Consider the following 72,089-nt stretch of genomic DNA (forward strand, 5'->3'; position numbering starts at 1 on the left):
GCAAGGGGGTTGCTTGAAATGTTTAAATTACTTATCCTTAGCTATTTTATCGGATCTTTCCCGGATTTATATCTGGTATACTACTTAAAGTGAACAAATAAATATGGGTTGTTTATCCAAGGTTCAATTATATAGCACTATAATCTTTTTATTTTTTAATAATAGGTCTAAAAAAGATGTGCATCCCCAACAATAATACTGTAACCAAATCTAACAATAGTTGCCTAGATGGTATAATTACGTACACTGTCATCTTTTCATATTCACTACCAGATTCTATAATAAAGTTTTTAAATGAAATCAGTTCATTAACGAACAAAACTAATCCTACGTATTAACGAGATGGAATTTTGCAGCCAAGGAAACCTGGAATGGTATGCTACAGCCGCAACAATTCAGCACGGCAAGGCATTGATGAATATGAGATTGGTTGCAACACACAAGAACGACAGTTGACGGAGTGTTCACAGAAGTAAGTGCATAGAAAATAAATTTTCCGTTAATGTTCAAATGATCATTGTGATACAGATAACATGGATTTGATGTTTTGAAAACTTTACAGTTTGCTGGCATTATCATCAACAAAGTGGAGCAGTTTTCTAACAAGTGCCAGACTGTTGTTCAAGAGGCATCAAGGAAGGGTGCAAGGTTGAACAGGAAGCACGCAATGGGATGGGAGGAGATTGTTCAGAACACTAACGATGTCATAGTTGAAGAGAGCTCTAGGATAATCTCAGATATAAACCAGATAACTGACGCAATGAGGGAAATAAAGAAGACGACCAATTATACAACCAACTCAGGTATTGAAAAAAGCAAAACATTTCACAACTCCATGCGCTCCTCAAAATATGCATGTTCACTTTCTTTTTTTACTTGTTCACAAATTATCAGATGGCATTCAAGAAGATAAAGAAACACCTCTTAGCATAGAGCCAGTAGAGGGAGATTCTCCTAAGGTTCATACCCAGCCGAGAAGTATATTAGGTATGAAAAGAAAAAAAGTTACAACATCTAAGAGGCACACACCAAAGAGGGCTAGGGTGGACATCTCAGACGAATCTGAAGGTGCTCAAGAAGCAGCACGTAAAGCAATAGATGACTTTCTGGAAGCAGCAAATGATTTTAGTATGGCACACAGCGATGGAATTGGAAACGACACAGCACAGTTGGCTGTTCAAAAAGGAAACAAACCAATGTGTTCTGCCCAACCAGGCCATGGACCTCATAATGTTGATGAAAAGGAGATGGACAATATGGAAGAAACTCAATTGTCAATAGTGCCTATGAGGAATCAAAATGATGAAGGTGTAGGTGGAACAATTGATCTTGCAGATATGCATAGCAAGTTCAAAGTTGCGCTAACCGGTTTCAGGAAGACAGACTTGATGAGTGCATTCACGGCAGCTTCGTCATCAACAGGTATGAGTTAAAGCTACATCAGAATCCATCAGACGTATTAAATTACAAACCTCCGTACGAGTACCGCAGTAATTCATGTACTTCTAAATTGTTTCAGATTTGTTCGTTGCGTGAGCAAACGCAACGCCTTGTTCGATTGGAACCAAGGGAGGAATCAACGAAGGTAAGGGTTACGTCTATCAAGACAAAATAATAGTCATGAAGTTAAAGATATTTCCATCTCACTGTTCACTGTCGCTTTAACATTTAATGTTCTTATGCATAGGTTTGGGGATGCAGCTTGTGAGGACTCCAGCGCCAAACCAGCTTCTTGCAGGTTCAACATCAAGAACATCTCCTGTTAGCCTACACCGCCAAATGTGTGCTGTGGAGCTTGACATTAGGGACGAGATTGAGGAGGGAGCAATAACTTGAATGTGAATATGTCACAAGGAGCTTTTAGCACACAACCTCAGCCAAAAAGAATTATGAAGCCAGGGAAATATGCAAGGTCTCCATTTGTAATGGGTTATGACCCTCCCACTAGGGCTCTAGCTAATGTGATGCAGATATACAAGTTGTCCTATAGGGAGAACACGAACAAGCTAAAAGAGTAAGCACTCAGCAAGAAAACCAAACACAGTTTACTTTAGCTTCGCATGACAATGATTTTACAATATAGTGCTTTGTTGACAGTGAAAACTTATGTATTCTAATTTACGCAGCATGTGGATAATTAGCCAAAACCCAAAATACATGGACATCAGCGGACAATAGCTACGGGATATGCTGCGTGATAGCGGCGAGGTGGATAATGTGTTGATCACTTTGACAATGAGGAGGTACCAACAGATGGATATAGCGTTCGCTGCTGCCAAAGGGGAAGGATGCTGGAGACATTTCTTAGAGCCAGACTTTGTGGTGAGGAACATCTTTCTAACTGATTGTTGAATAATATGAGTTTGTTTTCAATTCGGCCATGTATCTAATCATCAGTCCAAACAAATTTTGCAGAACCATGTTAGCCGAGAAGACGACGTTTCGATGCTGAGATATATAAAGGATATGTTTGTAGGGCCTCATATAACTTATGAGGTTAACAAGTGTACCGAGGTGACATTTATACAAACAAGCAATTAACCAATGACTATTATATATTCCTTTCATGTTCATAACTACACTGTTTGTCTATTGTTTATCATAACAAAACAGATTGTTCTTTTGGTGAAATTTGATTTTAAATGGTCTACCTACATTTGGGACTTCCCAAAGGCAAAGATCTTTGTCCTTGACCCAACAATGAACAATGGGGACGAGTCTGACAAGGAAATTCAGCTAAGGCACCGGAAGGTCGCAGATGAGCTTCACAAGGCTATTGAGCTATGCATTAAGTCATTCTTTGTTGGATGGGAGCCAGACATGAGGTTGTGGAATACCTGCTTTCCAAAAAGCCTGGTCACAGGAATATGCAAGAAGTACTGATCTTTTCTTTTCCGTATAAGTAAACATATTTTTTTATCATCAAGTAGTCGAAGAAGAAGTTGCTCACATTAGTTTACATTTTATATAATTTCAAGGAGGACACTGGAATATATGCTATTCACTTTTCAAGGAACTGGATGGGAACAAAGCTAAAAAGGTGCATGAACCCGGTAATATTTCTAAACCATGGATACTGTTTAAAAACAAACTGAACTGACACTATAGAGGCGGACCAAATAAAACAAAAAATCATTGTGCAAGGGGATGGTGTGATGCATGCTAGGATGAACCTGCTTGTTGATCTTCTTGGTACTGAAGGAAATATTGGGCATCTTCCTAAGAGGTACCAGGATTGTCTCTTTCCAAAGAAGGACAAGCAGATTAACTAAGGTTTCAAGACCGTGTTTTGCTGGGTCTACATGACTCATTTTAAGTACCTATGTTTGAATTTCCAAGACCACTACTAGAACTTTAAATCCTTTTCATTTGGACTTCTATGATGTAATCCGAACTAGTTAACCTTGCTGGTGTGAACTTGCTAAGTTATCTATTATGCTGAACACGTGTTTGTTTATAGGCAACATATCTTTTGAATCCAATTGCAAATTTACAGGGGTTAATCATCACTTTGCAAAGTGTATTCTTTGTTGCTGCCTTCTTAGCAAATGAGAAAAAAGAATCATACATTTTGTTATTTTAGACCTTCCTAAAAGCAAAGGGAGGGGTAGCACCTAGACTTATCATAACAGATGAGGCCGGTAGCATGAAGATTGCTATTGACAAAGTTTTTCCAACCACTACGCATCGGTTGTGTATGTGGTATATAATGGAAAAGCTGCCATCAAAGGTTGGACCTTTTATTAGAGAGCGTCCGGAATTTTGGAAGAGGGTGGACGCATGAGTTTGGGGTTTTGAAACTACAACTGAGTTTGAGTGACAATGGAATTCTGTCATTATAGATCTCAGGTTGGAAGAAAATGAGTGGTTTGCTAAGAGGTTTAGTATTCGAGAGTCTTGGATACCGGCCTACTTTATGGACATATCTCTAGCAGGCATTCTCAGAACCACTTCAAGGTTCGAGAGTGCAAAATCTTTTTTTAACCGTTTCATTCACCGAAGGCTCGCTTTTGTTGAGTTTTGGCTTAGTTTTGACACAGCTCTAGAATGACAACGTGAGTAAGAATTGATGGCAGACAATAGAAGTATACACACCACCCCACAACTATTAACACCATGGAGAATTGAGAAACAAGAGAGCGAGGTCTTCACATATGAGGTGTTTGAGAAATTTCAGCATCAAGTTATTGCTGCTAGAGACCACTCTTGTGTTCACGATATTACACAAGGTGAGGGGGCTGAAGATTGTGACTCTGAGATGTGGGTCTGGTAAGGTTAGGGAGGTCTTCCATGACACGGCAACCATGATTGCAAATAGTTCGTGCAAGTTATTTGAGTCAAACGGAATTCCGTGCCGCCATATTATCCAAGTATGGAGAATTGAAAACCAAAATGAGCTTCCCAACTACTACATTATGAAAAGATGGCAGAAAAGGTGCAAAAGGTAGAAAAATGCTAAAATATTTTCTTCTGATTGTACAAAACAATACGAATAACAAAAGATAAATTATTTACAGGGAGAGTGTTATTGATGAACAAGAGAAATTACTAGAACATACCAGAGCGGATGATTGTCAAAGTTGACTTGATTTATAACAATTATATGAACATCACTCAGCGGATGATTGTCACAATTTTTGTTATGTTAAGTAAATTCTTTGCTCAGACCTGCATCATACCACAGCACAAAATGCAGTTTGTCCGTATACTTGTAATTCACAGGATTTTCTGAATAAGTCGCTTAATTTTTTCAACACAAATGGAGCCTAGTCACTGAAGTTTGTGATTGTTCAGGATATTTCGGACAGTGAGTTCTTCTTTTAGTTTATATATCAAATCTAGAGAAAGCCATCCCAGCACGGTTCTGCAAAGCAAAAGCTTTACAATCACAATATGTGCTTTGTTCACTTGACTGAGAAAAACACTATTTTTTCTTCATCAAACAAGTTCAGAACAAGACTAGTCACTTAATTTCGTGGCAACAGCAAACAAGATGTTTTAACAAGGAAAAGGCTCAACCAAAGCCTCTGACTGAAAAAGCTTGGTAAGGCATATCACGTATTGGTAGATAATTTAGAAAAGAAAGGATACACTTAGAAGAATCTCGCATGACGTCATTGATTTAGGTGCAGATAATGATACAATTTTTTCATATGAGCATAGCACCAGCACATTTTGTACAGGCTACAGCCGACAGGTTTCTATGGACGAGAGGCTGTAGCTACATACGTACGAATCATTGCCGGCGGGGGAGGCCATCCAGCCCGGCGTTAGTGAAAGTGCGTTATATCGACTAGAGGGGGGTGAATAGGAGATTTTTAGAATTTCATCACTGAGGAAATTCCTTTTGAGGAAATTCCTCACTGATGACTAACTTACAGCGGAAACAGTAAAGGATCAGACGTGCAAACGTTCACAACAGTAGTATTTCAGAGTGAAGAATGTGAAAACAGATTGCACAGTAAGCAGGCACGCAGAATACAGATGATGATTAACTATCGTGAAGAATTTGGGGTTGAGGAAATTCAGAGAAAGTCTTCAGCAAATTCTTCAAACAGTCACAGTGAAAGTCATCAACACACAATACAAGGAAAGTAAAGAGTTGAGGAATTAGAACCCGTTTCTCAGTGAAGACAGTTATTGATGACCCAGTTGCAACTGCTGTGACAGTTGTACATCTGGTTTGGAGCGGCTTGGTATTGAAACCAAAGGACACCCAGTCCCGGGACACACAGTCCCTACCGTATTCTCCTTGAGCTAAGGACACACAGTCCTCGCCCAACACTCGTGGTAAGTCTTCAGGGCAGACTTCCAAACCCTCACAAACTTGGTCACCCGGCGATCCACAATTGACTGCTGGATTGCTCTAGACCATGACGCCTAACCGTCTGGAGGATGCACAGTCCTCAAAGGGAAAAGGCTTCAGTCCCACACAGGAACAACTTCTTCAGTGATGCTCAATCACTAGGTTTGGTTTGTGGTTTCGGTGGGTGGTGTATTTCCTCACTGATGAATTACTCTCGAAGGCTCTGAGGAATTGGTTGCTCTTATGACAAGTGTCAGTTTCTAACGGAGCAGCCAACCAGCTAGTGGTTGTGGGGGTGGCTATTTATAGCCTGGGAGCATCCCGACATGATTTGACACTAATGCCCTTAAATAATATGACCGTTGGAGTGGATAAGACCAATGACTTGGCGTGGTTATCAAAATGGTCGGAACCCTCAACTATGAGAGTCCTCATGTCACTCATATTCATCACTTGAGCCTTTTGGTAGTATTAGGCTTGGGTTGAGCATCATGAGGAAATTCATTCCATAGTGTAACTTTGACCCCCTTTAACAGTACGATGTTCCTATTACTCAAATGCGAAGAAGGTAAAACAGAAGGTGTAAATCTTCATGCTTCAAATTCTTCAGAATGATTTTCTTCAGGAACCACCGGACTTCTCAATATCAGTATCTTCATGAGGAATATCAATTTCATTGCAGATTCCTCGCGATTCATTTCTTCAGCTTCAGACCAATTTCTTTAACTGAAGACATATATTTTTAGGGGTCGATATTCTTCAAATATCTCAAACTCCTCAATGACTTATAGATCCTGTGTATACTCACAAACACATTAGATACTTAACATATAAGTCTTCAAACCACCAAAATCACTAAGGGGCACTAGATGCACTTACAATCTCCCCCTTTTTGGCGGTTGATGACAATTAGGTTAAGTCTTCAACAGGGATCAAAAATATGAAGTGTAAATACTCATTTGAGGAATTTGAAAACAAGATTCAGAGAGACTCCCCCTGAAGATGTGCATACCTTGAGGATTTTTCTTTTGTAGCAAATGCACATTGATGATTTATATCATGGAGATCTCCCCCTGAGTCTTGTAAATCATGCATATATGTAACATATCATATGAAGAAAATGAAGATGCATGATGACAAATGGTATCTAACGAATTTCAGCATGCGTGCATTAAAACTTGAAGAATAAGCATGCGAAGAAAAACGTTCAAAAGCGTCAGAGTACCATCGGGCTTAAGTTACAACTCATTACATAAAAACTTCAAAAGAGCCAAGAGTTTGTAACTTAAATATAGTTCATAAGCCCCAAAAATATCCCGCTTGAAGACTAACTCTCGAGTTTCTCCCCCTTTGTCATCAAGTGACAAAAAGGGACAAACTGAGGACTAACGCCCGTGAAGACTTCATTTCTTGGCGGTCAAGGAAGAGCCATGATGCTTCTTGGGAGTAGTCTTCTTCCTTGGGCGGGTTGCAGTGTCGAGTTGTTCTTCATCAGATTCAGCAGTGCGGAATGAAGAAAAGGAGTTGTCTTCAAGGTCTGGCACTGGAATGGGCCTGAACTTCTTCTTGGGAGGCCACGACCAGTCAAAGTCTCGCTCAAAGTCCATTTCTTGAAGCTCAGTCTGAGTCTTTAGATGTGCAAGTGTAGCCCAGGTGCGATCGAAAACCTCATGCAGATAGTGATGGTTAATCTTCACAGAGTTCTGTGTTTCAGTGAGGGTTTTCACAATGGCACCAAACTGGCGTTTGACCCATTTGTGGTTGCAATCCACCTTCTGGTGAAGACTGAGGAGGAGCTCTCTGGTATTCAGCACGCGAGGAGGAACTGGGCTTGCTGGACGAGTCTCGGTATCGTCCCATGAAGAATAAGCTTCTGGCTCTCTGAACTAGCCATCAAGGGGCCTACTGCCTTCTTCAATCACTGATTTTCCTTTTCCTTCAATGGGCTCGAAAGTCTTCTTGTTGACCCGGATAGGAGGCATATAACCAACATGGTTTTGACAATCAGCGTGAAAGTTGATGCCTGTCCTTGTCTTGATGAATCTCATGATCCACGGGGCATATATCTTGTGATCAAAGGGGCACATGGCATTATCGGCCAAAGTCCTCAAGAAGAAATCATGGATATTGATAGGAATACCGTGAATGATGTTGAAGAGGATATTCTTCATGAGGCCTACAACATCTTCTTCATCATCATGGCCTTTGATTGGTGCGAGCACGCTGCAGAGGATTTTGTAGACAGACCGGGGTGTGTACTTCAGCTCGTGGACGAGGAAGGTTGTTCTTGAAGATTTGCCTGCAGCCAAAGGCTTCATGAGGACTTCCATCATTCCATTTGGCAGCTCACGCTCACCATAAAGCTTCACTGCCCCATCTGAGGGAATTGGTACGGGCAGTTCTCTGAGGAGTTCAGAAGCAGGAGCCTTGTAGTGAGTGTTTTGTGACATCCAGTCAAACACCCAAGTGTTGATGTCTTCAGGGTTGCCAGGTATGTGAAGAGTGGCATAGAACTGAAGAATAAGCTCGTTGTTCCAGTCTGATATGTCTGAGCACATTGGGAGCAAACCTGCATCGTGGAGTACACTGAGGACTGGCTCCATGCAAGGTATTGCTTCAAGCTCAACATGAGGAATATGCCTGTGCTGGAATATCTTGTTTCGTCCACGGAGCACAGAGGCATAGTAGTTCATCTGAGTCCTTGTCCAAAACTTCAGATGCCTCATTTGAGGTTTGTCATAAGGGTTCTCTCCGATGAAGTACATGCGTTCTTCAAAGAAATTTTCTTTCTGAAACTTTGGACGCTTGGAGAATGGCTGACGCTGAACTGGCTGAAGATTTTGCTCAGGAATAGGGGAGGAGACAACAATAGCAGTCTCTGGGTTGAGCACAATGAATGCATTGTCTTGGGCGGGTACATTTTCTTCAGCATTTTCCTCAGGGTGAGGAATTTCATCAGCTGGTACTTCATGGTGAGGAGATGATGCTTGCTCTGGCTGAGCTTCAGGCTGAGGAATTTCTGCTTCTTTCTCAGTTGGAAAAGTTGGGTCAGCCTGTTCCTCATATTGAGGAGTCTTGTCAGAGTATTGAATTTCGTCAGCATGAGGATTTTCAGCTTGTTTTTCCTCAGCTGGCTTTATGGCAGAAGCAGTTTCATCAGTTGGTGCAGTTGATGCTTGAACAGTTTCTCTCTGAGGAATAAGAGGTTGAGGACTGTCGTCAATCTGAATTTCCTCATCAGTGTGTTCCTCAGGGGCGACATCCTTCATTTCCTCATCTGCCTTCGGAGCTGGGTCATCAATGACGACCATCTCATAGGAAGGGGCGACATTGAGAGGCACCGGGTCCAGAGGAGCAGTTTCTTCAATTTCTTTGAGGCGCTTTGCCTCTGTCTCTTCTACTGCTGAGGAGGCTTTTCTCTTCTCGGCTTCCTTTTCAGCAGCCCTTGTTTTCTTCACGTCTGATGCAGACGGAATTATCTTCTTCACCTTTGAAGCTTTTGGTGAAGGTGTTCTCTCTTCAGTTTCTTCAGCTGGTAGTGAGGAACCAGCTGGAACAGAGTCATCAGCCTGCTTTGATGAAGCAGCTGGATCAGGAGCAGTCTCATCAGCGGTAGCAATTTCATTAGTTGGAGTTTCCGTGATGATTTCTTCAATGGATGGTTCATCAACACGGCGCTCTTGGTGTACTTCCTCAGCTTGAGGAGTTTCCTCCTCATGAGGAGTTGCATCTGTTGGCTCCTCAACCAAGGGCTGAGGAGTTGGTGCTGGGGGTGCGGTTCTCTTGTTGTAGTCATCAACAGCACTAGTGGCCAGCTTGATGAAATTGCTCTTGATGCTTTTGCGATCTGACAGCTTGGCGTACTTGTCAGTCAATTTCTGCAGCTCTTCCTGTGTTGTCACCAGTGCATCAGGAGTCAGTTTGAGGAGATTCTGCCTCAGGAATTTCTCCTTTTTGATCTTTGCAACCTTTGCCTGCCTGGCCTGCTGTTCTTTCCACTTGGCTTCATTTATGAAAGTGGCCACCATGTGGCTGATGCCAGGGGGAAGTTTCAAATCATCAATAGGAGTGTTTGGGTCCTCATACCAGATATTGATGTAGTCAAGCAGGACCTTGGGGTCCATGGCCAGAGGAATAGCACTGACTGATGCTTGAGCTACTCTTTCTTGCTTGTTTCTGATGATGGCTTGCAGGGTTTCATCATCATATTCATCACTTCCCTCTGATGCAGACGGGACTGCGATGATTTTGCTGGGGCTGGGCAGAGGTGCACGTTCAGCAGTTGCCAAAGTCTTCACAGGAGGTGTTGAAGACTTTGTCTCCGAGCTAGTTGCAGCTGGGAGTGAGGAGCTGGAGCTGACGGTCGTAGGCTTCACGACTTGCTTCTGTACTAGTTTCTCTTGAGGCTTTGGAGGTGGATCTGAGGTTTTTGATGCTGAGGAGATTGGTACTGAGGGTTTTGGCGCTGATGGTTTTGGTGTTGAAGGCTTTGGTAATGAGGGTTTTGGTGCTGAGGGTTTTGTGACAGAAGCCTGAGCAGACTTCTCGTGAGGCTTTGGAGCCCTTGGCTTTGACGACACAGACTGCATTTTAGGAATTTCTGAGCCTGAGGTTTCTGCAGCTAAGGAATTAGCAGCACCGGAGGCAGCAGCTGATGATTCATTAAATTTCCTCACTGCAGCTTCTACCTGCCTCTTGAGCTTGGCGAGATGCTTTTCCTTTTCATCTGGATAGTCATCAATGGTCTTGAGGCTTGAGGGATGTGCTACTTGATGATCCTCAAGTGGGGCCCTTCTGCCAGGAGGCTTCAAAGCGAATTTCTTCGCATATTTGGGAGTCACAAACTTGTACTCCTTCCATTCCTTCGCCCATCGGCGTTCAATCTTCTGCAGCCGTATCTTTCTCTTGGCCATTGTCTCATTTTCATCAGGCGTACAATAGTCCAAGTAAATGTCCTCAGGGATATCAGCAGCTGTGTTTTGCTCAAGTTTCTTTCCTCCCTTCTGTTTTCTGTCTTCCTCCATTTTCCTCAGTTGAGGATTTTGCTGATGATTTTGAACTCTTGAGGATTCTGATAAGCCTTGAAGAGTTTCTTCCAGAAATGCTGCAAATGAGTTAATGTGATGAGAACCGAGAGATTCATCAGCTGACATGTGTGTACCTGTGAACAGAGTATGGTTGCGAGGAATTTGGAGAGGTCATATGCGTTCTCAGATTTGAAGAAAATGGAAAAGTTTGACAGTTTGAGGAATATAACCAGTGATTGAGGGATTTGCCTAAGCATACTGTTCTTTGGTTCCAGAGTTGTACAGATCCGAAAATTCGCACAATTGAGGAATGTCGTGATAATCTTAGATGCTTAGTATAGTTCATCAATGATTGTGGTGATAGGTAGTGTTTGAGGAATCAAGTGCGCATCGTATCTTGAGGAGAAACAGATTTCACAAAGAGGATGTAAAATTTTAGATCTAACTTGCTATAAAAATGGGATATATTTACCCTGGAAGGTGCGCACGAAGAACACAGAAAGTTGTGTATGGAGAGGCTCTTCGTTCGAGTGTCCAATGCACCCTAACTCGACGACAGAGGAAGTCTACGGCGGCGGAGGACGAAGATGGTCCGACTCCGGCGTGGTTCTGGCGATGAAGAAGTCGAGGCAGTGAAGCTCTTCCTCACCGACGACGAGACTACCAGCGGTGGCGCTAGGGTTCGGTGGAGTGTGCTGTGGCAGGAGAGCGATGAGGCGAAGAAGAGGATGCCGAGGGGGATAAGGACATATTTATAGCCAAAAGTTACTGTTGGCGCGAAAATGTCAGACCAAATAGCCCCTGCCTCTACGTCTCCGCAGGACACGTGTAGCTCCCGTACGATGCGGTGGAGATAGTGGAGATCGTGGTTATCCAATAGTGGGAAGTGGGGGTTCAGTTATTGTGCCTTTAAAGAAAACAATTTTTGAAGATTTGAGGATTTTCGTTACAAAATCATCAGCTGACAAGGATGCAGTGAGGATTTTGAACATAGTTTCAAATAGAACGCATATGAAGAATTGAATAGACTGGATAAGTATAACATAGAGGGAAAGTAGGGTCTGATCACATTCACTTAGCAGAAACATCAACTTGAAGAAATAGCAATAAGTGAATGCTGTTGAGGACTAGAAATCACAGTCTATCTAGTCAAATGAAAGTCATCAAGTGTCTTTGAAGATTTTTGTAATAAATCATCACAATGAAGAACAGCTGTTTTGAAGAAAAACGCATTGTGAGAAAATAAATCATTTGAAGAAAATCAACTTGAGGAATTTCACATTGGGCGGTGGCGTTACCCACCATATAAGAATGTTGAGTACAGACGCTGGATACAATTGTCGTAGGGCCCTGAGAATCAATTTCTTCGTTAATTTCTTCACATTCAGAGTGACATTCTTCATCAGTTGAAGAAAATCGATTCATCATGTGTTGCACATCTAAGTCATCAACTTTGCATAAGTGTTAGGATGTGTGCATGTTTTTACAAAACATTTGAAGATTCTAAGATATTTAGCTCACACCGCAACTTGCAAAACCTTTTCTCATCCAAGGGCTTAGTGAAGATATCTGCCAGTTGATCATCAGTCTTCACATGGTCGATGAGGATATTGCCCTTGAGGACATGGTCCCGAAGAAAATGATGACGAATCTGGATGTGCTTGGTCTTCGAGTGATGTACTGGGTTGTATGCAATCTTGATAGCACTCTCATTGTCACAGTAGAAAGGCACATTCTTCATGTTGATGTCGTAGTCTTTGAGGGTTTGCTTCATCCATAGCAATTGAGCACAGCAAGAACCAGCAACAATGTACTCAACTTCGGCAGTGGAGAGTGATACGCAGTTCTGCTTCTTTGAGGACCAGCAAACTAGTGATCTTCCGAGGAAATGGCATGTGCCAGACGTTGACTTGCGATCCACACGGTCACCAGCATAGTCAGAATCAGAATACCCTACCAGATGAAGATTTGAGCCCTTGGGATACCATAATCCTAGTGTTGGTGTGTGAGCTAAGTATCGAAGAATATGTTTCACAGCCTTATGGTGTGATTCCTTCGGTTTTGCTTGAAAACGTGCACACATGCAAACACTAAGCATTATATCTGGCCTAGATGCACACAGATACAATAAAGAGCCAACCATGGAACGATATACCTGCTGATCGAAATCTTTACCATTTTCATCAGTGCCGAGGTGGCCGTTGGTAGGCATTGGAGTCTTGGCACCTTTGCATTCGTGCATGTCGAATTTCCTCAGAACATCCTTGAGGTATTTCTCCTGTGATATGAAGATTCCATTGCTTTGTTGACGAATTTGAAGACCTAAGAAGAATTTCAGCTCCCCCATCATGGACATCTGATATTCTTCACTCATCATGTAGGCAAATTCATCACTGTATCTTTTGTCAGTACAGCCAAAAATGATATCATCGACATATATTTGACATACAAACAGCTCATTATCATAGGATTTTGTGAAAAGAGTTGGATCGAGTGAACCAGGTTTGAAGCCTTTCTTCATGAGGAATTCCTTCAATGTATCATACCATGCCCGAGGGGCTTGCTTGAGGCCATACAGAGCCTTTTTGAGTCTGAAGACTTTGTCTGGATTCTTTGGATCCTCAAAACCTGGAGGCTGAGCAACATATACTTCTTCCTCAAGCTTACCATTGAGGAATGCACTTTTCACATCCATTTGATATAAGGTGATGTTATGATGATTAGCATAAGCAAGTAATATTCGAATAGCTTCAAGTCTAGCAACAGGTGCAAAAGTTTCATCGAAATCTATTCCTTCAACCTGGGTGTAGCCTTGGGCTACAAGTCGTGCCTTGTTCCTCACCACTTGACCGTCCTCATCTTGCTTGTTTTGAAAGATCCACTTAGTGCCGATGATGTTGTGCTTGCGAGGATCTGGTCATTTGACGAGCTCCCATACGTCATTCAGCTTGAATTGAAGAAGTTCGTCTTGCATAGCTTGGATCCACTCCGGTTCCAGAAAAGCCTCAGCAACTTTTGAGGGTTCTGTGATGGATACAAAGGAAAAATGCCCACAAAAGTTAACTAAGTGTGAAGCTTTTGAGCGAGTGAGAGGACCTGGCGCGTTGATGTCGTTGAGGATTTTGTCAAGTTCTACTTCGTTTGCAATCCTTGGATGAGCTGGTTGAGGATTTTGTCTGGGCTGAGGAAGTGGTGCTGGTGCAATTTCCTCAGGAGCATCTTCTTGGTTTTTATCAGCGAGGGGGATCGTTTCTTCACCAATTTCCTCAGTGGGGACAATGTCTTCAGTAGGCTTAAGCTTTATTGCTTCCTCAGGAGACAGCTTATCTGGATCAGAAGGCAATTGCTCTCTTTGCGAGCCATTAGTTTCATTGAACCGCACATCTACAGTCTCAACAACTTTGTTGTGATAGTTGTTGAAGACTCTGTAAGTGTGCGAGTCCTTTCCATAACCGAGCATAAAACCTTCATGTGCCTTAGGTGCAAATTTTGAGCTATGGTGAGGATCTCTAATCCAGCATTTTGCACCGAAGACTTTGAAATAACTTACATTGGGTTTCTTGTCAGTGAGGAGTTCATATGAGGTTTTCTTGAGGAATTTGTGAAGATATACCCTGTTGATGATATGACATGCAATGTTGATTGCTTCAGGCCAAAAGTGACGAGGAGTCTGATATTCTTCAAGCATAGTTCTAGCCATTTCAACCAGAGTCCTGTTCTTCCTTTCGACGACACCATTCTGTTGACGAGTATAAGGAGCACACAATTCGTGAGTAATACCAAGTTCATCAAGATAATCATCAAGACCAGTGTTTTTGAACTCGGTCCCATTATCATTCCTGATATGTTTGATCTTGATGCCAAAGTTCGTCGAGGCCCTTGAAGAAAATCGTTTGAAGATTTCCTGCACTTCAGTTTTATACACTATGATATGCACCCAAGTATATCTGGAATAATCATCAACTATGACGAAGCCATATAAAGATGCTGCATTGGTTAGTGTGGCATAGTGAGTAGGTCCAAATAAATCCATATGAAGCAATTCGAATGGACGTGTAGTGGTCATGATGATTTTAGAGGGATGCTTGGATCTGGTCATTTTCCCAGATTCACAAGCACCGCAGAGATGATCCTTGAGGAATTTTACTGATTCGATGCCGATGACATGCTTCTTCTTCGCGAGCGTGTGCAAATTCCTCATGCCTGCATGACCTAGTCTTCGGTGCCACAACCATCCTTCTGAGGTTTTTGCTAGTAAGCAAGTGGCTGGTTGAGGACCTGTAGAAAAATCAACAATGTACAAATCCCCTCTTCTTACACCTTCGAAGACTTTGGATCTGTCAGATTCCATGATGACTACACATCTATATCTACCAAAGATGACAATCATATCAAGATCACAAAGCATCGAGACTGACATGAGGTTAAAAACAAGGGATTCAACAAGCATCACTTTGTCCATGTGCCTATCCTTGGAAATAGCCACTTTGCCAAGTCACAATACCTTGCTTTTACCTTTGTCAGCATATGTGATTTGCTTCAGAGGTGATGGAGTTAGTGGCATATTCATCAGTAAGCTTTTATCACCAGTCATGTGATGTGTGCAGCCACTATCAAGAACCCACTCAGTATTCTTGGGTTTGTCATCCTGCAGATGAATTAGTACAGCTTACCATCTCATATGCTTCATATTTGAAGAATATGATACTAATTTCATCAGATCAGTAATTTCATCATAACAGAAATGTAAGGACGTGTGAAATATTTCTATTTCATCAATCATTAGCTTGCGTCCTATCAAGCATTTCTTCAGGTCTCCAGCAAATTCTTCAGATGATGATTTTCATCTGGAGACCTGACCTGCAGAAGTGATTAGTTTGATTTCTTCACCACCCACATCTGAAGGGGTGGCAAAGCGTTCATCATCCTGCGAGCACCATATGAGAAAGGTGGCATTGAAGCTAATGCACTTCTCTTAACAGTAGGGGGATTAAAGTACTCATATGAATATGCAGAGAACTGGTTTGAGGATTTATGAACATAATGATTTGAGGAGTAACGCTCATATTCATATTCCTTGTAGTTTCCCTGCATGTTAGACGCATAAGCATGGGTACGAGCATAGTTTTGACCAGTTGAGGATTTTGATCCTCTTGAAGACTTTGGTCCTCCTGAGGAATTTGATCTGGGGTTCAGATTCTTCAGTGGTGGTGTCATGAGGACATTCACCTGAAGATTTTCAAGACAGCTTTTGGGAACCCAGATTTTCCTCAGAGGAGGGCCATTCCTGCAGTTAGTTCCAACATATCGAGAAAATACTTCACCAGATTGATTTTTGAACAGTTTATAGTTGGAATCAAATGACTCATCTGAGGAATAGGATAATTCACATGAAAAGCCAATTAGATTAGATGGATCAAAAGGAGAGCCAGTAGCAGCAACCCCGTGAGGTTTTGGGATACTGCTCAGGTTTCCAATAAGATCCATCATCATTTAATTTCCTCTCAAAGGCAATTCCTTCTTTCCTCGGGTTCCTGTTCAAGATCTGCTTTTTGAGCACATCACAAAGGGTTTGATGTCCTTTGAGGCTTTTCTACATGCCTGTCACGTACAATTCCTTCAACCCTGCATTTTCATCAGTAACATTTGTGTTTTCCTCAAGTGAGGAAATAGACACAACAGGTGCAGTTGAAGAATTTGTAGCAATGGTAGCATTTGATGATTCTGGTGAGGAATTAGCAGTTTCGCGTTCAATGCATTTAAGACATGGAGGAATAAATTCAACTTGACTAGCGCTGATCTGTTGAGCTAGTAATGAATCATTTTCCATACGAAGATCATCATGAGACATCCTCAGCTTCTCAAGATGAAGCTTCCTTTGAAGAAATTCATAGGAAAGCTTCTCATGATCAGTGAGGAGTGTATCATAACGATCCTGAAGATTATCAAATCTAGACTGAAGACTTTTCATGTCATCAGTGAGGATTTGGGTAAGGTTCATTTCGTCATTCAACAGATCATCACTTTTGTCTAGCAGTTTCTGAAGCTTTTCAAGAGCAGTTTGTTGTTTAGTGGCAATGATAGCAAGTTTACTGTAACTAGGTTTCTTATAATCATTAGATTCACAGTCACTTGAATTAGAGGAGGAGGCATTATTTGGTACCTTCGAACCCTTTGCCATGAAGCAATAGGTTGGAGAGAAGTCATCAGCATAGTCATCAGTATGGATGGTGCAATCATTTTCTTCAAGATTGGAGATTGACTTGCTGACAAAAGTGGTTGCTAGTGCAAGACTAGCCTGTCCAGATTCTGAGTCTTCTTCAGAACCTTCTTCTTCATCACCTTCCTCTGATTCTGCCTCAGAGTCCATTTCCTTGCCAATAAGTGCTCGAGCCTTTCTGAAATTAGTCTTCTTGTGTGATGAGGGCTTTGAAGATGAAGATTTTGAAGATTTCTTCTTCTTCTTCGAGTCATCAGAACTGTCATCCTTGTATTTCTTCTTCTTTGATTCCTTTCCCCAACGGGGACAATCAGCAATGTAATGACCTGATTTCTTGCACTTGTGACAAGTTCGTTTCTTGTAGTCCTCAGATGAAGATTCTGATTTCCTCATGTCTCTTCTTGAAGATTTACCGAACTGGCCACGTCGTGTAAATCTCTGGAATTTCTTCACGAGCATTGTAAGCTCATGTCCAAATTCTTCAGGGTCACAAATGTTGTCATCCGTGTCTTCTTCTTCGGATGAGGAAATTGCTCTAGCCTTCAGTGCACGTGGTCTGGAATAACTTGGTCCATATAGATCTCTCTTTTCTTCTAGCTGGAATTCATGAGTATTTAGCCTTTCTAGTATATCAGCTGGATCAAGCATCTTGTAATCTGGTCTTTCTTGAATCATTAGAACTAAAGTATCAAATGAAGAATCCAAAGATCTCAGCAGTTTCTTCACAACTTCGTGATCAGTGATGTCTCGAGCTCCCAGTGCTTGCAGTTCATTTGATATGTCAATGAGGCGATCAAAGGTGTCTTGGCAGCTTTCATTGTCATGTCTCTTGAAGCGATTGAAGAGATTGCGAAGAATATCAACACGAGACTCACGCTGGGTTGATACTCCTTCATTTACCTTGCACAGTCTCTCCCAGATCAGTGTTGCAGAGCCCAAAGCACTTACTCTTCCAAACTGGCCTGGGCTCAGATGGCCACAGATGATGTTCTTCGCTTGAGAATCGAGTTGCTTGAATTTCTTCACATCAGCAGCAATGACACTGGCAGAGATAATGGGGACACCATTTTCCACAATATACCAGAGATCATTATCAATAGCTTGTAAATGCATTTGCATTTTGTTCTTCCAGAAGGGAAAGTTCTTTCCTTCGTAGGTAGGACATGCTGCAGTCACCTCAAACATGTCTGCAGTCGACATAACTAAAACTCCAGGTGGTTAAACCAAAATCACACAAAACAAGGGAGTACCTTGCTCTGATACCAATTGAAAGTGCGTTATATCGACTAGAGGGGGGTGAATAGGAGACTTTTAGAATTTCATCACTAAGGAAATTCCTTTTGAGGAAATTCCTCCCTGATGACTAACTTACAGCGGAAACAGTAAAGGATCAGACGTGCAAACGTTCACAACAGCAGTATTTCAGAGTGAAGAATGTGAAAACAGATTGCATAGTAAATAGGCACGCAGAATACAGATGATGATTAACTATCGTGAAGAATTTGGGGTTGAGGAAATTCAGAGAAAGTCCTCAGCAAATTCTTCAAACAGTCACAGTGAAAGTCATCAACACACAATACAAGGAAAAGTAAAGAGTTGAGGAATTATAACCCGTTTCTCAGTGAAGACAGTTGTTGATGACCCAGTTCCAACTGTTGTGACAGTTGTACATCTGGTTTGGAGCGGCTTGGTATTGAAACCAAAGGACACCCAGTCCCGGGACACACAGTCCCTACCGTATTCTCCTTGAGCTAAGGACACACAGTCCTCGCCCAACACTCGTGGTAAGTCTTCAGGGCAGACTTCCAAACCCTCACAAACTTGGTCACCCGGCGATCCACAATTGTCTGTTGGATTGCTCTAGACCATGACACCTAACCGTCTAGAGGATGCACAGTCCTCAAAGGTAAAAGGCTTCAGTCCCACACAGGAACAACTTCTTCAGTGATGCTCAATCACTAGGTTTGGTTTGTGGTTTCGGTGGGTGGTGTATTTCCTCACTGATGAATTACTCTTGAAGGCTCTGAGGAATTGGGTTGCTCTTATGACAAGTGTCAGTTTCTAACGGAGCAGCCAACCAGCTAGTGGTTGTGGGGGGTGGCTATTTATAGCCTGGGAGCATCCCGACATGATTTGACACTAATGCCCTTAAATAATATGACCGTTGGAGTGGATAAGACCAATGACTTGGCGTGGTTATCAAAACGGTCGGAACCCTCAACTGTGAGAGTCCTCATGTCACTCATATTCCTCACTTGAGGCTTTTGGTAGCATTAGGCTTGGGTTGAGCATCATGAGGAAATTCATTCCATAGTGTAACTTTGACCCCCTTCAACAGTACGGTGTTCCTATTACTCAAATGCAAAGAAGGTAAAACAGAAGGTGTAAATCTTCATGCTTCAAATTCTTCAGAATGATTTTCTTCAGGAACCACCGGACTTCTCAATATCAGTATCTTCATGAGGAATATCAATTTCATCGCAGATTCCTCGCGATTCATTTCTTCAGCTTCAGACCAATTTCTTCAACTGAAGACATATATTTTTAGGGGTCGATATTCTTCAAATATCTCAAACTCCTCAATGACTTATAGATCATGTGTATACTCACAAACACATTAGATACTTAACCTATAAGTCTTCAAACCACCAAAATCACTAAGGGGCACTAGATGCACTTACAGTTAGCACCTCATCAGACTCGTCATCATCGCCGCGGAACGATGTCGGTTGCCATGGTCGCCGTCAAGACGACCGGCCAGCCGGGGTCTAAGTGACAATCGAGCCGTTGCTGTCGCTATGTGCTCGCCTTCGGCAGAAAATCGAGGGAATCAGCTGAGCGTTGCCATCGTAGGAGGACTTGGGATTGGAACCTGATTTGGGAGCTCATGGGGAAGAAATTTTATACTCGGTGAAACATGAGGCGAAGGATTTAGATCGAGAGGATGAGAAACAAATGGATACACGGATACATATAGCTTTCGGATTCACAAGATATGTTGCCTTGTTTATATTGTTAAATCATGCCAACGGAATAATGCATAATACTGTCAGACAACTAAAAGAAAAAAAACAGGATCACATGGTGATGACGGGAAACTAACATTTGATATTCACGGAATATATAACATGGGGAATATTAGAAAATACCTTGCAAACTTCTGCCAGGTCGTCGATTAAATCTTACACCAGAGTCATAGGCAAAACGATATATACGATTGGCTGGACCTGGCACAACCTGGTTGGATAATAAAAAATGAACCATTCCGTTCTAAAATGATAACACAATATCGGCCGCATTAACAGACTTGAACAACACAGACAACAAATGGGAAAACGATGATAAGCAACATGAGGGGGTAAATAAAAATTGGTACTGCATAAATGTTTTTGTTCCAAGATCGGTCTGAATACAGGTGTATGTAATATGTGTATATATCATGATAACAAATTGCAAATGATACACCGGTCAAGTTAACACACGATTTTTTGAAACATTTCATACAAAGCAAATGTTTGTAATATATATACTGGAATCTGAATCTGAATCAAGGATGGAGCTGTAAAATAAGTGATAATGGGCAGAGAACAACATGCATCAAAAAATGTCATAATGAATAATTGATATGCGAAATCAACTCGAATTTGATACGGTGAACTCCAACATACCATACTGTATTATAATGAGGTAAAGGAGGAACATATAATCATAATACAATCTGGAGAAGCAGCTTAGTGCATCAGCTAAACGATCCCTAAAAACACGACCTTACTAGGGAGACAACACATAAGCTAGGACTGCTGCTAGAGTAACAACTGAAGAAATAGAGGCCACACACAGCTTAGTGTGGAAATCCAACCTCCTGGCCATCTTAATTTCATTGTCCACTATAATGTTCTTGAGATTGATGACAACCTGATTGTGCTCAGACTCCATCTTGCTTCTCTCAGTCCAGAGCTCTAGGTAAACCTGGTTCATTTCCTTCTTCTTGGCATCCAACTCATCTGATTTATCGCGGTACATAGCAAATTTACCCCATAGGTGCATTATTGAGCGTGTAAGAACAGGCCCCCATGGTTCGTCAATCCACTTCAACCAGTTGCATCTCTCGTTCCCCTGAGAATTTAATTTTTTCTTCAGATATTAATGATTTCAGAATCTAGCGAAGCTGATAAAATAACAAACCAAATGAAACAGCAGTAGACAAAAGCTCACATGTTGAGGGCATCCGAGAAACCTCCTCCCAGTGGTTGCGCTAGCGTAAGCAACCTTTCTTGCCGGATTAAGTCCGTGATGGCATCTGTGGTCAGAGGAAGTGTCTATACCACAGAAATCTGGATCCAGGAATTCGTCTGGAATATCAGCCCCACCAAGCTCAACATCCAAAAACCGAACAGGCTGCGTACATGTTGTCAATCAATTAGGAGGGACGGGATAATACGGAACACAACAGGTCAAAAAAAGGGGATCGGGATGAAGTGTGTGTGTGGAGTTCAAAACCTGGAGAGATGGGGCTGATTCAATGCTTTCATCGGCCAGATCCAGATCCATGATTGAGCTCCCTCCTTCTCCTGTGTAGCAGCTAAGACTCGCCGGCAGCGGGTAATCCGACGGGGTGCTCCGCGTCTTCATCGCGGGGCCGATGCACTAAGTTGCTTCTCCGGAGTGGATCTGGATCGAAAGAATGGGGATTACGAGCTGCTCTAGGTGGTGTTCCTCTTGTGACCGGATAGAGAAAAACGAGATAGAGGGTGATAATGGGTGGTGGTGGGGGGGAGGGGAGGACACGTCTGGCGATGAGAAGTGGGGCCGTAGAGTAAACATGGAATACCGGCGGGCAGGGACGCAGTGAAAAAACGATATACAGGTTAATACGAGGACAAAGACCGACAGTAGTGGGGCACTGGCTGTACCTTCCTGCATGCAGCCCATATCCCCACGAGCGGACCAGCGGACTGGATTGCCGCTGTGCATGGAACGCGCAGGAAAAAAACCGCGCCCTTTGGGGCCTCGCTCGATCGGGAATTCGGGATGGCCCAGTGTCATTCCGGCCGTAAATTGTGTTTTTAACAGGGGTAATAGTTCAAAAAGAAAGGTTTTTCTTTTGAGGGGTTGGCTAGAATTGTCAAGTTTCCATGATTCTCAAATACACTACTCATTCTGATAATCCTTAGATGATTCCTAGGAAGAAACGATTTTTTTTACAATTTTGATTCTAAGGCTGCGATTGTTCATAATTGAGTGAAAAGAACTGGCCCTAGGTCCGAGTCGTTGCGGACCCATTCTGAAGCTGCGTCAGACTTGATGAACGTGGAGCGGCATTGCACCGGTCTCCAATTTTGCATTGCGACCATGCATGCTTCCTTGCCGCCCACTTTGTCTCCAATTATGAAAATAACACGTCGACCAGCTGACAAATAAAGGGAAGTGTACACTGGTGGAAAAACAGGCTTCCGTCCAGCCCCATAAGTCGCGAAGCTGTAGGAACCGTGACTAATGGGACCTTTAGTCGCGGTTCTGGAGGTGAACCGCGACCAAAGGCCTGGGCCCAGGGCGCTCGGTGGTCAGCTGGTGCACGTGAGGGGCTTTAGTCGCGGTTGGCCAGGACAACCGCGACTAAAGGCCTTCGGGCACCTTTAGTCACGGTTTGCCAGGCCAACCGCAACTAAAGCCCCTCCCCTATATATACCCATCCAGCAGCCAACACTTAGCCATTTAGAGCCATTCTCTTCACACTTAGGGTTTAGGTTTGCTTTTGGTTCCTCTTATGCACATAAGGTGTTTGATGAAATGCCCCAAGAGCATGAAACAAACATGACATGAAGTGTTGGAGCCACACTCCTCGATCGCGGTTAGCAACTTGATGAACCTTTGATGTGTCATTGATAAAATATGCATGTGTGTACTTCATTGTTTAATTTATATTGTTTGTAGCTAGTTAGTTTAACAAATGCATGATGGTTAATTATATATTTTATATTATAATAATGCAGATGAATCGGCAATGGATGTACGTTAACCGACTCTCCGGCGAGTTCACTACGGGTTTGAAAGATTTCCTCGTAGTGGCTAATGCGAACAAGCGGGGGGGGTTTTGTTATCTGTCCATGTGTTAACTGTAAGAATCAGAAGGGTTACTCTTCCTCAAGAGATGTTCACATGCATCTGCTTCGGCACGGTTTCATGCCAAGCTATAATTGTTGGACCAAGCATGGAGAAAGAGGGGTTATAATGGAAGAAGATGAAGAAGGGGATGATTTCATCGATGAAAGCTATCTTGCTCATTTCGGTGATACTTTCATGGAGGATGCTGAAGGTGAAGGGGAAGGTGAAGAAGAGGCACGTGATGATCCCGTTGATGATCTTGGTCGGACCATTGCTGATGCACGGAGACGCTGCGAAACTGAAAAGGAGAGGGAGAATTTGGATCGCATGTTAGAGGATCACAGAAAGGCGCTGTACCCCGGATGCGATGATGGTCTGAAAAAGCTGGGCTGCACACTGGATTTGCTGAAATGGAAGGCAGAGGCAGGTGTAGCTGACTCGGCATTTGAAAACTTGCTGAAAATGTTGAAGAATATGTTTCCAAAGGATAACGAGTTGCCCACCAGTACGTACGAAGCAAAGAAGGTTGTCTGCCCTCTAGGTTTAGAGGTTCTGAAGATACATGCATGCATCAACGACTGCATCCTCTACCGCGGTGAATACGAGAATTTGAATGAATGCCCGGTATGCACTGCATTGCGTTATAAGATCAGAGGCGATGACCCTGGTGACGATGTTGAGGGCCAGAAACCCAGGAAGAGGGTTCCCGCCAAGGTGATGTGGTATGCTCCTATAATACCACGGTTGAAACGTCTGTTCAGGAACAAAGAGCATGCCAAGTTGTTGCGATGGCACAAAGAGGACCGTAAGTCGGACGGGGAGTTGAGACACACCGCAGATGGAACGCAATGGAGAAAGATCGACAGATGGTTCAAAGATTTTGCAGCTGACGCAAGGAACATAAGATTTGCTCTAAGTACGGATGGCATGAATCCTTTTGGCGAGCAGAGCTCCAGCCATAGCACCTGGCCCGTGACTCTATGCATCTACAACCTTCCTCCTTGGTTGTGCATGAAGCGGAAGTTCATTATGATGCCAGTGCTCATCCAAGGTCCGAAGCAACCCGGCAACGACATCGATGTGTACCTAAGGCCATTAGTTGATGAACTTTTACAGCTGTGGGGTGGTGTCCGTGTGTGGGATGAGCACAAACAAGAGGAATTTGACCTACGAGCGTTGCTTTTCGTAACCATCAACGATTGGCCTGCTCTTAGTAACCTTTCGGGACTGTCAAATAAGGGATACAATGCATGCACGCACTGCTTACATGAGACTGAAAGTGTACATTTGCCAAATTGTAAGAAGAACGTGTACCTTGGGCATCGTCGATTTCTTTCGAAAATTCATCCAGTAAGAAAGAAAGGCAAGCATTACAACGGCAAGGCAGATCACCGGCCGAAGCCTGCGGAACGCACTGGTGCTGAGGTATTTGATATGGTCAAGGATTTGAAAGTCATCTTTGGAAAGGGTCCTGGCGGACAATCAGTTCCGAAGGGAGCTGACGGGCACGCAGCCATGTGGAAGAAGAAATCTATATTCTGGGAGCTAGAATATTGGAAAGTCCTAGATGTCCGCTCTGCAATCGACGTGATGCACGTTACGAAGAATATTTGCGTGAACCTCCTAAGCTTCTTGGGCGTGTATGGGAAGACAAATGATACAAAGGAAGCACGGCAGGACCAGCAACGTTTGAAAGACCCTGATGACCGGCATCCGGAATGGTTTCAAGGTCGTGCCAGCTACGCTCTGACCAAAGAAGAGAAGGTCATCTTTTTTGAATGCCTGAGCAGTATGAAGGTCCCGTCTGGATTCTCGTCCAATATAAAGGGAATAATAAACATGGCGGAGAAAAAGTTCCAAAACCTGAAGTCTCACGACTGCCACGTGATTATGACGCAATTGCTTCCGATTGCTTTGAGGGGGCTCCTGCCGGAAAATGTTCGAGTAGCCATTGTGAAGCTATGTGCATTCCTCAATGCAATCTCTCAGAAGGTAATCAATCCAGAAGTTCTACCACGGTTACAGAACGATGTGATCCAATGTCTTGTCAGTTTCGAGTTGGTGTTCCCGCCATCCTTCTTCAATATTATGACGCACCTCCTGGTTCACCTAGTCGAAGAGATTTTCGTTCTCGGTCCTGTATTTCTACACAATATGTTCCCCTTCGAGAGGTTCATGGGAGTATTAAAGAAATATGTTCGTAACCGTGCTAGGCCAGAAGGAAGCATCGCCAAGGGCTATGGAAATGAGGAGGTAATTGAGTTTTGTGTTGACTTTGTTCCTGACCTTAAGCCGATTGGTCTTCCTCGATCGCGGCACGAGGGGAGACTAAGTGGAAAAGGCACGATCGGAAGGAAATCAACGATATGTATGGACGGCCATTCTCTGACTGAAGCACACCACACTGTACTGACCAATTCCAGCTTGGTGGCTCCGTACTTTGAGAAACACAAGAATATTTTACGCTCTGACAACCCGGGGAAGCCTGAATCCTGGATTAGGAAGGCCCACATGGAGACTTTCGGCAGTTGGTTGAGAAAACATTTAATGAATGACAATGATGTTGTAGATCAGCTGTACATGTTGGCCAAGACACCATCTTCGACTATAACGACTTTCCAAGACACCATCGTCGTCGCTGCTGTCGTCGCTGTCGTCGGGCGGCGCTCGTGGCTCGAACTGAGGGTAGCGCAGGCGGGGGATATCGCCGGCCGTGATGTAGTCCATGACGCTCTGCAGAGTCCGGCCGTACCACCATAGCCGACGGCCGGCCTCGTGGAAGTTCCCAGGAGGCAGACCGTCCTCCTCATACCTGGCGAGCGCCCTCTCACGCCGATTGATGAAGAAGGCGTCCCAAGTATGCTGGTTATCGGGATGCCAGCGGGGATTCATCCGCTGCTCCGGCGTGAGGTCGAGGTAGTAGTGGTTCGTGATGGCCGCCCGGCGCGCAGTACCCTGAGGGACGGGAGGGACCGGCACGCCGCCGGCGCTTAGGCTCCAGCCGGTGGGGACGCGGTAGCCCGGTGGACAAGGGTAGTTCGAGGCGCAAAGCTCCTCCACCTGCTGGTAGGTTAGAGTGGGTGCGGTGGAAGCCATGAGAGAGTGATGAGAGATTGTAGAGATGTGATAATGCTGGCCAAGCCGGGCTACATATATGTAGTGAGAAATGGCGGGAAAAATGGGAGCGGGAAGACAGGAGGCGGGAAGACAGGAGGCGGGAAGAAAGTGGCGGGAAGAAAGAGGCGGGAAGACAGGGAAGAAATGGCGGGAAGAAGAGGAATCCAGAGCTGGTCATCTAACCTTTAGTCCCGGCTGGTTGGTGCAACCGGGACTAAAGGCCAGACCAACCGCGACTAAAGGTCGTTGCGCGCGGGGAACGCAAAAACGACCTCTCAGCGGGCGGATAGGAGAAGAAAGGGGCGGCGCGCTCACGGCTCGGGCGAGAGGCCTCTCAGCGGGGCATCACAGCCACCGCACCAGGCAGGCGTGAGCAAGATGGGTCGAGGCCGAAGGCCGGCCCAGGCCGGGGGGGAGAGAGGCTGTGGCCAATGTTCCCTTTAAATGGATTCTCTTTTTTCTGTCCCGTTTTAGGCAGATTCAATGTATTGTCTCTATGCATATTTTTCCTACGAAAATATGCTTAGAAAACAGAAAATAAAATGTTTGAAGTTTCTATAAAAGCAATGATGATTTTTCTGAAAAGAAAAAGATAAAAGGTTCTGAAAATAAAAGAAGATTTGGGGGGGGCCTTTAGTCGCGGTTGGTCTGGCAAACCGCGACTAAAGGTTACCCTTTAGTCGCGGGTCGCCTCCCCAACCGCGACTAAAGGGGGGGGGCGCGGGAACGCAAAAAACCCGCCAAAAACCCTTTAGTCGCGGTTGGGGAGGCGACCCGCGACTAAAGGGTACCTTTAGTCGCGGGTCTCGTCCCCAACCGCGACTAAAGGGGGGGGCTATAAATACAGTGCGGGTCGCCTCCCCTGCCGCCGTCTTCTCCATCTCTCTCGTCTTCTCCGATTCCAACCGTCGCGCGCGCGCCGAAGGCCTGCCGCCGCCGTCGCCCTCGCCCTCGTCGACGCCGCCCGCCGTCGCCCTCGCCGTCGTCGTCGCCCTCGCCGTTGTCGCCGCCGTCGCCGCCCTCGCCGTCGCGGTTGGTTCCTTTCATCTTTCCCGTGCCGCGCCCGCCTTCCTCGCTTCCTTGGAAGAACGTCTTGGAAGAACGAACGTCTTGGAAAAAGAACGTCTTGGAAGAACGTCTTGGAAGAACGAACGTCTTGGAAGAACGTCTTGGAAGAACGTCTTGGAAGAAAAAGAACGTCTTGGAAGAACGTCTTGGAAGAACGTCTTGGAAGAACGTCTTGGAAGAAAAAGAACGTCTTGGAAGAACGTCTTGGAAGAACGTCTTGGAAGAAAAAGAACGTCTTGGAAGAACGTCTTGGAAGAACGTCTTGGAAGAACGTCTTGGAAGAAAAAGAACGTCTTGGAAGAACGTCTTGGAAGAACGTCTTGGAAGAAAAAGAACGTCTTGGAAGAACGTCTTGGAAGAACGTCTTGGAAGAAAAAGAACGTCTTGGAAGAACGTCTTGGAAGAACGTCTTGGAAGAAAAAGAACGTCTTGGAAGAACGTCTTGGAAGAACGTCTTGGAAGAAAAAGAACGTCTTGGAAGAACGTCTTGGAAGAAAAAGAACGTCTTGGAAGAACGTCTTGGAAGAAAAAGAACGTCTTGGAAGAACGTCTTGGAAGAAAAAGAACGTCTTGAAAGAACGTCTTGGAAGAAAAAGAACAGAGACTATCTATTTAAAAGTTTCATCGAATATAAAAAGTTTCATCGAATATGAAAAAGAACAGAGACTATCAAATATGAAAAAGTTTCATCGAATATAAAAAAGATCATCGAGTTAAAAAATCATCAATTTAAATAATTAATCAATCTAAATTGAAAAAAACTAGCAAATGAACCAGCGAATCGGCGGTCGGCCAGTGCAAAGCTGAAGCAGCAGGTTCACGGTCAAAAACTCTAGTTAAAACTCTCCGTGACGCCGTCGTCTGCCGCCCCGTCTCGCACTCTACCGCGACACCCTCTCCCACCCCTTCCTCGCCCCCTCCTTTTGCCACCGCCCTTTCGCCACCGCCACCGCCACCGCCCCCCTTCTTCACTTAATTAATTTGTTTTTACTACATGTTTTCAGGACTGACATAATGGCGGACGATAGAGCTGACCCGATTATGGACAACTATGATCCGGACGGTGAAGCACATATGTTCGGCATCATAAACGGCGATATTCTATATGTGCCGACCGGAGAAGAAGAAGATGATATCTCTTCTTATCTGAACCTTGACGGTGAAGATGAAGGGCGCCGTCAGCAAGATGATGCCGAACAAACGTCGATAAACGACGATCTTCAAATGGAAGTAGCAACCACCTCCGGCGCCGAGGTATATATATACATTGAGCCTCTGGTGATACAAACTAACTGATTTGAATAAATATGTGTGTACTAACGCGCGCGACTCTCTTTCTTATTTTAGCCCTCGGCCGGATCGTCGAAACAATCGAGTACGTCGTCAAAGCGTGGCGCAACCAAGACGATGAAACAAGGAGAAACATGCACCATCGAGGTTGTCGACAGTGCAACCGGCAGGCCGCTGGAGCCCCGCAAGAACGCCACCAAGTTTGTCAGCCAATGCGGAGCCGTTGTTAGAGACAACGTCTCGATCACCGTCCAGGAGTGGAATGAGCCAAAGAAGGCACGAATTGCTGCAGGTTTCACTTTTGTCGATAAGAGAACAAAAAAAGATTGCTTCAAGAAGCTTATGGAACATTTCGTTCTACCTCCGGAATACAACAAATTCGATGAGGAGGGTAACAAGATTGAGGAAAACAAGGAGAGGAGGAGGCTAGTCAAACAGTTCGCTCTTCATAAGATGGCCGACGCATTCCGGAAATTCAAGCAAAATCTAGCCCATGACTTTGTCAAGCAGAACAAGACTCCGGATTTCAAAGGACAATATGAGAAACTGAAACATGATTGGCCAGAATTTGTGAAGCAAAAGAAATCGGAGCAGTTCATTCAAATATCGAAAAAAAATAAGGAAAATGCGGCTAAGAAGGAGTACAATCATATTATGGGGCCAGGAGGGTATCGCATTTTGTTGCCTAGGTTGGAGAAGATGGAGAACGAGCTGAGGGCGCGAGGAATCCGTCCAGGTACGGAGGGATGGGACCCAAGGGCCAAAAGCTGGTGGTACGGGCATGGGGGAACGCTGAACCCGGAGACAGGGGAGTGTGTTTACCGGGGCAAATTAATTAAACCCACCCAAGCCCTTATTGACGCAATGAGGGATGCTCAAGAGGGGAAGATCAAGTTCAACAGAGAGAACGACGCGCTGACAAAAGCCCTCGGGAATCCTGAACACGGAGGACGTGTACGAGGCATGGGGCACATTCCGTGGAAAATAGGGTTCCCCCAGAACGATGACCCGTATGGTTACAGAAGCCGTAAGAGAAAGATGGATCGGGAAGCAGATGTTGTGGCGCGGTTGGCATCGGAAATGGATGTGATGAAGAAAACCATGAGTGTACTAGTAGCCGAAAGAGATGCAGCTCGGGTGCAGCATGAAGATCATCCAGCGGATCTCGGAAGCCAGCAGCGGAGAAGCAGCGTGGCTTCCACGGAGGCCCCACCGGCTGGTGCAGATGCACCGACGATCGAAATTAATGCACCGGAGCCTCTGGTGGTCGAAATTACTGCACCGGAGCCTCTGGTGGTCGAAATTACTGCACCGGAGCCTCCTCGCTACCCCGTGGACGATATAAAGGAGATGAAAGAATGTCATCTGTATTATCCTATCGGGAACATGTCCATGAAGGTAGCCATCGGCAGTGCTTTACCATGTTTACCTGGAGCACTCCACCACAACAACCCCATTCAAGATGGCTATGCTCGTGTCACGGTGGAGGACATAGTCCAAGGGTTTGAGGACCTGGAGATTGACATTGCTACACCTGAAGGGGAGAAAAGACTTGGAGATGTCAAGCGCCATTTCATTCTATGGCAAAAGAAGTTTATCAAGTTTCCAGGCGAGGCGCCAAGGACAACAAGTCCACCCCCCTACGGTGGTGGTGGTGGCGGTGGCGGTGGTGGTGGTGGTGGTGGTGGTGGCGGTTCACCTACACCTCCGTCACGTCAGCCGACGCCCCCCAGTCCACAACGTCCGGCGGGTGATCAGACGTCGCCCCCCAGTCCTCGTCCGGCGGGTGATCAGACGCCGCCCCCCAATCCACCTTCGGCAAAGAAGCAGAAGCAGAAGCAGTCCTGGATTATTAACCCGGACCCTTATGTACCTAAGACCACAAAGGTACCGGAGCCATCACTGAAGCCTCTCCCCACAAGGCCTTGGGAACGTAGTGCCGAGGAAGTCGACGCGGCCGCGGCTGCTGATTTGGAGAAATGGAAGGCGGACTGCAAGAAGAAAAGAGAGCCCGAGCCCAAGCCAGTATTTTCTGATGAGCAAAAGAAGTGGGCTAAGTCATTTTTGAGCACACCGTCCCAAGCCGCGAAGAATCTGCCTGACGACTATGCACGTGAACTTCGCAGGCAGGCACTCATGTTCAAGGAGAACAAAGAGCGGGAGAAGGCCGAAAGTAAAAAAAGCGGGAAACAAGTTGCCCAGCTCGGGGAACAAAGTAAACAATCGATTGCCCCGCTTATAGTGGAAGCCGCCGGTCCGGATGCCCCCGAGATCATACAAGCTGCGGCAGCACAGGGATTGACTGCAACGAGTGCCAGAGAACAAGCGGCCAACTTAGGTATTACTCTTCGTGAACTGTTAGGCCTTGATGAGGCGCCAGTGAAGGAGGTAGTAATTACATATGTCAAGAATGGGCCTCTCGTCGAGCCTGCGCAGGAAAAGGATCTACCTCCACAAATGAAAGGTCTGCTGAAATGGTACAAGGGTTACATAAAAAATAAAAGCGCCAAAGATTATATTTATGCGGAAGTTAGACATGAGCATCACTTCAAACATTACTATGTACAAATTGAACTGAGTGAATTGTTCCAGCTTTTCAATCTGCGCGATCTCGACAAATCTATCATCAGTTGCTACGTTCTGTAAGTGATTTATTTCTACCCCATCTCGTTCATATTGCCTGCACTATATATATGTCCTAACTATATTGTTGTGTCCGCTATTATACATGCAGAATGAAGATTAAGGAATGCAGAGTAAGGAACATCCATGATGTTGGGTTCATTGACCCACACATCGTTAATGGACATGTGTTGGAGCATCACCCCGCCGACATGGAGGCAGACCTGTGGCAGTTTCTTACAAAGCAGGAACTCAAAAGTGATATTCTATTTCCTTACCATTTTGGGTGAGTGTTTCTGTCTTGAGCACATTCTCTTTTGTTTACTCCATGCATGGTATGTGGCCGGCTAATCGTTGAGTTATGCATGACGTACTGTGCATGTATCGTGTCCGCAGGTTCCACTGGATTCTGCTAGTAATTAAAGTTAACACCTCAGAATGTCTCGTCCACGACTCTCTGAATATGGATCCAAAGCTTTGGGGCGGCATGAGAAGAATGCTGCAGAAGTAATTATTTTCATTCATTTGCGCTCTATATCGATCGGCCTATTTCGTTCATTTCCTAATATCAAGTAACTAATAACTCTCTTGTTCATTTAATTTTCTTTGCCTCGTAGGGTTTGGAGACGGTTCGTAGATACAAAGGTCGGTGAATTCAAAAAAGAGCTAGAATTCAAAAGGTCAAAGCCGAAGAATGCTGGGGATATTCAGCCAGCGGGGACCAATCTATGTGGATACTATGTCTGTGAGATGATCCGGAGATACACCTCTGAGCGGGTTCCGAGTGATACCAATGCTAAGAGGAATAACCTCCGGATGATGCTTAGTCCAGAAGCTCGCTTCCGACCACTTCAAGAGGAACTAGCTGGATGGTTCAGCAGGGAAGTCCTCCATCCTAAAGGAGAACACCATTACGAGGACGTAGAACTTTATATGCATTAAATTATGTATGGAAACTTGTTCAAAATTGTATATGGTCATCCGATGATATTGAATATATATTGTATATTCCTCTTGAATTCTTTTTGGTTCTAATTTCAAATTTGTTTGAAATTGTACATTCATATGCATGTATGTAGTACCGTAGAATATAAGAAATTCCTTCAAAATTAAAATAAAGCACAAAAGAAATAAAACAATACAAATTAAACAGAAAACAGGTTTAGGGGGGGGGGGGGGGGCGCGCGCTAAAACCCTAAACCTGTGGCGGCCTTTAGTCGCGGTTGGCCAGAAGAACCGCGACTAAAGGTCCTCCGCCCCGACGGCCGCCTGGCGCCCACGTGGACGGGCCTTTAGTCGCGGTTCTTAAGAAACCGCGACTAAAGGTGGGGGGCTTTAGTCGCGCTTAGTTGGTCGCGGTTGCGCAACCGCGACTAATGACAGTTGCGAACCGCGACCAAAGGCCTTTTTTCCACCAGTGGTAGGATGGCAAAAACATGTCTGGACCGAACAGACCAAACGATTCCGGGTGGTTTAAGGATCGGCGTTGGAATACCAAGTAAACGGACATCATAAATGTCTGGTTTTTTTTAAGAGTCTGAACAAGGACCACGAACATGATGCAGGGAAGACCATGGTGTGGTGAATATTATTGTGTGGTGTCCAGTTAACAGGAGAGAGGAGACGAGGCCATGGGGGCTTTTTGTTGGTCAATGGTATCTCCGACTCCCGCACAAGTTCCTCAGTTTTGTTTCAATTTGTCCTAAAATGGATGTTCAGACCATTTAACTGATCGATAAGCGTCTGACAAAAATGACACAAATGATTGGGACACCACAATCCAAGCATATACAGGAGCGTTGAGGGTTTAATATCGAGTGACCCTTAATGCCTTTAAAAATGTTTTAAAGGTCGCCTGTAGACATCCTACTGACCTACTCCATCGTCCACTGAATCTCTTCACCCGCCTCTACATGCAGATCACCTAGCATGCAGCCCTTCTCATGCATGATTGAGAAGAAGATCAGCAGCAGATCGTTGTTCTCCAAGAGCATACGCGATCGATCTCGAAATTAAATCCCCTGTTGCTGACAGACACATAAGTATGGACCAGTTAACCATTTGATTCTAAGCTCCTGCACCTTACTTTACAAACAGCAATCCGATCGCCTCGATCTGCTTCGCGAATGGACCGCTTGATTCCAAGATGACGGGGCCTCATTTCTCTGAAAAACTATGAGAAAAATGGATACGAATCATGGTACACAACCGAACCGACGTGACTTTATGCCTGCTCCTCCCGGCCGAACGGCGATACATAGGGTCAACTCGTTCCGATCTGAAATTAAGCTGACGGGATTTTGACCTCCGGCCAACCAGCTAACCAGGTCGACTTTGTCAGCCAGAAAGTTACTCCCAAATTAAGCCAGGAAGGTTGACCGTGCACAGACAGCGGTGTATAACCCTTTAAAAACTCAGCATGCAGCAGAGCCCAAAAGTTGCTGATTATATAATCGAGTACCCACATGAACAAGAAACAGGCAGCTTGATTTTGACTCGCTGTTTCTTCTGCTCAGATTTGACCCACTGTTTCTTCTGCGGCTAACTACCGTACGTACGCGTATGCCGTCCAGATATATAGTCTTAAACTTTTGATAATCATGACAGCGATTTCCGGACGTAGGCAACGACAACCATATGCACGGCCGATGAAATGTGACGAAGCTTCCCTCGTGGTGAGAAAATTAGCATTATTGACAGCAGCATGCTAGCTAAGCTAATAGTCCAACAGAGATGCAATTCTTTTTAGCCACGCGATCTCTGATTGATTGATGGCTCAAAATCCCACACAATTGGAAGTTTATTGGCACTACAACTGTGCTAAATTAGCGACTAATGTTGTGGCTTGGATTATTGGGGGATCCTAGCTTAGCTTCAGTACGTGTTGGACGTAGCAGAGCCACACAAGAGGGTCTGATGCCGCAATCAGTAGCGAAAAGAATGGCTGCTTGGATGCATTCTCCGTTTTATTTGGAGGAGCACGCGGATACACCAGGATCCATGCTCAGTTCATAATGCGGTGTCGTGACATTGCTTTAGTCTGTCTGCTACCGAAACTAGGAGAGCTTAATGCTGTATTAGGTGCTAACTAGGTTAATTAATGGGGATACTGCGTAGAGTCGATCTCGTTCTCATGATGGCCCAACCTGTTTTTTGTACTATATATCCATACTAGTGGTTTTGTTAATAGTTTTCAGGTTAATACATTTTTATGGACTGATTGGCTTAGATTGTTATAGTTTTCAGAAAAAAATCTTGCGACCTTTTGTCATTTGCATTGACTTCATGTGACAATTGAGTCGATATAACTTAGAGCAGAATTCGCCCTATTTGTTATTTTCTATAAACAAACAAGTTGGACCAACTTATCAGGATGACATGGCAGCTGAGAGGTGGACAACCTAACATGTATTTGCTGTGGGCGTACCTGGGTCAAATACATTCAAATTTAATCAAATATTTCAAATTCTACACAATTGTGTCAATCATGACATCCAAGTGTGGCTGGCTAGCCGCACCGCAATATGTGCGTTTGAATGATTTCTTCACTTAGGTGATACATTTTCATGGTATCCCCCTTTTCCTTCGATAATGGGCATTTTAGTTCAAACGTTATATCGAACTGATACAACTACAATGACCAAATACCCGACATTCGCAAAACAAGATGCACCTAGCCAACAAGTCCGGAAAATTCATAAAAAACATCGTAGCATGTTGATTTGGCTTGCCTGCCTTTGAAAATTAGTAAAATTAGGTAATGCCATGACAAGGTGACAACTACAAGGTAATCAAGGTGAAAATATAAGCTCATCATTCGTATTGTATACCCTTCGGTCCTTTTTAGTCTCATATAAGTTCTGTTCAAAGTCAAAGTATCTCTACTTTGATCAAATTTATAAAAATAAATATCAATATTCGCAATGTCAAATCAATATTGTTAGATTCATTATGAAATGTAGTTTCATAGCATATATAATTGATTCCGTAGATGTTGATATTTTTTAATATAAGTTAATTTGCCGAAACTTTGCAAAGTTTGACTCGGCACAAATCTAATACGCAGAGTAAAAAAGGACCAGAGGAAGTACTAACTAATTATTATTATTATTATTGTTTTGCAAAAAGTACTAACTAATTATTAATAGGCATATCTATATCGCCTTCTTTCCCTTCCCTCACCTTCATAAGCATGGATGGACTGAAAAACCGGCCAACAGTTGAAAATGTAGTGTGGATTGCATCAGCTAGGAAAATCCTTTTTCGATATTGGGAATATATTAATATTGCGAAGATATCAATTACACACATCCTCTGCAACAACACAATACCCTAATAGCATTACGGATGCACACAGCCAAAACAAAAAGAAGAAGAAGCTAAAAAAAAGAAAAGTCCCGCTAGAGAGTTCCAGTCTTTGCAGCAATAGTCAGCCACCACCAAAACAACACCTGGGATTCAAGTTCTCCAAAAGTGACGCCTTAAAGAAGAAAACAGAGCACAAACGTCATCGTTAACCGATCGTAGATCTTGGTTTTCACCATGAAGATAGTCCCCGCTCTCAATAACAATGCCTTCAACAAGGTCATTGCCAGGCACAATCAGTTAAGATCAGGCCTTGGATTTTCATCACGAAAGGTAAGACCTTGAACATTCACACATGTTGTCGCCCCCACTTACATACTATTGTTATAAATCCCGAAACTCCAAGCAAGTTCCTCAACACCGTAGGCTCCAATCACCATTACCAGTCCTCCAATCTCACCTTCCATGACATTCGCCGCCTCTGAGTTCACCATGGAGCAAAACATAGCTCCTAATGGCAACAGATAGCAGAGCTTCGCGCCGCTCCCTCTTCAACATGGGACTAATGGACACGATCGAATCCCACCCGATCAAGCAGTCTCCAGGCATAACCCACCCATGGGAGTTTGCCAGCGGAGCCTTCCGGAACCCGACACTCCGGCCAAATCAAAAAGAAAGACGTCAGGAAGATCTTCGTCTTGACGTAAGAGGAACCGTAGGACCATGAACCGCCGCCCGAGCCCTCCATCGGTCGGAAGCCCAAAAACCAACCGCTAGCTAGCAAGACACTCCTGACCGCCACGGAGGTCGGCCGAACAGCAGCACAACCAGCCGGTGAAGGTTCCCATCCAGATCGCAAACAGGTCCCTAGCCAGCCGGTGAAGGTTCCCATCCAGATCGCAAACAGGTGCCTAGCCAGCCGGTGAAGGCCGCCCTCGCTGCCGGTGGAGGCTGCTCGTGCCACGGGACATCAGATCTGGAGGGAGGCGGGCGGAGGGGGTGGTTGAGGGCGAGGTAGGAGGGAATATATTTTTTTTAGAGATTTCACTAAGAAACTACATACGGATGTATATACAGATACTTTAAAGTATAGACTAACTCATTTTGTTCCGTATGTAGTCACTTAGTGTAATCTTTTAAAAAACTTATACTTACTTTGTACCTAAATATTTATTGTTAGAAAAACTAGTCTAGTTTTTTTCGACTATAAATATTTAAAAACCAAGAAAGTATTTAGAAACGGAGGAGTAGCATGCATGCATGCATGCAAATCTTAATAAACAATCTCAAAGTTATCAGAAAGTCCGATAGTATATGTGTGAAGTTGATCCTAAGTGGGAATTCCACTTTCTCCTTTTGAAGAAAAAAGCGGCAAACCACAGCGGCCCCAACAAGTACATCACGGAATTCAATTGTTTATCACTACCATCAGCGAAAAGTTGATGTGATCATATCATTGACCTCTCGCATTTGACAATATGCAATGTGGCCCATCACATGAGATGCATATGTGTGGAGCCGTCGGTCTCTTGGACCCTCTTCCTCTATGACCCGCGGTCCAATCGCCATCAATTCTAATCACCTACAGCTAACAAGAAAGATGGTGGTTAAACTTTTTGTCTTGACGGTAGAAGTGACTGGTTAATCAGGTTAGCGGTTAGCCTGGCTCTTGATCTTCTCCATGGTAAGTCAGATCGATCGCCTCAACTGTCAAGCGACGCCATGAGAGCCGTGGTGAACTCTTGGAACGCATGCACAACACTGCTAATTAAGATCTCGTGTGTGTTCACGTCTAGCGAGAGAAATCACGCTGACAGTCAGATGCGTAGACGTGACAAATTACCGACAGTGGTAAAACGTCAAAATATAACTTGCGTCGAGTCGAGTCGGAGGTGATGGAGACGATGGTGGATTAACGATCACCGTGAGTTCCGTGCACTGTTCTTTCTACACCTGACAAGGATGTTGCAATGTGAGGAGAGCTGCATCTGAGACGTGGCTACCTTGTTCTTTTTTTCTTACCATGAGATCAGACGAAAATGTAATGCAGTGCTAGCATAAGCAATGTGATGAAACGGAGACTCTCCAATCAATGCGTTCATGTGCCCTCAAATATATGCGGGCATGATTAGCTCAAACTACGGACGCGAAATGGAAAAAAGAAGTAGGTCGTGCTGCACGCCTCTAGTTTCTTAATGCAGTCAACCAGCTGCAGCTATAGCTCTGCTGTTTCAGCTTCTTTTCTGAGAGAGAGAGCACATATCACTAGATGCAACTTGTAAAGTTTTACCAACAATATCTACTATACAGTCCTAAAAAAGAAAAAAAATCTACTATGCAATCTTAATCTTGTTAGAGGATCTCTAGCAGACTCCGTATAACGCCGACCCGCAAAACACGTTTCCACTTCGCGGAAAAACAGTTTACGGGACGACGTGGGCGAGGACAGAGTCAGACCCCGTAAAATGAACGTGTAAAAAGGAATATTCACAGAAGATGCTCTTTTACGAGTCGGCTCGAGCTGCGGCGGAACAGACCCCTTAAACTTAAACTGTAAATCGAATATTCGCTTACTTTTTTTTTCTCACATCTTCTTCTTCCTCTCGTCCGTGTTCATGGTCAACTAAATTTGTTCCTAAATACGGAGTCGCCGATCCTTGAATCCATCCGGGAGCAAGCTAGCTAACTTCTTCGTCCACGAATCCATCCAGAAACTAGCTAGCTCCGGTGTCCACAAATCCATCCACGAGCTAGTTAGCTCCAGGATCCAGGAGCCCGGAGCTAGCTAGCTAGGTTCCGCCGTCGATGATGAATCCGGCCAGGACGAGCAGAGTGGTCGCCAGGACGGGCGGGGCGGCGTCTGGGGACGGGCGATCGGCGTCCGGGGACATCCGAAGCGACGTCCGGGGCGGCGTACGGTGAACGTGGATGGCGGACGTGGAAGTTTCTGTGGCAGTTGGGCTCCCGTCAACTGCTTTCTCTCGATACACGACACTGTAGAAACGGACGCGAAAACTTTATTTTTGCAAATCGGAAGGAGCTTTTTACCGCCCCACAAATATTTTTGCGGGGCCGACCTGCAGAGTCTGATCGAACAACTTTTTCGCGTCAACCTGTATTTTGCGGGCCAGGGCATTATATGGGGTCTGCTAAACGCAAACTGTAAAAGTAGGATACGGGTCGGAAAAAGGCGTTCTAAGGGTCCATTTTAGCTATGCCTGAATAAAAACTGTAAAAAAAACTGTAAAACTGCGGTAAAGAGCTCCTTTCTCCGGTCCGGAGGTCGCCGCCCCTTCCTCCAGCCGGCCGTGTCGGCCACGCCGGCCGCGTCCAACCCCGTCGGACGCGCCCCATCGCCCGTCGGCCATGCCCCATCACCATGCCAGTCGCCACCAGCCTCGCCGGCCAAGCCTTGTCGCCCGCCGGCCATGCCCCGTCGCCTCCGTCATCACCGACTTGCTCTATTGCCAGCCGCGCCGGTCGAGCCGTGCCCCTTTGCCTACCACGCTGGGAGGATTTCGGCGGTCAGGCTGAGGTCATGGGAGGCCATGCCGAGGTCGAGCTCGTCCAATTCAAACCGGCGACGATCGATTGCGCCGTCCAGTGGCCTTTTCCGGCATGCGGCGATGAATTCCGGTAAGTTTAGGGCGGATTCCGGCAAACTCCATGGCGGCGTGTTTGCTCCGACGAGGTTTGACCGGTATACGCCCCCCCTAGAAACGGCCTTCAAACCTTCAAAAATAAGGGTTTCTGGTGTGGCTTTACCGTGCCCCTTTAAAATTTAACGGGTTGGGCCATTTTTACGGTTTCTATTCTCCAAACTTTTTTGCGATCAAATATGTAAAACAAAAAAAAATTACGGGTTCGATCATTTATACGGAATCTGCTAGAGATGCTCTAAGATGGTATCTAACTTGCAGACATGGACGCCAAGTCAGTAGTCAGAGACTGTCAGCCACGGAAGCTCGCGTGTGTTGAAAATCAGGGGGAAGTGTTTGATTAATGGCAAAGGTTACTGTGTAGGTTTACGTACAACCTTCCGTAGGTAGTATTTTTGGGTTCCAATGTGCAGTGCACGACTAACTAACTAGGACGTTTAAAAGAGCTTTGCTACACCTACCTAAAGAATAGGTAAAGTTAAGTAATATGAGCTGATCGGGCTTAATTGAATTGGAGGAGAAAAAGATCCAGGCCCACCCTGTGAAATTCAGGAAGGAATGATTTGTTGAGATACAAGAGAACGTAGCTTTACGTTAATCAGTTATGTAGATGTAGCATTTTTACGATTAAAATTAGACGCAGCTCTGTAAACGATGATCACTCTCATATTTTGATCATGACTTGGAGGAGAAAAAGGTGATTCTTGACCTGATATAAGATCCAACAGACAAAGAAAATGAATCACACGGACGGTGTGAAGTGTGAACGGCCACAGCCTGGCATCATTTGACCAGTCACTGTATAGTGTATAATACTATTTGCATATGGCAGTGACGATTGGTTCTACATGCATACATCGCTCCCGCCGTCGCCATGAACGTATAGTGTATAGAGATCCATGAGAGTCAAACCGCAATGGATTACTGAATTAGCACCACAAGATACCACATTGGTTCTACACGCATTGGTAGAGCCGCTACGTGTGCCAAATACCATCCCCACCGGCGTCCGCGTGGCGCGGCCACACGTACGTCCGTCCGCCCTCCGATCCGCCGCTCCGGCTCCCTATAAAATGACGTACGTGCCGCTCCATCTCGTCCCACCCTCCTCAATCCATCCATCCATCCATCCATCCATCCATAGCTCCAACTGAAAGTCTCACACATCATCACCAGCACCGCCCTTGTTAGCCATGACCGCCCTCGACTTCATGCCCGCCGAGAAGGCGCCCCAAGCCGGCAGCCTTGCTCTCGGCGCGACAACCAACAATGCCGCCGCGGCTGGTGCCGCCCTGCAGGTGCAGCTGCAGCACAGGAGGCTGGAGGGGAAGGTGGCCATCGTCACCGGCGGGGCGCGCGGGATCGGGGAGGCGATCGTGCGCGCGTTCGTCCGTCAAGGCGCGCGCGTGGTGATCGCCGACATCGACGACGCGGCCGGGGAGGCGCTGGCTGCCGCGCTGGGCGGCGCCTGGTGCAGCTACGTGCACTGCGACGTGTCGGTGGAGGCCGACGTGGAGCGCGCCGTCGGGTGCTGCGTGGCGCGGCACGGGCGGCTGGACGTGCTCTGCAACAACGCCGGCGTGCTGGGCCGGCAGGCAGCCCCATCGGGGGCGGGCGCGGGCGCCAGGAGCGGCGGCATCGCGTCCCTGGACGCCGCCGAGTTCGACCGCGTGCTGCGCGTGAACACGCTCGGCGCGGCCCTCGGCATGAAGCACGCGGCGCGGGCCATGCTGCAGAGCCGCGGCGTCGGCGGCGGCGGGAGCATCGTGTCGGTGGCGAGCGTCGCCGGCGTGCTCGGCGGGATGGGCCCGCACGCGTACACGGCGTCGAAGCACGCGCTGGTGGGGCTGACCAAGAACGCGGCCTGCGAGCTCGGGGAGCACGGCATCCGCGTCAACTGCGTGTCCCCCTTCGGCGTGGCCACGCCAATGCTGGTGAACGCGTGGCGCCATGGTGAGGACGAAGAAGGGGGCGCGTCGGCGGCGCCGGTGAGCGCGGAGGAGGTGGAGAAGACGGAGGAGATGGTGCGGGGCCTGGCGACGCTCAAGGGCCCGACGCTGAGGGCCGGGGACATCGCGGAGGCGGCGCTGTTCCTGGCCAGCGACGAGTCGAGGTACATCTCCGGGCACAACCTCGTCGTCGACGGCGGCGTCACCACGTCCAGGAACGTCATCGGGCTGTGACGGACGATGAAGTCAAACTGATTGAGATGCGGTTGGGGAGGGAAGGGAGTACGTGCTCGAGTGTCACCATCAAGTACAGCTCTAGTCAGTGGGCCAAGCCGCATGCATGAACTAGTGATTAGTATAGGAGTAAGAGAGTAATTAGCTGGTGTTTATTCGATATATGTTTGACCTGAAGAAGAGTGGTTCATGTGATGAGCTATGGATTTGCCTGTTTTTTCTTCTTCGTTGGCGCTTAATTGCTGGCACAGATCGAGAAGAATTGTTTAGTTCAATAGTATAGTAGTACAAAGTACTACATTCGTTCCTGTTGGGGACTGACTGCGCAGGTGGATGAACTGTTATGTTGGAGGCAGCCACTGACACAGAATTTTTCATCGTGTGTTTGCGAAGTAAAAAAAATGGAAATGTAGCGAAAATCAAGCAAAGAATTACAGATGCGGTTGGAGTAGGTACGATGCGATTCGATCTGGGGCAAGCTTGGTAACCAGTGGCTGTATTATTTTTATTGGATGTGTTTGACCTGAATGGTTGTTGCGACGAGCAATGCGTTGGACATTGGCTTCCCCCTGGTTTTCTCTCACTCCCGTGGCGTCGGCCGTCTCAAACTCCGAATGAACGAAACCTGAAAACGAGGAGAAAATCAAGCCTCGGCTGCAGGACAAAGCAGTGACTTTGCACGGCAAAATTGATAAAAATGACCCTGGGGAAAGAACTCACAGAGTGACCCCTTGCAGAGAATATTTTACCCGACTGACCCTTTTGTGTGGCGCCCGACACCTATGCGCCATACTACACTGTGTGACGCCTAGCCGTTCGGCGCCAAACCCCCCGACCATCTGGCAGAGAGGGCCCACCCCCCAGGCCGTGTGACGCCTAAGCCTCAGGCGTCACACATTGTAATGTGTGGCATCGAACGCTTAGGCGCCACACATTGACTTAACAGGCACGGGCCAGCCCCCCTCCCCATTCCCTTCTCTAATACGATTGAAAAGATGCCTACTCGTACGAAAACGGCGACGGAATTTCTGATGTTTGAACAACAAATTTGTTGTATCAAAGCAGTCATTTCAAAGAAGGAGATGTCCGCTCTCTCGTTGCGATTCAACGCCGGAAGGTGGCCCAGAATGGAGCCACGGAACAACGGCTGCTGGCTATTGAGGTGGTGATGGACCAACACGACAGCCAATAACTCGTTCTCGTCATCGGACGACGAATCATCGGAGTCGCAAAGGAAATTGTGAAAAAAGAACTCGTCGGCGGAGTCCATTTTATACCATGGCAAACTGACGAACAACTTGCGGGCGTCGACGAAGGAGACAACCGGCGAAGGGAGTCGTGGCGCGCACGTACCAGCTAGCTGCCCTGCCGGTGTTCGACAAGCGTGCTGGTGAGGATCTGGCCGGGGTGGCGAGGCGGCTTCTTGGTCGCGGTTGCGGCTGTGTCAGGAGGGAGCAGTGGTGGGAAGCAGTCGGTTCCCCGGCGGCAAGACGGCGGTGGTGGCGTTGCTGAGCATATGTTGCGGCGCCGACAGCTGGCAGAGTCATCGGAAAAAATGGACGACGGCGTCGACAACGAAGGGGACAAGGGTTGTTGTTGGATGAGGAGTGGTCAATGTGCCACCCACCAGCGGGCCCGGGGGAAGGAGAAGGCGAGCGCGCACGCGCGTGTCTCTTGTCTGCGTCGATGCAAATCCGGCTTAAAAATGAATCAGGAATGGTTCCCCTGTGGACGAAAAACGGACACGCTTCCGTTTTGATCAACGTGTTGGACCGATTTTTGTGTTCGTGCCAATCCAAACGGATGCTAACGGACGAAATGGATCGTCCCGTTAGGGTTGCTCTAAGTAGTAAAAGAAATGAAAATGTTGCGAAAATCATGTAAAGCTACAAGCAAAGAATTCAAGATGCGGTTGGAGTAAATACGTGCGTCGTCACACGATGCGATTCGATCTTGGTAACCAGTGTGTTTGTTTGACCTGAATTGTTGTTGCGATGAGCAATGCGTTGGACACTGGCCTGTGACTTGACTTCCCCCTGGTTTTCTCTCGTTCCCGTGGCGTCGGCCGTCTCAAACTCCCAATGAACAAAATCTGAAAACGAGGAGAAAATCAAGCCTCGGCTGCAGGACAAAGCAGTGACTTTGCACAAGTTTAGAATGGACCGATCGATGTCCAGTGGCGGTGGCAAGTGGCAATATATAAAGTACTACTAGTAGATGTCAAACCTGACGGAAGAAGAACGGCGGCCTGGCTAAGACGTTTGTACCTTATTAACAGCAAGTTGCGGTGACAGACAGACAAAACAAAACAGGGTTGCTTGCTAGCTGCTCGTTTCTCCTCCTGCTCATGCTTTTGAGAGATGTTTGGTGCAGGAAGTATGTACCCCCAACACGAGTCACAGGCCAATGATGTGAGATATGTACTCGTAGATATGATATTTGGGAAATATTCAGTTACGAATGTAAAGAGGCCAACACAAGTCACAGAGATTTGTGGCTGAGGAGAACGATGGCCGTGCCGCGCCGATCGAGTCCAGACAGCGCCCCAGGGTACGGGAACACAACACTCAGCTGTACCGCGTTTGGTTTTGACTGTCTCAAATAACCAAATGTTAGCAATTCAACACTAAGTTCCAATCTAGGGCGTTACACACATTCGAAAACAAAACTCATACAACAATCACAGAGAAAAACTGGACGCCTGATTCTGTGGGCAGGTGATTCTGTGGCCAGTTTTACAGAATCAGGTTTTCGAGATTCATGTGTCGAAAAGGACTAGCCCTTACTATTCAACAAAAGTTCAAGAATTCTGAAAATATTTTTGAAAGAAACTTGACCTTTCATTGTACAGTTGAGAAAAATTCTATAGAATGAAAATCCCCATTTGACTTATTTTCAAAAAAGATAATTTTTTTGGCAGAAGTGTGTAAACGGTGACCCATAATAGAAAATAAGTTTCGTTCATTTTGTCCTGAAGTCAATGTTGTTTCTATTTTGTGAGAATTTATATGCTAGTGTAAAAGAAAGTGAAGTTGATTCTAAAAATACTTTTGGACTATTTTGATTTTTTGTTTAATTATTAGAAAAAACCCATATAAAGAGTATCTACAAACAGAAACCAAAGTGCAGTTTCCGCTGAACTAGCTCTTCTGCATCCTAAACCATGCGCATGTAGCGGTGTAACCCATAAACAGTTCGGCGTGCGGCATCGCCAAAAGGCTGCTGATTAATCAAGTGTACTATACGAAGAACACAGAGCTGAATTTTGACTTCAGGGTTTCTTCTGTTCAAATTTGACCCTCTGTTTCTTCTGAACTTTTAATATAATAATTCCTCTGTCTTATACTGTAATACTTATATTATGAGTTATCTGTGGATGCATGGGTAGGTGCACGGCTGATGAAATATAGGGAAGAATCTTCCCTCGTGGTGAGAAAATGAGCATTATTCGATCCACGTAAATTAAGGTCTTTCGTGGATGACAGCAAGTAGGCTAAGCCAGAGCCTGGAGCCTAACCGTGGATGCAATGTGATTTGATCGACGGAGGTGCAGTTGTTCTCAGCGACGCGATCTCTGATCGATGGCCCAAAATCTGACACAATTAAGCTGATTATTAAGTTATATATATGCGTCTACTTTGCTAGATTAGCATGGGTGCGAACAACGCGGGTAGCGTTGTACATCAGGGCAACAGAAAAGGACCCGATGGCGTATGCAGCAGCTAGAGGACGCACGCCTGCATGCATGGATGCATTCTCCGTTTGTTTTGGAGGACCACCACGCAGATACGCCAAGCATCCACGGTCACTCATAATGCTCAGTCGACACCCCACCGGCGGCACACGCACGCACACCGGTGACGGTGACTGAGAGGACGCGGCGAAAACGGCATGGGATAGAGGAGGAGCCGACGACGGAGGAGGGCGGAGCGGCGGAGCCATCTTGCCGTGCCGCGCGCGCGCGGACACGGGCTGGCGTGCTCACCACGCACTGTCGTGTCACTCCGCTTGCAGTTAAAACTGAAGAACCCAAACGCGGCACAGCCGGGTGCGCCGCTCCCGTGTCTTTCCTCGCTGTCTGGACCCGATCGGCGCGCCATCCTTCTCCCCGGCGCCACATCTCTGTGCCTTGTGCTGGCCGCTCTACTCTACATGCTCCTCTAACTACTTGTGTCAACTGTCATAGGGAAAGCATGAGCAGGGGGGAGAGGGAAGAAACACACAGTGGTACGCCGGCAAGCAATCATGTCTGTCTGCCACCACTCACCACTCACCACAAGTTGCTGATATTTTTTTCTTTTTAGGTTACAACTTGCTGATTTTTGTGTGTGCTTGTACTCTTGTAGTAGTAGTAGTAGTGTACTGGCAAAGTCGTCGTTGCTAGTCAGCCCGCTAGCGTCGGGCTTGACAACTCTCTAGTACCACTTGCTAGTTGCCTCTGCCAATGAGTTGTGAGTTGTCTGTCTTCCGTCCGTCCGCCAAAGTCACTGCTCCGGTCTAATCTTCCGCAAAGTCACGGCTCCGTTCTGCCGTTTCTGTGTTTAATCATCAGGAAGTTCAGAAAGTGTCCATTGTCAACCACTCGGGGTATAATTATAAATACAGACCTTTAGGCTGGTCATAGTGGAGAGTATTATATAGTAATATCATGCATATGCATGTGATACTATTGCATGATACTATCTTCATAGTGCATAGTATCATAAAGTAGTCAAACAATTCAGTCAAACAAATCCAATAAACAAACATCCACTAGTTACTGTATCTCTATTACCAATCTAATGAATACACTAATAACATACGTACACTATATTACTACCTTTATAGTAACATATGTATTGTGTCATGCATAGCTTTATTTATTACTCCATCCATTTAAAAATACTTGTCATAAAAAGTAACGTATTTAGATGTATTTTAATTTTAAACACATCATTTTTTATCTATTTGTGCGATAAGTAATTTTGAACGAAGTGAGTAGGTTATAGACTTATTTTATGTTGATATATGTGATGTTACTCAATGAATTACTACCTCCGTCCGGATTTATTAGGCCCCCTTTGTATTTTGTGCTAGATTTTGACCATCTATATTATTAAATATATATATAATACATGATACAAAAAGTATACCATTCTTTCCTACAATATAATTTCGTGACATATAGTTTACATTTTATTAGGTTACTTTATAGATTAAACTTTAACACAAAATAAGATGGGGTCTAATAAACCCGGACGGAGAAAGTAGTAACTAGCTAAGTTATTCAATTTACCTCTTTCCTCATTAATTCACTGCCACATAGGTAAATTTGCAGATTTGGACCCGATGTTACTCTTGAAATTACTCTCACGATGGCCGGTCTAAGTACACAAAGGGTCCCTTGGCCCACTAATTCGCATCGCATGTCTCCCAACTTCATCTAATCTTTTTTTTATTTCTTACATCAAATGACTCAACAAACATCCCAACCGTTTTTCTCCCACACGCGACCTAATCGCCGCCCCCGTTGCAATGAACTGTCAGTCCAAGCTGATGGCCATCGGGTTCCCTTACATTCATTGGTTGCTCCGATGAACACTGGAGCAAAGGTGTTGAAATATTGTCGCTTGTCTTCTCGTTTAGATTTTTGGAGTAACTGGCTGGGGTATAAATTCAAGTAATCCTTGGACTTTGTTTTCATGCTAAGGTCTTTGGCTATCCATGTTTTTTAGGAGAAGATATGTCCAGCCATGATTTCGACTATATAGATGGCAATGATGGTGGCGAATAAGTTTTCTTCATAACTTTTTCTGAAGTAGTGGTTCAGTCGGCTTTTTGAAGTAAGGTTGGCCCTCGAGCATCAGGCTAAGGGCAGGTACAATGCATAGCCTCAGGGTGATGCCTCGTATGCCAAGTAGGATCGAATGTCAGAAAAAATAGGTTCGGATGAGGAAGCTGGATCCTCTGCAGGAGGCGGGTGCTTGAAGAGAAAAATTGTGGTCCCGATGTAAAAAGCTGAAAAAGTTCGAGTGAAAAGTAGAGATGCATGTGTATTAGAGTATATTTTTTATTCTTTGATGAGGCCCACTAATGATAACTTGCATTGGAGATAAAAATTCAATATAGATGCTTCAAGCTACCTTTTGTTTTTGTGTATCTGTATCCATATGGCACCATTGTACATGCCCTGATGTCCCCCGGCCGTTTCTTGCGTCACCGATGAGGGGACGACCCCCTTTTTATACCCTTGGTTATCTCTGTGGCACGACAGATAGCTTTGTGGGGGTTTCATGGCTCCCCTTCGTCACAACTACACCCTCTTCATTTCCATTGCAAAACTGACGGAAGGTTTATTCAGGCCATGGTTTGGCTGTGTGTTTTCTATCCCCACAAGGCTTCTATGACGACTTGTTCACTGACACGATGGTCATGCTAGAACTTAGCACGATGACTTTTCAATCGTAGAACACAAATTCAGACCGTCCGTTTGCACCGTGAGTGTCAAACAGTCTTTCACACGATGGTCATGTTGGATCTTAGTATGATGACCTTCTAATTGTAGGACACAAGATCAGACCTTTTGTGTGCACCATCACTCATGGCTCCTCTTTGTCACAACTCACAACTGCACTCTCTCCGCTGCATTGCGACGCTTACGGAAGGTTTATTGAGAACATGATTTAGCTCTGTGTTTTCTATCCACACAAGGCTTCTACAATGACGACTTCTTCACTGACACGGTGGTCATGCTGGATCTTAGCTCGTAGAACACAAGATCAGACCATTCTTTTGCATCGTCAGTTTCAACAGTCTAACTGTCTCTGACACGATGGTCATGTTCGATCTTAGCATGATAACTTTTCAACTGTACGCCACAAGATCAGACCGTTCGTGTGCACCGTTAGTCCCAAACAATTAAAAAATAGGAAAGCACTTCTTTGTACTACTTCGTCCCAAATTACTTGTCGCACAAATGTATAAAAATGTATGCATCTAGAACTGAAATATATCTAGATACATCCATTCCCATTACAAGTATTTCCGGACGGAGGGAGTACTAAACAAAACAATTGTTGTCAATTGTGCACGCAACAATTTATGTATCAACAAGACAACAACAACCGACAGTTCAAGTTCCGTCACATGTTCTCCAGGACCGAGTCGTGCGAGAAGTGGAGGGATGTTCGTCTCGCTCTCACTAAGCCCAAGGGGACCTACAATCCGAACGCACCTGTCCCGGCTGCGTCAAAAGGGCGCCTCGATGGCAACAAAAGAGCTAAGGGGACGAGGGACGCGACGCCCGCTGTCGAACGGCTGCAATCTTCGGTCGAGCAATGGATCGCAAACGCCAAGAACAACGCCGCCAAGAGGGAAGAGAAATCCAACGCGCGATGGTCGGCGTTGATGACGAAGCAAGACGTCAAACTCGACCTTCTCCGGACCAACGTCGCCACAAAGAAAAAGAACACCGACCTCTCATTCTTGATGGTGGCATACATGTCGACGATAAACGAGCAGGTGAAGGATTGGTACCTCGCGGAGTGCGGACTCATCTTAAATCAGATGCTCGTGCCGGCGGTGACGACGACAGCAACACCAACAACGACGCCGAGCCCGAGCACAGAAAACACGCCGACGCCGAGCCTGAGCCCAACTACGCCCACCCACACGCCGACCCCGGCCAGTCCCGCGCCATAGGAGCCGCCCGTTTGATTCGTTCCATGTCTATGATTCCTTTCTTTTGATCACCAAACTATTGGGTGTGTTTGATCGCTGAACTGTTGCATGTTGATTGCTAGTTGTGACATGATGATTGTTGAACTAGTGACTTTTTTTACAGCACGAAAGACAAGCTTGAATTTGTTGACGTCCCGGGACCGTAACGTGGGGTGCGGCTGAAAACTCGACCGCCTAAGGACGAAAAAAGCGTCGACGCAAACGCCAAAAGGCATTCGTCGGGTGCGCTGGAGGGCCAAACTTGCTCTAAGTACTATGAAGAAGAAAAAACAGGCAAATCCATAGCTCATCACATGAACCACTCTTCTTCATGTCAAACATATATCTAATAAACACCAGCTAATTACTCCTATACTAATCGACTAGAGTTCATGCATGCGGCTTGGCCCACTCAACTCACTAGAGCTGTACTTGATGGTGACACTCGATCGAGCACATACTCCCCTCCCTCCCCAACCGCATCTCGATCGGTTTGACTTCATCGTCCGTCACAGCCCGATGACGTTCCTGGAGGTGGTGACGCCGCCGTCGACGACGAGGTTGTGCCCGGAGATGTACCTCGACTCGTCGCTGGCCTGGAACAGCGCCGCCTCCGCGATGTCTCCGGCTCTCAGAGTCGGGCCCTTGAGCGTCGCCATGCCCCGCACCATCTCCTCCGTCTTCTCCACCTCCTCCGCGCTCACCGGCGCCGCAGACGCGCCCCCTTCTTCGTCCACGCCATGGCGCCACGCGTTCACCAGCATTGGCGTGGCCACGCCGAAGGGCGACACGCAGTTGACGCGGATGCCGTGCTCCCCGAGCTCGCAGGCCGCGTTCTTGGTCAGCCCCACCAGCGCGTGCTTCGACGCCGTGTACGCGTGCGGGCCCATCCCGCCGAGCACGCCGGCCACGCTCGCCACCGACACGATGCTCCCGCCGCCGCCGACGGCGCGTCGCTGCAGCATGGCCCGCGCCGCGTGCTTCATGCCGAGGGCCGCGCCGAGCGTGTTCACGCGCAGCACGCGGTCGAACTCGGCGGCGTCCAGGGACGCGATGCCGCCGCTCCTGGCGCCCGCGCCCGCCCCCGATGGGGCTGCCTGCCGGCCCAGCACGCCGGCGTTGTTGCAGAGCACGTCCAGCCGCCCGTGCCGCGCCACGCAGCACCCGACGGCGCGCTCCACGTCGGCCTCCACCGACACGTCGCAGTGCACGTAGCTGCACCAGGCGCCGCCCAGCGCGGCCGCCAGCGCCTCCCCGGCCGCGTCGTCGATGTCGGCGATCACCACGCGCGCGCCTTGACGGACGAACGCGCGCACGATCGCCTCCCCGATCCCGCGCGCCCCGCCGGTGACGATGGCCACCTTCCCCTCCAGCCTCCTGTGCTGCAGCTGCACCTGCACGGCGGCACCAGCGACGGCGGCGGCATTGTTGGTTGTCGCGCCGAGAGCATAGCTGCCGGCTTGGGGCGCCTTCTCGGCGGGCATGAAGTCGAGAGCGGTCCTGGCCAACGAGGGCGGCGTCGACAGGACTAAGACGGTGCGGTGCGGGTGCGGGTGATGATGTGTGGGACTTTCAGTTGCAGCTATGGATGGATGGACGGGAGTGGGAGGAGATGGAGCGGCACGTACGTCGTTATATAGGAGCCGGAGCGGCGGATCGGAGGGTGGGAGCGAGCTAGCGGACGGACGGACGTGTGGCCGCGCCACGCGGACGCCGGCTTGGGTTAGGGTGCATGGGCATGGCAATTGGCACCGTCTTGGTCCTCATGGACACGTAGCGGCCGTGCCAATCCGCGTTAATCTGGTGCTGCTAATTCTGTAATTCATTGTGGGTTGACTCTCATCGATCTCTACCACGTTCATGGTGACGGCGGGAGCGATGTATGCGCATGTCAGACCAACGTCACTGCCAGTGCCATGCCATCTGCAAATATTATACAGCAGCTGGTCAAATGATGCCAGGCTGTGGGCGTTCACAACGGCCGTGTGATTCATTCTCTTCGTCTATTGGATCTTAGGTATACTAGTACTTTTTCGGTCCCAAATTTTTTGTCTTAGTTTTATCTAGAAATGAATGTATCTAAATACTAAAGCGTGAGTAGATACATTCATATCTAGACAAATCTAAGATAAATTTTTTGGAACGGAGAGAGTATCATGCATATGATACTAGTGTATGATATGCATAGTATCATGTGCTAGTAGTATCATAAAACGGTTCATTTATTGCCATGCATGACATATACTCCTCCATTCCTAAATATAAGTCTTTCTAGAGATTTCACTAGTGGACTACATTCGGATGTATATAGAAATACTTTAGAGTATAGATTCAATCATTTTGCTCCGTATGTAGACCCTTAGTGAAATCGCATAAAAGACTTATATTTAGGAACGGAGGGAGTAGTACCACAACATTTAATATGATACGATACTATAATATGATACTCAACCCTTTCCTTCTTTATTTAATTCCATGTCACATCATCAAATATGCCTAGTTGGCATGCATGATACTACTTATGATACTTTCATTACAACCATCCCTATATCACCTTTTTCTCCTCCAAGTCATGATCAAAATATGAGACTGATCATCGTTTACAAAGCTGCGTCTAATTTTAATCGTCCTAGACTCACAGTAGTTAGTTAGTTAGTTAGTTAGTCTTGCACTGTACATTGGACCCTTGCATGTGGCAACACGCGCGAGCGTGTTTCCGTGGCTGAGAGTCTCTAACTGCTGACGTTGTGTCCAAGTCTGCACGTTGGATAGCATTTTAACAAGATCGAACATGAGAATGTATAATAGATATTGTTGGTAAAACTTTACAACTTGCATCTAGTGATATACTTCCTCCGTTCCTAAATATAAGACCTTTTAGAGATTACATTATGGACTATATACGGATGTATATAGACATATTTTAGAGTATAGGTTCATTCATTTTGCTCCGTATGTAGTTCATAGTAGAATTTCTAAAATGTCTTATATTTAGGAACGGAGGGAGTATATGTATATATGATCTCTCTTTCAGAAAAAAAAAAGCTGAAACAACAGAGCTATAGCTGCAGCTGGTTGATTGCAATAAGAAACTACTCCCTCCGTTCTTAAATATAAGTCTTTGTAGAGATTTCACTAGTGGACCACATACAGATGTATATAGACATATTTTAGAGTGTACATTCAACCATTTTGCTCCGTATGTAGACACCTAGTGAAATCGCTTAAAAGACTTATATTTAGGAACGGAGGGAGTAGATGCGTGCAGCACGACCTATTTCTTTTTTTTTTCCGATTTCGCGTCCGTAGTTTGAGCTAATCATGTCCACATATATTTGAGAGCACATGAACGAATTGATTGGAGAGGCTCCGTTCCATCACACATTGCTTATGCTAGCACTGCATTATGCCATGCTAGCTGCACTACGTTTTCGTCTGCTCATGGTAAAAGATAAAGAACAAGCTAGTCACGTCTCAGAGGTAGCTCTCCTGACGTTCAAATATCGTCGTTTCCCTCCAGGTATAGAAAGAACAGTGTACGGATCTCACGGTGATCGTCCATCTAGCATCACTTCGACCAGATCACGACGTATGATCCATCACCTCCGACTCGACGGCAAGTTATAATTTGACGTTTTACCACCGTCGGTAATTCGTCACGTCCACGCGTCAGACGATCAGTGTGATTTTTCTCGTTAGACATGAACACACACGAGAGCTTGCGGCATAAGCTATGTGGTTAATCAAACAGCTAGGGGCGACGGGCGTTGCAAGAGTTCACCACGGCTCTCATTGGATCGTTTGACTCTCTCAGAGAGCCAGAGAAGATATTGTGGAGCTAGGCTAACCGCTACCCTAATTAACCACTCGTTTGCTTGTTAGCTAGCTACTAGCTAGTTAGGTGATTAATATCGATGGCGATTAGACCTCAAGTCACAAAGGAATAGGATCGAAGAGATGGACGGCTCGGCAAAATGAAAAAATCTGACCCCAAAACGCAACTAAATCACAAAATGAGCCGTCATCGAAGAAAAATCATTCGTCTGACCCTTTTTTTTAATGCATTTGACTTAGACGCCATATTATAATGTGTGGTGTTTGATACTACGTTGTGTAACGTTCAAGACCTAATATGGCGCCTAACCTATAGACGCCACACTGCACTGTGTGACGCCTAAATGCGCCATACAGTGCAGCGTAGCGCCTCATTGTCGGACGCCATACAAAAAGATCAGTTGATTAATTTTTTTTCAAACGTGATTCAGTTTATGAAATACTTTGCTCTACGGATCAAATTCGTCAATTTTACCCAACAGCTCCGCCCATGCATGTCATGTGATTGGCTGCTTATCGACCGATCGGATGTGAGATTGTCAATGTCCGAGTTCAGAGGTCAATGCTATCATTATCACATGATAGTCTATTTATACATTCGGTGATGTACTTGTTTGATGTTGTGGTTTGCCGCTTTTTCTTCAAAAGAAGAAAGGGGAATTCCCCCTTATGACCAACTTGATTATATTATCAGACCTTCTGATAACTTTGTCTTATGATTATTATTGAAAATATGCTTGCATGCATACATGCTCACTTTTGCTGTGCTGATCTCTACTATGAAATTCTCAATGAGAACAAGTGATGTTTTTGCGTGGTACTATCATGCGAAAGGTATATTCGAATACTAGAATGGTGGGGTAAATATTTTACAAATAATGTCTGATGCAATTCAGATAACATCTTCAACTGTTGGCCGACTTTTCAGCTCATTCATGCGTATCAAGTAGAGAGAAGCGAAAGAAATGATGTGCGTGTGTCTATCATAGTTTGCCACATAAATAGTTTAGGCTCGCTAAGATTTTAAAGGTTAAAAAGTTATCAAGAAATATGAAATAAATACCGTAGCATCTCTCTAACGTAACAAGATGATCCAACGGAGGGATTGTAAAAATATGCATTTATGCGTCCCTGACAAAAAAAAACATTTAAGGTTGCGCTAACATAAAATATATACTGACCTACTTGTCCTTTTTGTCCAAGGCACATAAAGTTGTATTTTTTTCAATCGCCTCGTTGAATCTTGTTATATCATAGGTGTGGTATTTCAGTAAAAAAATTCTGAACATTTAGGAACTTCTACAAGGTCGAAAACCTTAACAAGTTCTCTCACGAGCTATAATAGAAAATCCTACTCCTATATATGTTTATCAGTATTGTTTTGAAATGAAGGCAAAAGCTTTGCCTCTTTTATTAATTAAGAAGAGAGTTGTTTGGTAAATTTACGGAAAACCAAGCAAAACCTTTACATGCTTAGCCACAAAACAAAACCAAGCCACAATCCGAGAATGCAAGAACACTACTCCCAAATCATGAGGCCACAAGACCACAAAGTAAGAATGACAAACTCCCACACCATGCTACCGCTACAACCTACTTGGACACGATAATCAACTTCCCAAGTGAGCCCCCACAAACAAGTAGCAGTTTGAGTAATAAACATCGACGAAGTCCACAAACACAAGCACAACCATGATGACATGTTAAAACACTCACATTCATCCATCATGCAAATGATGACACCTTTCCTATAGTGCCACTCTTCTTGCTTCTGCACTTGTTTGATTTCTCCTTCAAGATTACACGACGAGAGCTAGCACCACCACTCTTCTTATCCTCAATGGTCTTTTCCTTGAGAAGATACCCAATCGTCTTAACAGATCCAGGGTTAGCAGCGTCCAAGATAGCGATGAAATCGTAAATCTCCTTGGCGATTAGAGCACGAGGCACACGTGCCATTGCTCTAGGTGTGTTAACCACATCACCTACAGGAACCAAGTTCCCAATGGACTCGGGCGAGCAAGAGATTGGAACGTGTGAATTCCTACTCTCCTCGCAGTCGAGCATCTGGCTAGGCTCCGAGGGTGGCGCTGGTGGAAAATCCACAAACATGATATGTGCGGTGGGCATCCACCTTCAACTGCTGGACGGACATAGGCACAGCCAGGTCGCCACCCAACTCCAGCAGCTATGGCATGAGTTGTAGCACCGGTGCCTGCTACGGCGCGAGGAATCCCGGACGGCCTCTTGAGCTTGCGTTGGTTTTTTCCTTGAAGAGGAAAGGGTGATGCAACACAGGAGCAGTAAGTATTTTCCTCAGTTTGAGAACCAAGGTATCAATCCAGTAGGAGAATCAAGCCAAGTGTCCAGAGTACCTACGCAAACACAAAAAAGCTTGCACCCAACGCTATAAAGGGGTTGTCAATCCCTTCAAGATTGATTTTAAAGTGAGATCTGAAGACGAAAAGTGCAACGAAGTAAAAGTGTAAGGCTGAGAATATGATGTGGAGTAGACCCCGGGGCCATAGTGTTCACTAGAGGCTTCTCTCAAAATAGCAAATATTACGGTGGGTGAACAAATTACTGTCGAGCAATTGATAGAACCGCACAAAGTCATGACGATATCTAAGGCAATGATCATACATATAGGCATCACGTCCGAGACAAGTAGACCGATACTTTTTGCATCTACTACTATTACTCTGCACATCGACCGCTATCGAGCATGCATCTAGTGTATTTAGTTCATGACGAACAGAGTGACGCCTTAGGCAAGATGACATGATGTAGAGGGATAAACTCAATCAATGATGTAAACCCCATCTTTTTATCCTTGATGGCAACAACACGATGCGTGCCTCGCTACCCCTTCTGTCACTGGGTGAGGTCACCGCACGGTATGAACCCAAAACCAAGCACTTCTCCCATTGCAAGAATCATAGATCAAGTTGGACAAACAAAACCCACAACTCGAAGAGAATTACAAGGATATGAAATCATGCATATAAGAGATCAGAAGAAACTCAAATAAGATTCATAGATAATCTGATCATAAATCCACAATTCATAGGATCTCGACAAACACACCGCAAAAGAAGATTACATCTGATAGATCTCCATGAAGATCATGGAGAACTTTGTATTGAAGATCCAAGAGAGAGAAGAAGCCATCTAGCTACTAGCTATGGACCCGTAGGTCTATGGTGAACTACTCACACATCATCAGGGAGGTCATGGTGTTGATGAAGAAGCCCTCTGTATCCGAATCCCCCCTCCGGCAGGGCACCAGAACGTGCCCCGGATGGGATCTTGCGGAGACAAAAGCTTGCGGCGGCGGAAAAGTATTTTCGTGGATCTCTCACGTAGTTTTGGATTTTTCCTGAATTTATAGGCGGAAGAGGTAGGGCAGACGAGCCACAGGGGGCCCACAAGCCTGCTAGGCGCGCCCCCTGGCCGCGCCTAGGGGGCTTGTGGGGTCCCCTGGTGGCCTCTGCCTTGGTTCTCAAGTCCCATGCGTATCTTCTATTCCGGAAAGTATCTTTTCGGAAGTTTTATTCCGTTTGGACACCGTTTAAAATCCTCCTCTGAGAAGGGTCAAAAACACGGAAAAACAGGAACTCGCACTTGGCACCGAGTTAATAAGTTAGTCCCAAAAAAGATATAAAAGGCATACAAAACATCCAAAGTTTGACAAGATAATAGCATGGAACCATCAAAAATTATAGATACGTTGGAAACGTATCAAGCATCCCAAGCTTAACTCCTGCTCGTCCTCGAGTAGGGAAGTGATAAAGATTGAATTCTTGATGTTGAATGCTACCTAGCATAGTTGTCCTTTGTAACTTCTTTCATGTGACATGAATGTTCGGATCCGTAAGATTCAAAACAATAGTTTGTTGTTGACATGAAAACAATAATACTTCAAGCAAACTAGCAAGGTAATCATGAACTTTCGAAATAACAAGGCCAAAGAAAGGTATCCCTACAAAATCATATAGTCTCGCTATGCTCCATCATCCCCACACAACTAATTTAAATCATGCACAACCCCGGTATTGGCCAAGTAATTGTTTTCGCACTCTTACTTTCTCAAAGCTTTTTCAACTCTCACGCAATACATGAGAGAGAATAGCCAGAATATCACTAGTGGAAACCATAAGTGCCAAAATACCACTATGAAAAACCGAAGTGCCAAAATAGCACTCAAGTTCAGTTTTTTCATACCTAAATAGCATTGCCTTCTATTGTGAAACATATTCTGTTAGTCAATGATGGATGGAGCTATCAGTTTTTTCTACCTTGCCAAAAATACCCTTCATCTTTTCTCTAAGCATGTGTGCTGCTGCCCGTTGCCATGAGGCTAGCTTGTACCGGTCAAAGTGGTTGGTGATTGTTTCGCCAACCCAAGCTTTAGTCACGGCTGTTGTACGCTGCAAGCCAGCCACCCCACCATTGTATTCGTGTCGTTTCCAGCGACATGGAGACGCTGCTCTGCAGCAGCTGTGTGTCGCCATGCCCACCTAGCTCCTCCCTGCATCCAACCCATCGCCGCCCCAACCTTTATGTGGAGCACGGCCCTGTTCATGTCGCCTCCCATCCTCCAGAACCACATGGGGAGCATGGCCCATTTGTGTGTTGCTTGTTGTTGCTTACCATAATACTGTAGCTAGCACCTGCTACTGCACCATGTGGCTGCACGACGCCGTCGCCGCTTGCTAGTTGCTGATGGTGTGAGGCACAATGGCCAACATGGCTGAGGCAGCGCAATAGCGGTCGTGGCGGCCGACTGAGCTAGAGGTGGATGGTTGCGCTGACCCCTTTCCCTTGTCCAGCGGCGAGCATACAGTAAAGGGCAAAGTAGTATTTTTACTCATCGGCTAGTCTCATTTAGCTCATAATGGTATCTTGGCATGAATTTTTTTAAGTGAGTGCTATTTTGGCATATTGGTTTTTCATAGTGGTATTTTGGCACTTGTGGTTTTCACTAGTGCTAGTTTGGCTATTGGCTCAATACATGAGCGTGAGCCATGGATATAGCACTATGGTGGAATAGAGTGTGGTGGAGGTTGTGAGACAAAAAAGGAGGAGATGGTCACATTGACTCGGCGTATCAAAGGGCTATGGAGATGCCCATTAATAGATATCAATGTGAATGAGTAGCGATTGCCATACGAAGGATGCACTAGAGCTATAAGTATGTGAAAGCTCAAAAGGAGAACTAGTGGGTGTGCATCCGATTTGCTTGCTCACGAAGACCTAGGGCAATTTTGAGGAAGCCCATCATTGGAACATACAAGCCAAGTTATATAATGAAAATTCCCAGTAGCATATGGTGGTGACAAAACAAGAGGTTCTCAATCATGAAGAACATGGTGCTATCATGAAGCACAAGTGTGGAAAGAGATAGTAGCATTGTCCCTTCTCTCTTTTTCTCTCTCTTTTTTTGTTTCGGCTCTTTGGGCTCTTTTTTTCTCTTTTTTTATGTGGGAAACTTTGGCCTCTTTTTTCTTTTTTTATTTCCTCACATGGGACAATGCTCTAATAATGATGATCATCACACTTTTATTTACTCACAACTCAAAGCTTAGAACGATGATGACTCTATAGGAAATGCCTCCGGCAGTGTACCGGGATATGCAACGATCTAGCTTGGCGTATGACGTTGAAACATCTCGCTAGCTATCTTACGATCATGCAATGGCAATATGAGAGTGACGACACAAGTCATGAGACGGAACGGTGGGAGTTTCATGGCAATATATCTCGGAATGGCTATGAAAATGCCATAGTAGGTAGGTATGGTGGCTGTTTTGAGGAAGGCATATGGTGGGTTTGTGCACCGGCGAAAATTACGCTTTACTAGAGAGGCTAGCAATGGTGGAAGGTGAAAGTGCATCTATACCATGGACTCACATTAGTCATGAAGAACTCACATACTTATTGCGAAAGTTTTTATTAGTAATCAAAACAAAGTGCTAAATGCATACTCCTAGGGGGAGGGTCGGTAGGTGTAAACCATCACGCGATCCCGACCGCAACACAAAGGATGACAATCAATAGATCAATTATGCTCCGACTTCCTAATATAGCGGTTCACCATACGTGCATGTTACGGGAATCACTAACTTCAACACAAGTATTTCTAGATTCACAACACCCTACTAACATAACTCTTAATATTACCAAATCCACGTCTCAAAACTAATTGAGAGGAATCAAACTTCTCTTCTACTCAATGCACATGAAGATGGAAGTTTTATTGTATCCTCTTTGGATACCTATCACCTTTGGGACTACTTTCTTAGCACAAACCAACTACCAAGTTACGCACTGCCGTGCTCTAAAAGATCTAAGTGAAGCACATAGAGCAACATGGTCTAGCTCAAAAGATATAAGGGAAGCACAAAGAGTATTCTAGCAAATTCACGATGAGTGCGTGTCTCTCTTAAAAGGTGTGCAGCAAGGATGATTGTGACACAACAAAAAGAAAAGATTCCTACGATACAAGATGCTCCAAGCAAGACACATATCATGTGGTGAATAAAAATATAGCTCCAAGTAATGTTACCAATGGATTGAAGACGAAAGAGGGGATGCCTTCCCGGGGAATGCCCAAGCTTAGGCTTTTTGGTGTTCTTGAATTTGGCTTGGGATGCCTTGGGCATCCCCAAGCTTGAGCTCTTTCCACTCTTTATCCCTTTGTCCATGAGAACATCACCCAAAACTTGAAAACTTCACAACACAAAACTTAAACAGAAACTCGTGATATCATTAGCACAAGGAAACAAACTACCACCTCTTTAGGTACTGTAGCAATCTTGATTTCTATTTATATTGGTGTTAGGTTACTTTATTCTCACTTTTACATGGCTAGTACCCCCGATACTATCCATAGTTTCATCAAAACAAGCAACCAACACAACAAAAACAGAATCTGTCAAAAACAGACAAGTCTGTAGTAATTTGTATACTTCATATACTTGTGGTACCTCAAAAATTCTGAAAAATTACGACATCCTGGGCAAAAGGCATATCAACCAGCAGAAAAAAGAATCAACTCAAAAGCTCTTTCGGAATAAAAATGAAAAATAATCTCGTGAGAGAAATGTTTCTGTCTTTTTCTAGCAGGATCAAACAACCATCACCAAAACTAGTCATAAAGGTTTTGCTTGGCTCAAACACAAAAAGGAACAGAAAAAACACAATCATAACAGAATTATGATGGTGTGGACGCAACAAAACATAAATAAAAAGATAAATTCATTGGGTTGCCTCCCAACAAGCGCTAGTGTTTAATGCCCTTAGCTAGGCATAAGGTGATGGAATCACGTATCATCGTCTTTGGTGCTCAAACCATAAGTAGCCCTCATCATGGATTCATAAGGCAATCTTATTTTCTTTCTAGGAAAATGCTCCATGCCCTCCTTTAAAGGAAATTGAAATCTAATATTCCCTTCCTTCATATCGATGATAGCACCAATAGTCCTTAGGAAAGGTCTACCAAGAATGATAGGACATGTAGGATTGCAATCAATGTCAAGCACAATGAAATCCACGGGTACATAGTTCCTATTTGCAATAATAAGAACACCATTGATCCTTCCCATGGATTTCTTGACATTAGAATCCACAATATGCAAATTAAGAGAGCAGTCCTCAATCTCATTAAAGCCTAGAACATCACATAAACACTTTGGAATCACAGAAACACTAGCACCCAAATCACACAAAGCATTGCATTCATAGTTTTTTATTTTGATTTTGATAGTAGGTTCCCACTCATCATGAAGCTTTCTATGGATAGAAACTTCCAACTCAAGTTTCTCTTCAAGAGATTTTATCATAGCTTCGATGATATGATCGGTAAAGGCCTTGTTTTGGCTATAAGCGTGTGAAGAGTTTAGCATGGATTGCATAAAGGAAGTGCATTCAATAAAAGAGCAACTATCATAATTGAATTCCTCGAAATCCAAAGTAGTAGTTTCATTACTACTCAAAGTTTTGATATCTTCTACTCCACTTTTAATGCTTTTAGCATCAAGATAGATGGACTCCGAATCATTGGGGCGTTTTTCAACCAAAGTGGATTCATATCCAGCCCCATCATCATTAGGTTTGTCACTAGAAAACAAAGATTCAATGGGAGTCACACCAAGCACTTTAAGATCTTCGTGATTCTTATCACGAGAACATGCCTTTTTAAGCCATTCATGTCTAGCACGAATTTGGGCGGTTCTTTCTTTGCTCTCATTCATGGAAACACGCATAGCTTTCAAAGTTTCATCCATATTGATCTTGGGAGGAGCACATCTAACTTTCAAAGCATCAATACCACTAGACATTCTATCAACGCTCCTAGCCAAATCGTCAATTTTGAGTAGTTTTTCCTCTATGGACGCATTGAAAATCTTTTGCGAGTTGATAAACTCTTTGATATTACTCTCTAGATCAGAGGGTAATTTATTGTAATTTCCATGAGTATTGTTGTAGGAGTTGCCAAAGTTATTAGAGGGGTTACTAGGAAAAGGCCTAGGAACATAGTTTCCTCTAAAAGCATTGTTGTTGCCAAAATTATTCCTACCAACAAAATTAACGTCCAAGCTCGCGTTGCTACTCTCAATCAAGGAAGACAAGGGCATATCATTAGAATCTAAAGGATCACTTCTACTAGCAACCAAATTCATTAACTCATCCATCTTACCACTCAACGAGTTAATTTCTTCTATAACGTGTACCTTTTTACTAGTAGGTGACCTTTCAGTGTGCCACTGAGAGTAGTTTGTCATGATATTGTCTAGGAGTTTTGTGGCTTCTCCTAATGTGATTTCCATGAATGTTCCACCTGAGGCGGAGTCCAAGATATTTCTAGAAGCGGAATTGTCACGCCCAAGATGCGACCCTATCCTCAATTTGGCACGAGAGCCTCGTCAGGGATAGAAGCACATCTCGTCGTGTCGCAAGAATGGATATCGTTACAAGTACATGTACTGAAAAGAAGAGATATATATAGAGTTGGCTTACACTCGCCACAACCTACATCAGAGTCACATCAGTACATTACATAACCATCAAGAGTAAGAGCAGGGTCCGACTACGGACGAAAACAAACGAGAAAATAAGAACGACGTCCATCCTTGCTATCCCAGGCTGCTGGCCTGGAACCCATCCTAGATCGATGATGATGATGAAGAAGAAGCAACTCTAAATGAACAATCAACGCGCTCGCGTCAAATAACCTTTACCTGTACCTGCAACTGGTGTTGTAGTAATCTGTGAGCCACAGGGGACTCAACAATCTCATTTCCAAAGGTATCAAGACTAGCAAAGCTTAATGGGTGAGACATGGTTAAGTGGTGAGGTTGCAGCAGCGGCTAAGCATTATTTGGTGGCTAACTTACGAGTACAAGAAATAAGAGGGGGAAGATCTACGCATAGCGGACGTGAACTACTGATGATCAAATGAATGATCCTGAACGCCTACCTACGTCAGACATCACCCCACCGTGTCCTCGAACGGAGAAAGAAATCACGAAAGAGACAATCACGGTTACGCACACAGTTGGCATATTTTAATTAAATTACTTCAAGTTATCTAGAACCAGTGTTAAACAAAGTTTCCACGTTGCCACATAACCGCGGGCACGGCTTTCCGAAAGATTTAACCCTGCAGGGGTGCTCCAACTAGTCCATCACAAATTACCACAAGCCGCATAGAAATCCTCAATCACGAAGCTCGCGATCTCGTCGGATTCCCTAGTGGAAAACCTCAACTCTGAGATTACCCAAAGCATCACCGGAATCCCGATGCACAAGATATCTCGTCAAAGGTAAAACTAATCCAGCAAGGCCGCCCGGCGTGTCGACGATCCCGATAGGAGCCGCGTATCTCGTTCTCAGGACACGACGGATAAGCACAGCGTACGATGGCCTGATAGAAATCTCCCGAGTTGCCCCGGGTTGGCCCCGCAAACGGCTCTAGTTTTGGACCAGCACCAACAACACTGGCCCCCCCCGTATTATGTGAAATTACTCCTCGGGTTCATGACGCCCTATGCTTTCAGTATTAACAAGTTATTATGTTGGGAAAATGTAGTACCAATGTTGGGCCTTGCCGGACCAGCTTCAATCTAAAACGAATTATCAAGGGGGTCCCCATAACAACCCCGATCGTGTTAGGAGCGCTCGTTTATGGAACATAACACCGGTAGCCGAAACTAAGGGGGCAAAGGTGGAACAAAACACCAGGCTAGAAAGGCCGAGCCTTCCACCTTTTACCAAGTATACAGGTGCATTAAATTAAATATCATTTAATAGGGTGATATAACAAGGAACCCATGTAATCACATGGAAGCAACTGCACCTGCAACTAGCAACGCTAACAACATGGATAAGCAAGCGGTAACATAGCCAATCAGTGGTTTGCTAGGTCGAACAGGTTGAAGGTAATCATGGCATTGTTGAGAGGCTGATATTTAACAGGTGGTAGGCAACGAGACATAATCGAAAGCAACGAAATAACTAGCATGGCAATGATAGTAATGGTATCTGGGGAAATAGTTATCTTGCCTGAGATCCCGCTTGGAAGAAGAACAACTCGGTGGAGTCGGCAAACCATCGTAGTCGAACGGGTCCTCACATTCCGACACGCTTGCGGAACTCTATCGGAACGGAGAAAACCGAAAATAAACATCAACACAAATATTCACCACACGATGCACAACATGATGCACAACCTACTATGATGCATGATCAGTTCAAAGATGCAAGGGATGGCATGGCAATTCACCTCACGCAAACACTACACATTAAGTGAAGCTCGATATGCAACGGGTTGCATATCGACGAAACTCCATGATTAATTATTTAATTCACTCCCGATTATTTACACGGCAATATTAAATGTTGTTAACATGGCAAGGGGTGAAGCGAAGGTTCTACGTGTCATCCTAGTCGGTTTAACTCGCGGAACATAGAACGAGGCATCTAGCTAGCATCGGCAGAAACAACAAAAGCATCAGCAAGGCAAGCAAGCGACAACTATCAGCAACCTGCAGGCATGCAAAAAACAAGAGCAGTAATACACCGGCAAGGCATCTAGCTAGCACTCGGGCAGGAACGGCACCCACTAGGAGGCTAGCAAGCAAGCGCAGCAAGCACCTCAGGCAAACGAAAAACGGCAGCAGACATCAACCTAGCAGCAATAGCAACCTACACCTAGCAAATAACAGCAGCAATAGCAAACGCAACAGGGCACAGCGGCAAGGCAGCACAGCAACCAGCAGCGACAGCACAAGCAGCAAGCTCAGCAATAGCTAGCTCGGCAGTAGCAACAACAACATGCGGCAGCCAGCAGAAACAGCTACTGCTCGGATCAGGCAAACACCGAAGCAGCTCCGGCACAACAATAGCATCTCATAAGGCATGCATAGGCAGCAGCTACACCTAGCAGCAGGAGCAACTACAACAGGCAAGCAGGCTATGCAACGGCAGCAAGCGCGAGCGGCGGCAGCAACAACTCACAACATCGACGAGCTCCATGGCGCTTCGGGTGCTGGCCGAAACTGCGGCGGCGCGCAAAGGGCGGAGAACGGGCGAGGCGAGGCGAGGTCAGCATGGCGAGCAGGCGGCTGGAGGCGGCGGCCGGTGGGGGCGAGGTCGCCAGCGGCGCGCAAGCAGGCGGAAGCCAGCACAGGGTCGCCAGAAGGAATAGAAGAATGAAATGCAGAAATAGGGGAAGGGCGGGTAGCATTTTCAAATGCCAGTTTGAGTGAGACAGTTTCTGTCTGGCCCCCCACTTTTAGGCTGTTCCCGTGTGCGAGTAATCGTAGGATGAGTGGATTGAGTTGATGAAATGGGGGCTGATGCTGTCGGATCAGTGGAAGTAGAAGGTGCTGGAGTTAGTGGATCAGGACCAGGGGTCAAGGGCTGCTGTACTGGGTCCGCGGGTTGAGCAGGTAGGCTGGAACCTGAGGAGGTATAGGTAGGCTTACTGAAATTGTAATCGATCGGGCAATTCGTTAAACGATATCTGTATTATGAGTACCTCTTCTGAACCATACCGCTCTTCTGGTAAACGGTTTGAATCAGTAAAAAATGAGTTCAGCAGAGGAGGTCGGAAGCGAGGCGAGCAGCAAGATGGCGGCAACCGACGGGAGAGAGGGTGCTGAGAGGCGGCGAGGCGGGCGCGGCGCACCTCTAGCAGGGGCACGGCGAGCTCGAGGCGAGCAGCCCGGCAGCTCTCTACAGCAGCAACATCACCATAGGCGCAGGGCGGCGCTGGGACCACGACGGCTGCGGCCATGGCGAGCGCGGCCGGCGCGGGGACGGGGCGACCTGCAGCGGACCAAGGCGGCCAGGCTTGGAGGGCGGCTCGACAAAGCACGGGAGGTGGCGAGGCAGCGGCAGGACCAAGCGAGGAAGATCGGTGAGGAGAGAGGGGAGGGGATCGAGCAGGAGTGGAGACGCGCTGGGGAAGAAGAGGATCGGGGCTGAGGAGCACGGGGAGGAGGGGCTGAGGAGGCTGCGCTAGGGCAGGGGGAACTTTGGCCTTGGCCCAAGTGGGCCTCCTGTCCCTCTAAAAGAAAAATGTCTCGCACAAAAATAAAATAGCCGTTTAAAAAATAAAGGAAACCACAAGCAAAAGAAAAAGAATTTAACTAAAACAAAAATAGTTTTGGGCTTCTTAAAACATGCTCCAACTATAAAAATAGATTAGGCTTTTTTTTCAACGAATAAAATAAAATCTTTTGAAGATTTAAAAATTAAAACCCTTTCACAAAAGAATAAAACCTAAACTCCTTTTTCACAAAAGAATAAGATAAAACCTCTTTATTTAAAGAATAAAATAAACGCCCTTTAAAAGAGAAAAGAAAATGAGAGGGTTTCAAAATAACACACAAGGAGAAATAAAATAAAACCCATGGGTTGCCCCCACATTTAATAAAAGAATTTTTAAAAGAAGACGCACCCTTTTTTTAAATAGGGGTTTAAAACGAGAAACTTTAGCAAAACCACAAAATGAAATAAGAGGAGAGAGAGAGGGGGAACTACTATCGCTCTACGACTCGGTGATCACTCGAAGCACAACACTCAAAACACCGCACGAGACAAACGATGCAAGATGCCATGCCTGATGCGACGATGCAAACTAAATGACGATGCAACAAATAAAACTAATCACACGACGGAAACGGAAATAAAAGGGGGAATCTTCTGGGCGTCGGTCTCGGGCTGTCACAGGAATTCAAGCCAGCGTAAAAGATTTGTATAATCATCCAAAGACTTGGGCCATGAGCGGGACAATTCATGATATCATTTCTGAGAGAGATAATCTTAGCCAACAGAAAATACTTGGATATATAAGCATCTTTGCACTTGTTCCAAGAATCAATACTATTTTTGGGCAAAGATGAAAACCAAGTTTTTTCTCGATCTCGCTACGAGAAAGGAAAAAGCTTCAATTTAATCACATCATTATCCACATCTTTCTTCTTTTGCATATCGCAAAGCTCAATGAAGGTATTAAGATGGGATGCGGCATCTTCACTAGGAAGGCCGGAGAATTGCTCTTTCACAACAAGATTCAGCAAAGCAACATTGATTTCTTATGATTCCGCACTAGTGGCGGGAGCAATCGGAGTACTAATAAAATCATTATTATTAGTATTCGAGAAGTCACAAAGTTTGGTGTTTTCAGTCATGGTGACTTCAGCAAGCAAACAAGCACACAAGCAAACAGAAAGCAAGCGAGAGAAAAGGGCGAACGAAAAAGGCAAACGAAAAAGGCAAATAATTTTGTAAATTTTTGTTTTTCAGAAGTGGGGGAGAGGAAAACGAGAGGCAAAAAAAGTAAATGCAAGAGATGAGTTTGCGACACTTACTTGGATGAGCTTCACCTAGAACTTGATCCTCCCCGGCAATGGTGCCAGAAATCCTTGTGCTACGGCGCCAGGAATCCCCGACGGCCTCTTGAGCTTGCGTTGGTTTTTCCCTTGAAGAGGAAAGGGTGATGCAGCACAGGAGCAGTAAGTATTTCCCTCAGTTTGAGAACCAAGGTATCAATCCAGTAGGAGAATCAAGCCAAGTGTCCAGAGTACCTGAGCAAACACAAAAGAGCTTGCACCCAACGCTATAAAGGGGTTGTCAATAACTTCAAGATTGATTGCAAAGTGAGATCTGAAGGCGGAAAGTGCAACGAAGTAAAAGTGTAAGGCTGAAAATATGACGTGGAGTAGACCCGGGGGCCATAGTGTTCACTAGAGGTTTCTCTCAAAATAGAAAATATTACGGTGGGTGAACAAATTACTGTCGAGCAATTGATAGAACCGTGCAAAGTCATGACGATATCTAAGGCAATGATCATACATATAGGCCTCACGTCCGAGACAAGTAGACCGATACTTTCTGCATCTACTACTATTACTCCACACATCGACCGCTATCCAGCATGCATCTAGTGTATTGAGTTCATGACAAACAGAGTAACGCCTTAAGCTAGATGACATGATGTAGAGGGATAAACTCAAACCAATGATGTAAACCCCATCTTTTTACCCTTGATGGCAACAACACGATGCGTGCCTCGCTACCCCTTCTGTCACTGGATGAGGTCACGGCACGGTATGAACCCAAAACCAAGCACTTCTCCCATTGCAAGAATCATAGATCAAGTTCGCCAAACAAAACCCACAACTCGAAGAGAATTACAAGGATATGAAATCATGCATATAAGAGATCAGAAGAAACTTCAATAAGATTCATAGATAATCTGATCATATATCCACAATTCATCGGATCTCGACAAACACACCGCAAAAGAAGATTACATCTGATAGATCTCCATGAAGATCATGGAGAACTTTGTATTGAAGATCCAAGAGAGAGAAGAAGCCATGTAGCTACTAGCTATGGACCCGTAGGTCTATGGTGAACTACTCACGCATCATCGGAAAGGTCATGGTGTTGATGAAGAAGCCCTCCGTATCCGAATCCCCCCTCCGGCAGGGCACCAGAACGTGCCCCAGATGGGATCTTGCGGAGACAGAAGCTTGCGGTGGCGGAAAAGTATTTTCGTGGATTTCTCGCACAGTTTTGGATTTTTCCTGAATTTATAGGCGGAAGAGGTAGGGCAGACGAGCCACAGGGGGCCCACAAGCCTGCTAGGTGCGCCCCCTGGCCGCGCCTAGGGGGTTGTGGGGTCCCTTGGTGGCCTCTGCCTTGGTTCTCAAGTCCCGTGCGTATCTTCTGTTCCAGAAAAAAATCTTTTCGAAAGTTTTATTCCGTTTGGACACCGTTTAAAATCTTCCTGTGAAAAGGGTCAAAAACACGGAAAAACAGGAACTGGCACTTGGCACTGAGTTAATTAGTTAGTCCCACGAAAGATATAAAAGGCATACAAATCATCCAAAGTTTGACAAGATAATAGCATGGAACCATCAAAAATTGTAGATACGTTGGAGACGTATCAGTGCCATACCCACATCCACATCAATGACGAGACCCTCGGAAGTAGATGATTGGGAGTTGTCCCTAGCATGAGGAGAGAAAGGACCATGAAGTTCAGCTCCTCTTATGCTCAAAGCTAACATTAGGCATAACAAATGGGTCTGATACATCAGAGCTCTACAGGACAGGCGACGCCAAAGAAAGCCTATCGAGTGCAGTCTCAGCTCGCTCAAGGAAGGTCCCCATCTGCATCATCGAATTTTGCATGGAGTCAACAACATCATGAAGAGGCTAGACTATTCCTCAATTTGAAAGGAAGCCATGCCAAGGAGCTCAGAGCGCAGCAGCTCATCTTGGACCTTCAAGGCGGACCGCATCGGCATATTTGCCGAAGCCATAAAGCCAACAGGAGCATAAATGATAGACACCCAAAAATCGTGACAAAATGTCCCACAGAGTAGAGGGCTTCTATCTGTGTCTCACAAGGAGTTGGAACTTGAAGATTCTCGGTGGTGAGGCGGGACAGCGGCAAAGTAGCATGGCTTGTCAATAAGTTAAGTGGACGCCAAGCAATGCAGCCCATTCTCAAGACATCGAGATCACCTCAAATGGTCTGTGCAACTTGCTACATGATGATCTTGAATGAGACATCTGTAACATCGACCATGGACCCAAGTAGGGATGGGCTCGGGAGCCAAAGCGTGGGTGGATGATGTCGGACTATGGTGACCGCGTCTCGGTGGCACCACCCGCCAAACCCATTCACATCCGTAGGACTCTCCATGCCCACTTTGTTGGAGTCGATAGCAATGGAGACCAGTAGTGGGGTCTGCAGGACCAACTCTTCTTCTTCATCATCATCCTCATCGTTGCCAACAGAGCTCCATAACACAGACTTCTTAGAGCCCACCGGCAGCATATCAGGATTGCACTGAAGTAGACCAGGGCTTGTGGGCATGGAGGGGGCTAGACCCGACAGTGGCACCTGACGAGCGGACTGTGCATTCATCAGCGCAGTGGCACCCAACTGCCCACAAGAGGGGACAGTGTGCACCGAAGGCGTTGCTGCCGGCCGCGGCAGCATGTTGATGGATTCACATGTATCATAGAGGTAGTGGTCGAGGCCGCCGCGTGGGCGCCGTCGATGCCAGAACGACAGTCGTCGTCTTCGCAGGAAAGGTACATGGAGGACTCAAGGCCGGAACGCCTGCATTCTCAACTATGAGCCTGGAAGCTAGGGCGGCCGCCTCGAGCGAGGGATGGGGGCCGCCTAGGCGGGAGCGAACGTTACCAGCGTGGCCTGGCTGGTGGATAGGTGATGCGAGAGCACATCCCATGGAGGAACTCGATGGAGAAGGGCTGGCACAATCGGAGCAAGGGAAGCCGAAGGACGAAGTGCTGGGAGGCCTGGAGGAGACAACACGAGCGCGCGGTGCATAGCCCGAATCTGGTTTCACCGGACACGGGCATTCGGGAGCAGGGAGATCAGGGCGGCGGTGGTGACGCGCTTGCTCGAGCAGCGTGATCACGAGAGCTCCCCATCCTACCTACTTCCATATGTCTATCAATAATTAGTTAGTACATTAACAATGAGGAGGAGGAGCTTCTATTTTCACCTTGATTACCCTTTATTGTGATATGATGTTTTCTCCGATAAAACAGTTTTACTGATTCAGTTGTCGCATCAAGACGGTACAAAGGAGTGATCCTAGCAAAATTTCCGTAAAAATTGTCACAATCCAATTGATGTAAAACGGTGTTTTTTTTTTCAGTTGTGTTGGATGTGTTCGCTGTGTGCATGCGTGCAATGCAAAGGTCAGGTAACCACTAGGTACATATCATACCAGAAACAGCTTGGCCCTCTAAGATTGGGGAAACCACATGTTGTGGTGCCTTGTATTGATCATTATATAGAGGTTACAAGGCAGAGTTCATATCGTACAATATACAGACACCTATACAAGGACTACACATATACAACCGTATATCTATACAAATACTATACGGTTATATATTCTAACACCCTCCCTCAGTCGTAAATGAGAGTCGACGAATGTTAAGACTGTCCCGAAAATCGAAGAAGAGAGGGGATGGCAATCCTTTGGTGAAAATGTCCGCAAACTAGGAAGAACTCAGAACGTGGAGAACCCAGACCTCGCGTGCGGTGACATGGTCTCATACGAAGTGTAGATCAATCTCCACATGCTTGGTGCGCTGATGGTGAACGGGATTCCGTGTCATGTAAACGGAGCTCACATTGTGACATAAAACCACAGTGGCACTAGTCACCGAGCGATGAAGTTCCTGAAGGAACTGCCGTAACCAACATGTTTCAGCCACCACATTCGCAACCGCCCTGTATTCGGCCTCGGCGCTGGAGCGAGAGACCGTGTGCTGCCGCTTAGCAGAGCATGACACTAGGTTAGCGTCGAGGAATACACAATAGCCAGAGGTAGACCAGCGAGTGTCTTTGCAACCTGCCCAATCAGCGTCAGAATAGGCCGTCAACTTGTTAGAGCTACATCGGAACAAGGTGAGGCCATAGCTGGTGGTGCCGCGGATGTAGCAAAGAACACACTTCACAAGGAGCAAATGATTAGCCCGTGGATCATGTATATGAAGACAAATCTGCTGCACAGCATAAGAGATGTCTGGCCGAGTGAATGTAAGGTACCGAAGACCTCCTGCAATACTACGGTACTCAGTGGGATCTTTAACAGGATCACTGGACATGGATGAAAGTTTGGAGGCAGTATCAACTCGAGTAGAGATGGATTTGCACTGCAAGATACAAGCTGTGTCAAGAAGGTCCAATGCATACTTCTCCTGTGAGAGGAACAGACTGTCCATGCTGCGTGTGACAGAGATGCCCAGAAAGTAATGAAGATCACCCATATCTGACATACTGAACTCGGTATGAAGAGAGGCAATCAAATTGTGCAACAAATGTTGAGGAACACGTAGTCAGGATAATGTCATCCACATAGAGCATGACATAGGCTGATGACCCACAAGCGTATGGGATCGCAGCAGTTTTCGAGGGTAGAGTATTCAACCCAAATTTTTTGGTTCGCCAAGGAAGAAGCGAAAGAATATTCTCAAGTATTAGCAGCTGAGTTCATCAGATTCAACCACAACTGAAAGATTAGTGTCTGCAAGCAAAGTATCAGTAGCAAAGTAGTATGATAGCAACGGTGCCAGAAACGATCTGTTGACAAGGCAGACTATTCCTAGCTGTTGTATCAATGGCGCCAGTAGGTTGCACGTGGACGGGAAATATTCTTCCCCGACAATAGTGTCGGAAAAGATCTTGCAACAAGTAACAACAAAGTAGCAAGGAACATTAGTAGCAGCAGCAACAGAGTAACAAAGTGGCCCAATCCCTTTTGTAGCAAGGGACAAGCCTGGACAAAGTAACGTAGCATGGACCAGTAGTGAAAGACTCGTATGCAGTGGATCGGTGATGGATGAGTATGACGAATGTGATTCATCATGTAACAATTATAACACGGAGAGATAAGTGACTAGCTCCCATCCGTCAATCTAATGTAGGCATGTATTCCGTATGTAGTCATACGTGCTTAGGAAAAAGAACTTGCATGACATCTATTGTCCATCCCTCTTGTGGCCGCGGGGTCCTAATGGAAACTACGGGATATTAAGGTTATCCTTTTAATAAAGAACCGGACCAACACATTAACACGCGGTGAA

At 45.6% G+C, this 72,089-nt stretch overlaps 2 protein-coding genes across 2 annotated transcripts; one reads left to right on the forward strand and one right to left on the reverse strand.

Moving 5' to 3' along the window:
- The first annotated feature begins 40,260 nt into the window (after window positions 1-40,260).
- Window positions 40,261-41,597, forward strand: LOC123429393 (sex determination protein tasselseed-2-like). Its single transcript, XM_045113433.1, has one exon. The coding sequence runs from the start codon at window positions 40,413-40,415 to the stop codon at window positions 41,400-41,402; it is 990 nt and encodes a 329-aa protein (XP_044969368.1). The 5' UTR covers window positions 40,261-40,412; the 3' UTR covers window positions 41,403-41,597.
- A 7,813-nt stretch (window positions 41,598-49,410) lies between these two features.
- Window positions 49,411-50,718, reverse strand: LOC123429394 (sex determination protein tasselseed-2-like). The gene has a single exon (XM_045113434.1). It carries the CDS (start codon window positions 50,582-50,584, stop codon window positions 49,610-49,612), a length of 975 nt encoding a protein of 324 aa, XP_044969369.1. The 5' UTR covers window positions 50,585-50,718; the 3' UTR covers window positions 49,411-49,609.
- Between the last annotated feature and the right edge of the window lie 21,371 nt (window positions 50,719-72,089).

The sequence above is a fragment of the Hordeum vulgare genome, chromosome 2H, assembly GCF_904849725.1.
Source record: "Hordeum vulgare subsp. vulgare chromosome 2H, MorexV3_pseudomolecules_assembly, whole genome shotgun sequence".
NCBI classification, from domain to species: domain Eukaryota; kingdom Viridiplantae; phylum Streptophyta; class Magnoliopsida; order Poales; family Poaceae; genus Hordeum; species Hordeum vulgare.

Bases quoted from the DNA above. Each gene is read 5' to 3' on its own strand.
- LOC123429393 (XM_045113433.1), top strand. From the start codon at position 40,413: ATGACCGCCCTCGACTTCATGCCCGCCGAGAAGGCGCCCCAAGCCGGC.
- LOC123429394 (XM_045113434.1), bottom strand. From the start codon at position 50,584: ATGCCCGCCGAGAAGGCGCCCCAAGCCGGCAGCTATGCTCTCGGCGCG.